The sequence below is a fragment of the Schistocerca americana genome, chromosome 3 (assembly GCF_021461395.2).
Source record: "Schistocerca americana isolate TAMUIC-IGC-003095 chromosome 3, iqSchAmer2.1, whole genome shotgun sequence".
NCBI classification, from domain to species: domain Eukaryota; kingdom Metazoa; phylum Arthropoda; class Insecta; order Orthoptera; family Acrididae; genus Schistocerca; species Schistocerca americana.
Window position 1 is genome coordinate 55065473 of NC_060121.1, and position 72089 is coordinate 55137561.

Sequence of the window (72089 nt, forward strand, 5' to 3'; positions counted from 1 at the left end):
GTCATTGGCAAGATCCGCTGCACTGAGGGTGAGTTTCAGTTTCAAGCCTGTTCAGATGCCAGCAACTGACATACCTCTGTTCTGTGGCATAAGGCAGAATTGTAAAACACCAGCCAGATGCTACTCCACCCACTTCCACCTCATTCCTATTATGTCTCCTAATCCATCCTGTTCCCATACGCATCAGATTTTCTTTCTGTCTCACCTCTACAAAAAATCCACCTGAGAAATAATCTGCCTCACCTGCCACTCATTCTCCTCACTACTTGTACCCATCTGTAAGTAAAGAAAGGAGTGTTACATTGAATGTGTTTGATGTGGCATTATTACTGCACAAACAGCAAAAATGTGGTAAGTGATAAACATTTTTGCTATTACTTTCTGTGGGGTATCTGTGAGAGAAATTCATCATAATTTAAAATTATGGTGAAGTTTTCTGCAAAACACCAAGTGCTCTCATTGCCAAATACTGGATGAATATAATGTCGGTACATGAATGCAATTAGTGAAGGTGCATAAACAAGCTTACACACAGTTCCTAAATGTTAAACGTGACACTGTGTTAACTGTGTAACATAAGATTGTATGTTTTATTAAGCAGATTTTAAAATTTGATCAATAATTATGTGAAATGATGACAATAAACATTTATTTGTCCCTGCCAGTCTTCAGATAGCAAGCGTGCAACCGGAATAAAGTTCTGGCTTTCTGGAACTCGGTAATATTGATGGTTGTTTATAATTGAGTAGATTAGATGCTCAATTATACACTGATCCGTACTTTTTCTAAAAGATAGAAACAATTGATTCTGTTCTTTATCAGGTCATGTTGAAACACACTTAGTTTATCACTAGTTTGTTTTACTTGTGCAGATAAAGTATTTTTTATATTAACACGCAAATTCTTTTTTTATCAATCAGGCCCTGCTGAGGAGGAAGGCACGCGCCCCATCGCTCAGGTGAGTGAAAGTAGTGGATGCACGTATGAGACTGGCAGAGCAAGTGTGATTTTCACCAGTAGCATATAAAGTTTGGTTCTGTAGCATGTAATGAACCCCACACTGCTTCCTGTCCTCCTCCCAGGGTGAGGACATATTTCATCAGCTCAGGGCTTTGAACCGTTAAAATACTTCCTCCTATTCTGAGCTACTCTGCACACTACCAACTTGCTTAATCAAATAAACTCCTTTATTAATATCCTATTCATCTCCATTTCAGTCTCATTGCATCTCCCATGGCAGTCTGTTTCCTGACATCACAAACTTTGCAACTTCTTTAGCACTGTTAACTGAAATGCTATCTCAAGTCTAAATTACTTGCTAAATGAACCAAAAAATATCTCAAAGACCACTCATATACTGGCTCTTAATTTAAAACAAGTAACTCTCTTTAATTATTAATGTCAAGTCATGTGTCATTGGTTAGTGTACAGAATCTTACTGACAGCTCGACTTCATCTTCGTTCTCCTGATGTAATGGCAGTTGTCATGGTGCTGACAGTTCTAGGGGGAAGGCACATTGCTGAACAAGAATGAGACAGCAAGGAATAAACCCATGGACTGGTTGTTTGTGTTGCCATCATCATTTGTGAAAGTGGCATGGCTGGACCATGTAAAATTTGGGGATTCGTGTGGATGCTGATAACCACGCCATTGAGTGCCCCCTAACCAGGTATCATCATCATCATGATAGAATAAAACACTGAAATCATCATGAACTGTGAAGAACGATAAACTAATTATCGTTATCCCACCCTGCAGATATGCTGCATCAATTTCCACTAGATTTTGTGTGTTGTGGTTGGCAGGTGTTACTAGAGGAGGCCAAAATGCATGCGTTTTAACTCACGCAGGCTGGCGTGAGGTCTGGAACAGGACAAGGAAATTAGAATTTAGAAAAACTGACTTAGCTGGTGGAATACTTAACTTTAATCCATTAATGATGAATGTCTGTCTTGATGGTACATGATTCACAATATCAATAGTAACTGATATGGGCCCCTTGCTAGGTTGTAGCAAATGAGGTAGCTGAAGGCTATGCTAAACTATCGTCTCGGCAAATGAGAGCGTATTTTGTCAGTGAACCATCACTACAAAGACGGTTGTACAGCTGGGGTGAGTGCTAGGAAGTCTCTCTAGACCTGCCGTGTGGTGGCGCTCGGTCTGCAATCACTGATAGTGGCGACACGTGGGTCCGACGTATACTACCGGACTGCGGCCGATTTAAAGGCTACCACCTAGCAAGTGTGGTGTCTGGCGGTGACACCACATTATGCACAACAGAGAAGGGTATAAAAGTTTAAAGCCATCATTTGAATTAAAAAAAAATAATCACTTTGTGGTGGTGACCATTGTTCATCGGTACTATAGACATTGTGAGATGTACACCTTTACCAAAGCGATGTGTTACACCATAGTTGATACTCATTAAACATGACAATAAATATTCCTTAAAATTGACACTTATCACTTACTGTTGTCTAAAATGCTTACTGATTGCAGTTGGGAACTGAGATTTCTCCATTTTTGAGCAAATATCACAAACACAAATGACAGGTACTCGCAATTGCAAACACATTTCAAAGTACCTTTCTAGAATGATATCAGACTCATTCTCCTTCATACATTCATGGCCTATCAAACTTCCTAAACTCTTCTGAAAATACTTTCCTGCTTGTGAAATAACTACCAAGTAAACTACTTTGAGAGGTATACTTGTCATAGTGTTTGTTATGTTTGACAGATGTTGATTAGTAATTCAATAAAACTACCTTAGTGTACTTGAGCAAGTGCATCACAAATTGTGCAGTGTGATTTCAAAGTAACTGTTTAGTTACTTTTGTCATTAGGGATTTGCTTTCAGTAACATTAATATAGGTCTCTGGTACATTAAACAGAATTGAATGATCATTCTTGTGATCTTTCAGATCTTGCATTGACTTACTTCCAGCGCCCATTACCATGGCAAACAGTCCTTTATCCAGTAAGTGGTTTCTTTTTCATACATCTTGTTGTTTAGGACCAATCTGTGGCACAAATCTTAAAGGACAGGAATGTGTCAGATAAAATAAAATGTTTAAGAAACCAAAAAAGAGGAGCCATAAGTTTATGTAAATGCAGTCAAGAATGTAACACAGGAATGGCCGCTGAGGTGCCACCTCTCCATTTCTTCCCTCCTCCTCTTTCCTAATCATGACATTATTCCAATGGAATATTGGTGGCCTTTAATCCAAAAAGATGACTTGTGGCTGCTCTTGGAATCGCAGCCTCTGCTAGTTCTGTGCTTGCAGGAAACAAAATTGCATCCTCCTGACTGATTTGAGCTTTTGTATTTCTTCCCAGTCTGCTTTGACTCCCTCTCTCCAAAGATGGCATTCCATATCGTAGGAGGAGAGAGGGGAGTCATGCTGCTCATATGGAAGGACGTTCAAAGTCAACATTTCTCCCTGACTACCCAGCTTGAAGCTATTCCTGTCCGTGTTTTACATTCCTCTCCTGAACTTTTCCATATGTACTGTTTACATCCCTCAGTCATTCCGTGTCATGGACACTCTTCATCCAGCTTACTGGCCAACTCCTTCACCCCTTTCTGCTGCTCGTTGACTGTAATGCACACCATTCTCTTTGGAAATCTCCCAGAACCTGACAGAGGTGCCCTCTAGGCTGAACTTCTGTCACCTTAACCTCATTTGCCTTATCGTGGGAGTACCCATCTTCCTTTTAACTACATGCACTCCTACCCATATCTGGAAATCTCCTGCACTGCCCAATTTGCCCATCATCTCATCACTGTCTCTAGTACGTACTCGAGCAACCATTTACCATTTGCTATCCATTTTCTGACTCCTACCCCACATATATGCACACCCAAATGGCAACTTTCTAGGGATGACTCGAGATTTACTGTTCCCTGGCACCCTTTGAGTAACATAATTTCTCCAGTTGTGATGGCCAGGTAGAGTATCTTACAAATTCCATCATTACCACCACACAATATTCCATTCTCGCCCTTCATCTTTACTGTGCCATGTCGCAGTGCCTTGATTGACTGAGCTGTGTTGTGACTCAACTCACATGCAGAGATGTGTTCTCCATGTTTTTCACCATCATTCTATGATGGCAAACTGCATTCATTATGAACAGTTGCATGCACAGTGTCATTGCACCCTTCAGGATAGCAAAAATCTAGCTAGATTTCCTTAACTAGTTCTTCTAACAGTTCCACTACCTCATCTGTTGTATGGGCCCTGCAGGACCAAGATCCATTGGGCTGCTATTCTGCGGAGATTTCAAGCTCCACCCACTATCATTCTGCCTTCCTCCACCAGAAACAAGTGGAGGAGGCTTGGGTAGTACCCTTATTTTGGCAGATTAGCGAGTGCTACAAGCTGCCTTTAGTATGAGGGGGCGAGAACTTGCTCTCACTTCCTATCGATCCTCCAACACAGTGCTGGACGATGTTTGCATTCAGATGTTCCTAAACCTTCCTTTTGTGGGCAAGCACTTGCTCTTTCTTATGTACAACTGCATCTGGGCAGAGGGCGCCGTTTACCAGATGCCAGCATAAAGACAGTCATTCCCATACCCATACCCAAGCCCAGTACGGAAAAATACCTTCCTTCTAGTTACTGCCCCATTTCTCCCACAAGCTGTGTTTGCAAACTGATGAAACATGTAATTCATGCCTGGCTGGTATAGTGACTAGAGTGTGGCAATTCACTGACCACTGTACTGTGCGGATTTTGATCAGGCCGTCCTGCAGCTGACCATCTCATCACTTTGTCAACGTGTGTCGCGAATGGTTTTCTGTGGATATATCAGACACTGCCAGTGTTTTTAAATTTGCAGAATGCCTGAAACACCTTCTGAAGGATGGGTATTCTTGATCTCTCTACATGTGGCACTTCTGAGGCCACATGCCCCATGTCCTTCAGGTATTTTTAAAGTATTGATTTTTCAAGGAATGTTGGTACTGCCTTGTCAGACACCTTTACCAGGAAGTTGGTGTGCCTCAGGGTACTGTTTTGAGTGTGACCCTCTTTGCTATTGCCTTTAACCTTATTATGTCCTGTCTCCTGCAGGTCATCTCCAGCAATCTACTGTTGCTCACTTCTACCCTGTTACCCTCCCACACCTTGTCCCAGCCTCCTCCTTACCCCCACGTGATTGCCTGTTTAATCATGTGCAACTGCTCGCAGCCTGGCTTCAGCTGCCAGAGTGTGTGATCACGTGTGTGAGAGTTGCATTTGCGTGAGTATGTGAGTGTATGTTATCTATATATAACAGAGGCCTTGTTCACTGAGAGCTCACTTTCTTACAGTTTTTTTCTTTTTTTTTTTTTTTTTTTGTCGTGCCTGTGTGCTTTCCATGGTATTGTTAAATTCATTTCTGAAGAATTGTGATGGCTCGAGGCATTGAGGTGCTGAGGTAGGGGTCAGTGTACACTCATCAGCAAACAAACAATTGTGCCATATTAGACAAAAGCCTGGAAAGATCAGACCATTTGGCAATAGTGCCATAAAAACCAGACCAGGGATTGATCTTGGGGAGATGAGTGTCATTGGTGTGGTAAATGTGAGGTGTCTGATACTAACTCAGTATTCATGCTAGTGATCGCTTACTTAACTGCATAGGTTATGGACCTGACTCTCGGAAGGTTCAAATGACTGACATAAGCACACTCTTAGCCTTAGTATATTTATTGGCATTCAGATTCTAAGTGCTCACTGTCTACCATTCAAGCAACTAAGAATGGAAGACCAGTTTTACCAACAAGTTTTTTGTTTTCCACTGCCACTCATATTCTTCATTTTGCAGCTTGAAAATATATCTCTGCATGATTTAGAATGAAGGTTATGGCCTCAAAATTACCTGCTCTTCCCAAATCCATTCTCCATGGTGAAATGATAGAAGCATTGCACGGTAACTTGAAGGTGCAGAGTTCAAAGCTACACATTTCCATTTTTTAATTGTTTTTGCAAATTCATTAGAAAGAGAGACAGATTTTTTTGACATTTATGCAAATAATGGAATTGTGTGTCTGAGTAATGAAATAGCTGCTCTTGTTGTGTATGGGCTTCACTCTGTTTCAGATACGTTTATTAAACTACCTGTAGCTAAAGTCATGAAAGTTATAATGTTTTATGATAGAGAAAATAACCAACAACAAAAGCAACATTTGAAGAGCTCTTCTTAAAAGACAGAATGAAACATGATACCTTTAACAGTTCATGATAAGAAATATTACACACTACTACAACCACACTTAATACTTACCATCCTTAAATGTTTAAAGCAGTGGTTAAAATTTCCCAGAGTACTTTGACAAAGTGTGAACAAATAATGATGTACTTTTGCACCTACATACAGCCATTAAAGCTCTAATGAATGGGCAGGCAGCATTATCAAATTAGTTATCAACATTACTGGGTCAGCTACTTGTCAGAGAATATGAACTATAATCTATTATGAACTACCAGAAAAAAGAATGCCAACAATTAAGCTTCCAGATGCATTTGAACTTGGATGCTGGCATCTTAAGTACTCACTTATGTGCCTTTACTGATGTAGATGTAGAATGGGTGCCAAGTTTGATAAAATTATTTGAACACAAACCAGACCTCATGGCAAAGAATAGAAACAGTAAAACTAATGATTCACAGTATCATCCAGTTGCAGGCCTAGGTAAGCAAAGTGTTGCAACAAAACATTTGATCATATTCCATCAGATCTCATCTGTCACATGTGCCAAACTATAACTTCACTTTCCATTACAGTGCTTGTGTATAGTCCAGCACAATATCAACATTGTGAAGTGCGCTTCCACAAACATTTCTACAGCATAAGGAGATCAAATTTCTTCACGGGGTTTACAATACTATTCAGGTTTTCATCACACAATGTTATTCTTGTATGGGAGTCCTAGTGTACTGCATATCGTGCTTGAAAACGGGAACAGGGAGAAGGGGAAGATAAGGAAGATGATGGCGAGGTGAGTTGCAGTCTTGTGTTAGACCATCATAGCAACAATAGTTGCGGGCACAGATCAGTGGAAGATGTCATGGAAGGCCTTAGAACATCACTGAGACCCTAATTACAAGTAACAGACATAAGAAATAAATGAATACACCTTTGGTTGTCGTTACTCATGCCCTGGCTCCAACTCAAACCATTAATGTTTGCTTGACTGTGATATTCCTCTGGTGCTGCTTGTGAGTGGATGACTGTAACTGAGGTATTGTCAGAGGTGTTAGTCATCAGAAATGGCATATTAGTCCAATGCTGATTTCTCTCTTGTCATGCTGATAAATGGCAAAAATGTTTAAGGAAATTTTGTTCAAATATGTGGCCTGTCCTCAGTGTAAGCTGTGCAAGGTTAAGCAAACGTCTGCAGTATGCAGATGATTTGGCTTTCCATCCATGCTTGTCACATATCTGGCAGAGTCGTGAATTTCTATGTATCCTGTGTTGACATGACAAATATTAAGGGGTAGTAACGTGCATTTTTAAAGCTATACAAATTCACCCCAAAGGTGACTATGGGAGTGGAAGTTGCCTGAGTATTGGGAACTTTGGATAAAATATCAACCTGTGTGATTGATGAATCTTTGGAATGTCAGAAGTCTACCCCTACTGTAAACAGAATTTTAAAGAATTTTGTTGAAGGAGGCACTATCAGCAGAATGCCTGGCTCAAGATACTGAGCACACAGCAGGATAACACATAGTTTGCCTGTAAGAGCCAACTAATCCCTCCCCTAGATACGAAGCAGTTGTAGTGAGTGACCAACTTCCAAGTTCCAATGATGCAGTTAGTTGAGGGCCAAGGAAAGCTGTACTGCACGCACTATGATCCACTATAAAACAGGAACTCAGTGAGGAAATGTTACAATGGCTGGCAGCCACAGAGCTACATCTGAATGCAATGTGAAAAAATGTATTTTTTCACAGATAAGTTGTCTTACCAAGACCAAACAGTAGTTTAGCAGCCGTGAGGGTCCAGACATAATGGCAAATAAGTGGTGACAACAGGTAGTACTAGCCGATTGTCAGTTTCCCGGGGGCGTCGGTTTCCCCCGCCGGGGGCGTCGGTTTCCCCCGCCGGGGGCGTCGGTTTCCCCCGCCGGGGGCGTCGGTTTCCCCCGCCGGGGGCGTCGGTTTCCCCCGCCGGGGGCGTCGGTTTCCCCCGCCGCGGGGCGTCGGTTTCCCCCGCCTCAGTAGCAGTCCGTATGCCCACATTTTTAAGAAAGTGGTGCTGCATTTAGTGTGAATGCTATATTGTGGAGGGGAATTCATGCTACAGGAGGAATATTCACTTGTGTATAGGTCTGCTCATTCAACTGCAGCTGTCCAAGATAGACATTAATGTAATGGACTGGCTGTGAGAGACTGCTCACTTGAACACAATGGAAATTATGTGTGTGTAAGTAGCACGAACACACAGAGAACTGGCTGTTAAACACACCATTTATAGCTGATGCTCTTTTGGACTGGTTTTTTTGAAGCCTCGGTGGGGTTGTTTCTTCTGACAAATGGGTCCAATGCCTCACAGATTCAGTGCCAGGGTGCATGACTGAAGTCAGAAATAGAGGCATTCTGGATAAAATGTTATGGACTGAGAACATTTTACATTCTTTCCTTGTTCTTCTGTGCAGTGTTCTGCCAGTGAGAGCCAGCACAAAATCTCTTGGTGACGGAAAAATATCAAAGATGAGAGAAGGAAATTTGAGCTAGTTCTAGTTGGCATTATCCTTGTACCTGAAATAAATTTATTTTAATTTAATATTTTGAGTATTACATTCTCTTTACTTGCTCTCTGCCTACATACATGAAATGAATAAACCAAGAGTGCCCCTTTTTAGGGCTATTTTTTGTTATGTCAAATTCATTTCTCTCCCACTCTATTGCCACCCATCAGCCTCGGCCAAAAATGTGCAAAATACATCTCTCTCTCTCTCTCTCTCTCTCTCTCTCTCTCTCTCTCTCTCTCTCTCTCTCTCTCTCTCTCACACACACACACACACACACACACACACACACACACACACACACAGGCAAATTACACATTGGAAAGTCTCTCATGACCAAATAAGAAAACAGGGCAGTAGGATAATTTGTAGTTTCTAAATGGTGTTTGTATGTAGAAATTGGTCTGTATGCTGCATTTATTTGATGGAGTACATGTGTTTCCTCATGCTGTATGTAGAATAAGAAACAATATGACATTTAATTTCTGTTGGACAAAACGTGTTTATTTCTTGTCTGAATCCTGGGCTACAGCAATGAACTTTGTCCGCAGATTGTTCTTCCTTCATGTAATGGAGGAAAAATGCAACTGTGGACACTGCATCATGTAATTTCCCCATGCATCCTCCACAGCCTGACTAAACACAGCTTTGTTAGAGGCCATCTGATCTCGACTGTCGGTCATTTGTCCCAATCAGTGCTACCTAACAATAGCAAGACCGTGCACTCAATTTGCTTACTAAATCACAATCTGTCTTACATCACTGCACCCTTCAGTAAGAGTGATAGATTTGGTGAGTGGGAAGTAACTATACTGCCACTCATCTCAGACATTTCATACTTGCAGAACTGCAGTGCGAAAGGTGGGTGGTAGGGTGGGTGGGAGGGAGGTAGGAGGGAAGTCAGTATGGAACTGATGTAGCAGAAAATCAGTTTGTAAAGTAAACACCACTTGGTGTTAGGCTCATACTCACCCAGTTTATGGACTGCAGTTGTTCTTGTTGTTGTTGTTGTCAGTCCGAATGGGGTTTGATGCAGTTCTCCACTCTGGTCTACCTTGTGCAAGCATCCTTGGCTCTCTGTAACCATTATTAAATTCATTATCATGTGTTTAAATCTGGTAGGAGGCATACAGTAATGATTGTAACACAGTACCACATGGAATGACTTCAGCGCAGTCACCACCAGCAACTTCTGTGCAAATGACTGGTCAGAGAATTCTGTACTGCCTTCACAGAGTGAATAAAAGTACTTGTTTCTCATGAGGTACTGCAGTGCTGGAAGTTAAGCCGCATCCTGTTAGCAACTGACACAAGCTGAGTGGACCAAAATCCATTTAGTTCACTTTCAGAGGACTAATTCCAGACCACTGCTGTAGCCCCTCAATGAGCTATGGACATATGTGGACGTGTTTAGTCAGATGTTTTTACCTATTTTTCCACTTTTTGTTTCCATTTTAATTTCTTGTATTTCCTTTGTTTTGACTGCCATTGGGACCCTAGTTGTTGGGCTGCCCCAGTCCAATTATGCTCTTACTCAAGTCACTACTCGACAAAAAATTCTTATTTGCAGTTTCCTCTTTATTGGATGTGTTCACATTAGTCACATTGTGTTGCTGCTGTCATAATATCAGCTTCCATCCCTGTTAGCCATGACCACAGAGATATGCATGGCCAAAATACAAAGTTGCTTCAAAATTGTCCACAGCAACTGCTCTAACAGCTTCCCAATTAAATGTTCGAGTATACCAAAATGGGATAATGATGCATTGCCTGTAGTTCTGTCAAACTGTGCTCTTACAGATTACTTTAAAGACTTCAGTTTTGAAATTTCCTTTCCCCTCCAAGTGATGTAGGACTTGCCTTATGCATGTCAAGGAATCCAAATTTGCACTGCAGTTGGATTTTGTGTAAATGTTACATTAGTTTCTTGTAAAAGTTGTAACAGCAGTCCCTGACAGGAATGCCTGATGTTAAGTCATCAGTACTGAGTACCACACTTGTTGATGATAGTTTTGTTGGTTAAGCTGTGTATCCAAATTGGCATATAGTTCCTTTAGTTGCTGGATATAAAATTTTCCAATTGTTTAAACTCCCACACCTTTATGCTGGTTCTTCATGCTGTCATTGTTGCTCTCTGCAGTGTTGCTATGAACATGTGCTAGGCTGTTACAGTATTTGTGATTTATGATGCCATATATCATTGCTACCAATGTCACATAGTACACTTCAAGACACCTACACTATCTTCTTTGTAAATTAGATATACTTTTCTGCATATCACCTTAACACTGTCCACAGTATGAAGTGGCTTCCACTAGTCATTCACTATGAAACACACAAGTCTCACTTGTTCTGTGTGTACAGGTACAAATCAGTGAGGCTGATACACTGATGCCAGTTGCCACCGATGCATTTTTACAGGAGAATGCCATCAATAGCGATTTGGATGCCTACAGTGCTATATTTCAATCACATTGCAGTCTGCTGTAGCAGTGTGAACAACAAGAGCTATTCAGTGTAGTTTGGGGGCTAACTGAGCATGTGCTAATAAACACAAAATACATAGAAAATAACTATCCAAACCCTAACCAACAATGTACCTAGAACAAACTGCTTGCATCTGTAAGAAGCTCCCTAACAGGGTAGTGTGACTCAATTGAAATGAAAACTTATGTGCTGGCCACGCATGTTAAGTATCTGTGGGCATACCCTCGACACATTAAACCTCCTTACCACTGGGGCAGCTATTAGCATGTTGGAATCCAAAATATGAACTTTGATGAAGAATTACTCTAACACAACAACACTCTGGAACAGGTTAGTACACCCCTAAATAGAAAAAGCTCATAAAATCATAATGTATTGTTGAGGCCAGTGTCCTCCAGTTTTGTAGGTATGCAGTCATTACAGTACTTGCAGATAGTTTAAAGTGTTTCGATCAGGATTCTCGGTATTCATGTGGCCTTTATGGCTTCCTATCAACATCACACTACTAATACAAAAGAAAGTGAGTCACATAGTTGTAAGCAGCCACAACTCTGCTACACTACATGGCATGTCATTTGCGACGTGTGCTACGTGAACTGCTGTGGCTCATCACTTTGGGATCTGCTGGTTCTCAGTAACTTGAAATCCAATGGAGACACTATCAGAATTGTACATGACATAATTTCTCTATCTCCTAACTGTGACAATCTGTAATTTTATAATGGTCTGTTATTCCTTTCCCCTTTCATGAGGGGTGTTCATTCCAGCAAACTAAGCTGTACCATTATTTCGGTCACTGGCAGTGTCCTTACACCAGCCTCCAAACACCAATGTTGCCTTGCTTTTTGTGGGCACCTTTGTCCTTCTCTGTGACAGTGGCTGTATATGGCAGCTGTAATGAATTCAGACAATTAAAATTAAAATATTTTGTGGTTCTTCACTTGGATCATTATGCAGTTTTCATCAATCTCACTTTTATAAAATTCCACATGTATGTACATGCCACAGCACCTGATTCCTTATCTCCATCACTATTTTAATTTAGCAACTTCTTGACATTAAAATGAGCATGTGCAGTGAGAAGACAACCACTGCCACATATCAAGATGTTTGATTTACACTCAAATTCTGTTGATGTAAAGTTATTCAGCTTCTTAATATTTTTGCAGATGCCGCAGAAGTTGAGGATGGAGGAGCTGTTGGCAGGTGAGATATTTGCTTTCTTCAGTAGCTTAATTACACATTAAAGTTACGACTTTAATATTTTATTATGTGGTACTTTATTTTTCATCTTTTTCTTTGACATTAATATTCCATTGGTGGTGTGCTAAATAATTTTTGTGAAACAGTTTTTAAAAACTCTATACTATAACTTAACACTGGATGTTAATTATGTCATACATAATTCATACTGAAAATTGGCGGTGTTATTGTAACTACGAAAGATTGGTTACAAATGTGCAGTTGCATTGAAAATGTGTACTGTGGTAAATTGTGAGGGAAATGTGGTCAAAGAGAAAAAAGACAAATTTTTAAGTACCAAATTGACATTTAGAAATTTGTCATTGTAATGTTAAGCAAACATTACAAATAGGCACACTACGATAAGTAGTAATGAATTTTGCCACCTGACTGATGTGTGAAATAGCCTGACCCATCTGGGTGCCACAGTTACTCTCAATCCCCCGCCTGCCAAGAGTGTTGTTGACTACCCGGTGACAACATGCTACTGAGTACAAGGTGGCTGACTTGTTGGTGGCTTCACAACTTGTGTACTGCATTCTCGAGACCCATCTCATACTCCTCTCGCCCCCTCTACTCCCATACCAGCTTCCCTAATTTGAAAATTTTGGAGTTCCCCTTAACTTAAGTTTCACAATCCTTCCCTCAGTACTAGCCTGTACCTGTACCTGTACCTGTACCTGTACCTGTACCTGTACCTGTACCTGTACCTGTACCTGTACCTGTACCTGTACCTGTACCTGTACCTGTACCTGTACCTGTACCTGTACCTGTACCTGTACCTGTACCTCCTATGTTACACCCTCTGCCACCCCATCACCTCTATGACATTTGCATTAAATCTGTCCACCACAACTCCTCACGCAGTTGGCCTGCAGGTTTATGACAATTTATCTGGTTGGCAGAGGGACAGAACGCAACAATGTAATTCCTGGCTTAGCCTTTTACTGCTTATTTCCAGATTAACCCTTTCATGGCCAATCGAACGTCTTAGGCTGATGCATAACACTGTAGTGTTTCTTACAAGTTAAGAAAGTCAGACTATACATACTGGAGACTTAAATCATCATAAATAATATAATTTGTTTCGCTGTTCACTTCAGTCTGTTGGGATAACTTTCTGGATCCACAACTGTAGAAATCATGTGGTTTTGTAGCAAAAAGCCATGTTCAAAGTGTATTTTCACTCCAAAGGAAGTATGTCAAGATCATTGAACAGAGAGCAGAGAAGATGAAATCTGAGGGTGCAAGATCAGATGAAAAGGGTGGGTGCAAAATGACTTCTCAACCCAGTTGTTCTATAGTGTTTGTTGCCAGTCTAGCAGAATGCTGGTGACTGTTACTGTGGAATAGCACCACTTCACACAGTCTTCCTGGATGTTTTTCTGGAACTATATCTGCAAGATGTCTGTTGTTGACAATAAATACCAACAGGAAAGTTTCACCTCATGCAAGCAACTCGTAGTACACCACATGGTCACCTACATCTAAATCTACATGATTACTCTGCAATTCACATTTAAGTGCTTGGCAAAGGGTTCATCCAACCACAATCATACTATCTCTCTACCATTCCACTCCTTAACAGCGCATGGCAAAAACGAACACCTAAACCTTTCTATTGGAGCTCTGATTTCTCTTATTTTATTTTGATGATCGTTCCTACCTATGTAGATTGGTCTCAACAAAATATTTTCGCTTTCAGAAGAGAAAGTTGGTGTTTGAAAATTCATAAATAGATCTCGCCGCAATGAAAAACGTCTTTGTTTTAATGACTTCCATCCCAACTCGCATATCATATCTGCTATACTCTCTCCCCTATTACGTGATAATACAAAACGAGCTGCCCTTTTTTGCACCCTTTCGATGTCCTCCATCAATCCCACTTGGTAAGGCTCCCACACCCCGCAGCAATATTCTAACACCGGACCTCTGCACAATATCCATAACATTATCTTGTGTGGATGCTCAAATGTCTATGTGGCACTGCTGCTCTGTTTGGACTAAAGCATTCCTTTCCGTTCTTTCTCTTACATTAGCATAAAAACAAAATTTCTAGTCATCAGTAACAATACAGGTTAGAAATGGTCAGTGGTATTCACCCACTAATCAAGAACAAGCAAGAGGGTAATGTACATACGGCCAACCACTGATTTATATGGTTTGGCATGTGGTACCCGTATGATTTATTGTTGAACCTTCTCCTTTGTATTCAAATGCTGCACAGTGACGGAATGGTCATACTTCATCACATTTTCTGGTTCTTGAGTGCAATGATGTGCATCATCGTGGATTAATGCATCCAGACGATCTTCATCAAATGCTGAAGGTCTTTCTGAAAATGGAGGGTCAATAATGTCAAAACACTCATCCTTTAAATTAGAATATCTTTCCTTGCCATGCTCTGTCCCATGGCATTATCCCCATACATGGTGAAAACGTTACCATTGAAACCACATATTCATAAACTCCACTGTTCTCATTTTGCCGACTTCGCCATTTTAAATTAAAATGTAGCAGTGCTTTGTGTCAACATAATATTCATAGAATGACAATTTACCTAAAAGAATGTGTCCACATTAAGTGAGAACAAGGTAATGTACTTCGTAAAAATGGTGGAAAAGACAACTGTATCCTTTGATCCCTAGGCATATGAACTTGTCTTAGATCACATGTAATGCCCCCAACAACACAAAACACAATGATGGGAAAGGCTGACTTAAAGCATACATTGTGTGCTCACTCTTACATTATTGGTATCGGCTGCATAAGTAACAATAACACAGTGCACAGTGTTCACTTAAGATGTCTCTCTGTTTTTGCTCCCAACATTTAATGTTCTAATGATGTACCAACATCATAATGCATTGATGGTGGGTGGTTTAAATAAAAAATATGTACAAATGAAATGAGCTTCGTGACAAGGCTGAAGATATATCGGTACATAGGACACTGCATAGAACTGTATGGAACATTGTAGATGTAACTGTAGATGTGCTCCAAGGAAGTGTGTGGGGCCCTTGATATTGATGTTTCATATTAATGACATCACAGACATTCTTCTTCTTTTTGTTTTTCTGTTTGGGGTATCTAATGACCACATACTAATTTCAATGCTTCCTCCTTTGTTCTTCTTCCAGGTTTCCTTCGTCTTCACTATCTATCCTTTTTTCTTCCTCAGACCATTCTGACCCTGTCTTCCTCTTATTCTTCCTGCCTTGGAATGCTTCCATTTGCAACACTTTCTTCTTGAAATCCTATCATTCTGCTGGGTCTTTTTCTTGTATTTCTTTCCAAATCTTTCCTAACTACTTGAATCTGTCCTGTTGTTGACATCTTGTCCCAAAGATTCTTAACAATCTGCTCATGGATTTCCTAGCAGCCTGAGTATTTTTCAAATGATTCTTAATTCTAGGACTTGAAGTTTGTGTAACTCATAATTCAACATTAAACATTCACTTGCATAGAGACATTCTGGTTTTACTACTGTGCTGTAGTGCTGTATTTTCAAATTTTTAGACACACACACCTTGTTGTAAATGTTCATGTTTATATCATATGCTTTATCCATTTTACATACTATTTTGTCTACAGCTAATATTTTTGAAGCCATTGCCTTGAATCTTTCCTCCCAAATATTTAAATTTATAAACCCTCTTTATCTGTGCATTATCTGTTACTAGGATTTCTGGGTCATTTTTTTATGTTTGCCCTAAAACATTTTTCCTACAGAAACTTTTAAAGCTGCTTTGTTAGGTATTCCTTCTAAGAGGTTGATTTGTATTTCTGAATTTGTTATATTTTTATAAAGAATGGCGTAATCATTTGCAAATACTAGACACTGAATTTCAGTATCTCTTTTTCCTGAAGTCTCCAGTCTCATTGTGACAGCTTATGTTCTTTGCCTTTTGTTTCAATTATCTTACTATTTCCTCTAAGATGCAGTTGAGGTGGTGTGGAAACATGTTGTCACCCTGCATTTCACCTGTTATTTGGAGTGCCTTAGGTGTTTCACACCAAAACTTTATTTATGCTTCAGTGTGTGGGTGTTTCACGAATAAGGTTTGCTAGTTTAGTGTAATGCCAAGTTCTTGAGTCACTTTACCCACTGTTTACCTGTCAATCAAATGCTTTTCTAAAACCTGTAAATGTTAAAACTATGTCTTAAAATTCGTATGGGCTAAAAGTTGAAATTCTGTTCTGAGCCAGATTCGATCTTTCTAAATCCACTTTGATATTCTCCCAAATGGCTGTCAAGTGTTACTTCTACCTTGTTTAGTAATATTGTTAAAAATATAATACAGCCCACTGGCAACAGAAACATACCTGTGCAATTATTTAGATAATGCCTATGACTTTTTTGTGCACAGGATGGATAGGAGCCACTTTCCAGTCTTCTGGAATATTTTCAGTTTCCCATATTTCTTCAGACATAATCTGAAGGTTAGTTGTCATTTCTGCTTGACACCAGTTATGGTTGAGATGATTTTATTTCTTCTCCACTGGCTTTGTTGTTTTTCAGGGTTTTTGTTTGTTTGGTTATTTGTTTGTTTGCTGTAGGTGGTAGATCTGCTTCCATGTTTTCCTCAAATATCTGGAAATTCTAGGTAACAATTCAGTTATCTACAGTTCAAAAATTGATCAAAGTACTTTCTTAGTAATTTACATGTGCGGTTATTGCTTAGACCTATTTTACCATTTTTGTCTCTGATGTAAATACATTGGAGCATGTTTGCCCTTTTTGAATAAAACCATGGCTGTATGTATGAGAGCATTTTTTCTGCTGTAGTACACAGTGATTCTTTTTTATCACTAATTACGATACTCGTGTCATCTGCAAATAGTAGAATTTTGGCTGGGCTGTCTGGAGCCTGTATGTCATTGATATAAACTAGAAATAACAATGGGCCCAGAATGCTGCCCTGAGAAACAACTATTTAAATTTGTTTTGGTTCAGATATGGGTTTAAAATTGTGAAGATTCTTGGATGACCTCAGCTCAACAACTTGTGACCTGTTTTGCAGATAGGATTCAAACCAATTTTTAACGGTACCCCTGATGCATATTGCTTCAAGTTTCCCTAGTAATATTACATTGTTCACAGTATTGAAGGCTTTGGCTAAATCTAGGTTAATTCCAACAACCTGTTTATTTGACTCAAAATTTCTTACTATTTCTGTGCAATATGGCTGTTTCTATACTGTGCCATGTTGACTGTTATTTATTAGTTTATGTTTTTCTAGATATTTTGTAACCCTGATTTTCATAAATTCCTCAAGTATTTTGGAGAAGTATGGGAGGAGAGATATAGGTTGGTAATTTTCTATTTTATGTCTGTCACCATTTTTGTGTAGAGGTATCACTTTAGAGATTTTATTTTATCCGGAAATATCTCTTCACTAAGGGACAAGTTTGCTATGTGCTCTATAGGTTCGACAACACGTGGAGCAATTTTTTAATTATTGATACAGGTACATCATCCAAACCAGAGGACAATTTGGATTTCAAGCATTTAATGACTTTTAGAACTTAATGCTCGTCTGATGGGATTGCCATCATGCTGGTATTTACCATTGGAGACATCACTGTTAATTGTTGCTTAAAGTAAGGGGAATATTAACAAAATAATTGTTTACATTGTTTGCCATGGCGTTTTTTCTATGGGGATATTTTCATTATTTTTAAGATGGATTTCCTGTTCTTTAGTTTGACCCAAATTTTTTTTTCTTTTTTTTTACCTCATCATTCTGGACTTGTTACTAGCCTGCCTTATTAATCTATCATTACTTAATAATTTTGCTTTTGATATTACTTTGCGGTAAGTCTGTTTGTATGTTCTCACATACTCAACAAACTGCTGATCATGACATGTTTTTAACTTTAAACTTAGTAATATCATGGTTTCACTTGATGTTTTAATTCCGGATGTACTCCAGGTCCCTTTGGATCCAGATGATCTGTAACTCAAAAGCTTTTTTGGGAAGCACATTTCAAAGTATGCCATAAAAGTGGAAGCAAATGTATTGTAAGCATCTTTTGTGTTTGTTTGTGCCAAGACCTCTGGCCAAACTGCATTTTTAACATTATTTTTGAACTGATTACAATTTTCAGTAGAGAAAAATCGTTTGTACTCCTTTTTATTTTCCCCTCCTTGGGAGTTGCAGTGAGATTAAAGGTTAGTGCATTATGATCTGATAATCCTATATTCACATTTGTAACTGCAACTTCATGTGTGACCACATTTGAGAGGATGTTATTTATTAGGCTTTCACTGGAATCTGTTGCTCTAGTGGGAGCTGATACGTGGGGAAACAAGTTGAAGCTTTTAGTATGTCTAAAAACTTGTATTTTACTGAACTCTGGACCAATAGATTAATATTAAAGTCACCACAAAGAATTATGGCAGAGTTCTCATTTGAGAAAAATGTCTAGCATTTCTTCCAAATTCTTAAGAGAGACTTCAGTATCTCCAGATGGTGATCTGCAAATTGCTGCAACAATTACTTTCTTTTCTATGATTAATGGTTTAGCCTCATATCTTAACTTAAATTTAAACTTGGGATTTAGATAAATGCATACACCACCACCTTTGACATTTTGCCTATAGTACTGACTGGCAAGTTTATAATATGTGTGACCAAAAGGACTTAAACTATATCTGTACATTGTATAAGGCTCAGTCACAACTTCTGTGCATGTCTATGACAGGTGGGGTGGGCAGCCTATCAAGTTAGGCTGTGGTCTCCTGATCTCACATTTTGTGCTCGCTTACTCAGTTGTGAAGGACTCTGACACTTGTCTCACTCCTCTGTCAACACAGCTTCCCTTTCATGTCGTTTGTCCCCTAACACTGCAGTCAGGTGTCATGTGGTGTAATTATTTAATACAATGATGTATTATATTCTGTACCTTATCTTCTATACTTCTTCTCAAACTCTGTTATAATTACTTTAAAATTCAAAATTGATGCCTTTGACGCATCACATTTATATAAATAACTTACTATGTCACTTTTGACTTAACAAATTATTTATTCCCTTCATCATCACACTCATGAACTACACTAAAAGATCACCTTCATTCAGTATAAAAGAGACACTCGCAATAATTTTGAAGGTTCCTCTTCTGTGTCTCACAACATACATCAGTTGTTGAAATAACTCCTTCGGCAGCCTATTGCTTTACAGGACAGTGTGGTGACCCCACAGAATACTTATTTTAACACATGTAGTTTGGCACCCAAAGCTGCTGCGATAGCTGTACAGTGCTGAAGGTGCATATTGTCCCCTGATGTAAGTCACCACACACAAAATAGAAATAACACTAATGAACAATATCTGTACGTTTATGTTTGACATGTTGTTTTCTATTGCTCTTTTCATAATGTGTACACAAAACTTCTTTCAAAATGGCATTCATTGATAAGAAGTCATTGATATGTGCATCTCTCCTCTGGAGTGGTACGTACAAGCACAGTCTGTGAACATGGCGCCCAGTGAACACAGTCCAAAGTTTTTTAAAATTTTTTTTTCCTATATGCCATGAATGTGGATTTCTTTTTGTAACTATGGCTTCAGAGATTGGTTATAGCCTCAGTACATCATTGTCCATGATAAAATACGCAAATTTACCCTCAATTGCAGCCATAATTTAAGAGAATGTCCCTAAAGTGAACATAAAGTGCTTGAAAGATGTTTTCCTCTCTGTGTGTACAATAGTATCCAGTGCAGAACCACAGCGGCTGCGGACACCCAAGCCTGGAACCAGTACTGGGGCTGAGGACATACGTGCAGTGAAGTCACCTGGTGAGTAAGAGTAAATTTACACGTAATTGCAGCCTTAACTAAAGCAGTACATAAAGTACTTAAAAGACGTTTTACTCTCTGTGTGTACAATAGTAGGCAGTGCAGAACAGCAGCAGCTACGGTCACCAGAGGCTGGACCCAGTACTGCAGGTGCAGCGAAGTCACCTGGTGAGTAAGAGTAAGAGCCCACTGTGGCAGGCTTACATTCCTGCTCTGTACACTAGAGAATCAAATGTATCTGGACACCTATTAGTGGACATTAAGATTTTGTGTTCTCCTTTATGGGGACTTGAACTCTTCTGGGGACACCTTGACATTTCGAAATCTCTGTGGGTGGATGCCAGCCCATTCTTCCTTAATAGCTGATACCAGACAAGGTAGAAATATTGGACACAGGGTATGGAGTGAAAATGCCATTTATAACTAATCCCTAAGATGATCCATTGCTTTCAGGTTGGAACATCGGCAGGCAAGCCTTCTTCAGGAATGCCACTGGTTATAAGCCTTTGCCTAACAATGCTGATACATGAGAGGTACAAGTGTTGAGCTGATCAAATCGGTCGTTGTCTGTGAACTGTTCCTCTGCTGTGCATAGTACACAATACTGTCAAATATGTACTTACCCTTCTGCATTTATCATATCCTGAAGTACAATAAGGTGGTGGTGGTGGTGGTGGTGGTGGTGGTGGTGGTGGTGGTGGTGGTGGTGGTTAGTGTTTAACGTTCCGTCGACAACGAGGTCATTAGAGACGGAGCGCAAGCTCGGGTTAGGGAAGGATTGGGAAGGAAATTGGACGTGCCCTTTCAAAGGAACCATCCCGGCATTTGCCTGAAACGATTTAGGGAAATCACGGAAAACCCTAAATCAGGATGGCCGGAGACGGGATTGAACCGCCATCCTCCCGAATGCGAGTCCAGTGTGCTAACCACTGCGCCACCTCGCTCGGCACAATAAGGGGAGAACAAGTTAAAGAGGAGAAATTGCATATTGTTACACTACCTGCTCTGCACTGCATTGTTGCCAGTAGAGTTAATGGCGGATAATGTTCACTGAGTAGTCACTCTATTCAAATTCTTCCGTCAGATACCCACGAAGTATAGCACTGTTTGTCACTCCAAATCTCGTTTCCACTCATCCACTCAACAGGAGTCATGGGTTTTTATGCTACAGTCAGTGTGACTTTATGTTAAACAGAAATGTTGTTTCCAGAAGCTGCTCAGCCACTGTAACCAGTTTTTCTAACTCCCTGTACACAGCCATTTCCTTAGTGGGCTCCTAGCTGCACTTCAAAACTGAAGAGTGACTGCAGCAGCTAACTGCAAGCTGGTTTTTACTATTTCCTACCACAATGAGAGAAGCACTTGTCCATCAGCATACTGTGTGTGCCTGGACTTCATGTAGCATTGGTTGTTCCTTCACATTTTCACTTAACTGTCACATCGCTGACAGCTGACTTGGGCAAGTTTGGAAGGGCTGAAATGCATTCCTGTGTTAATTATTCAGGTGTAATGCAAAGAAAAGTCCATGTTCAGTGTACTCAGATCCCTGACTGATAAATTCTGCTTACAAAACAGTATTACCTGCCACTTCCTATAATATATATGACGGCAGTATCTGTTGCCGAAAGAACAATTGCCATGGATAACCATGCAGCTTTGCTAGAAATGAAATGATGATTAAATGGATGGAGCGTCTGCCATGTAAGCAGGAGATCCCGGGTTCGAGTACCGGTTGGGGCACACATTTTCAACATTTCCCCAATGAAGTACATCAACGCCTGTTTGCAGCTAGGGTGTCCATTTAATTATCATTTCACTTCCTATAATAGTAGCTCGGCCTCTCATTGAATTAAAACGCTCAGTTGCCCATTACAAAAGGGTGCGCATGTATTTTGATTGGATAGTGGGTTTATAGTTCTTATCTATGTGATTTCTGCAACCCCTTAGTCAGTCCACCATACACAATTGAATTAGAATCCAGAAATCACAATATATTTTATTATATTTATGTTTTTGAATATTGAGGACTTTGATTTGGGGCGAGTATTTACTGACTTACAGAAATACAAAGTTTACCTATATAGCTGTGGAAATATGTGTGCTGAGAATTACAGGGAGGGAAAAGGAAACGGAAAAATGGACAGGGAACAGGCAGGAGTAGGAGACGTAGTGGGGAGGTAGTGGAGATGAGTGACAAATGTAGTGATGGAGTGAGTGGCAGATAGGATAAGACAATTACATGCTCCTATCCTAGAGAGGTGAGTGGGGGGAACATTGAGGTGACAGTCTGGTGAGAGGCATTGAGTGGATATCAGGCTACATGGACTACAAGCTGCAATGCCTGTAGCTTGAGACCAGAATGCCAGGAGAAGCCAGGGAAGAGGCTTAATCAAACAGTGGGACTCCAATGAATGAATGATGTGAGTAGAAGAAACAGAGGATGATTTGTATTTCAAAACTGAACCTTTTTGTACAACCTATTATGGTAGTAACTTAAATGGAAATATTTGGGTGTGAATCTAGTTTATAAATGGTCATAGCTGATGCGTTCAGTACTACCATAAGTTATTTGATACTAACATTTTCAGGGGCTCCCTTAACCTTTCTGTGGTCAATCAGACATAAAGGTCCTGCCAAAATGTTTGTTTCAGAATCTGCACAACCATAGGAATGTCCCATTTCATTGTGTACTGTAATCTGTTGTTCAGTTTATGTACAATTAAAACCCAGAAGCTGACAGGTGATGCTAGAATGTGTTTTTTTCTTTGTTGGTACAGAAGTGAGTACAGTATGTTTTGTAGAAGGAGCTTCCTATCTTTGGCTTAATTGTGGATGGCAAAGACAGTGTAGATATTATTTATCTTTGTTACATTATTTGCTAGGTATATACTATTTGACATATATTTTCACTGATAACTCATTCTTGAAGAAAACTGATGTCTGTGCCTTGTAACTAAAATTAATGCATGTCTTTATTAATGAAAATCATATCAAAATCGTAACTGTAGTTGGAAATCTACCACCACAAATGTACAGATACTGTTCTTTTGATGTACTGTTTTTCTTCTTTCTCATGAGATAGTGTACTGGAGACATTTGTTTTCTTTTCCTTATTTTGTCTTGAATGTCTCAATAGTTTCTTGGAATTAATTGTTTACAATTATTTATGGAGCTGTCTTTTGAATTACGGGGAGGGTGGCTATGAAGAATACAGTCAGCAGAAATAAGGTTTCTATGATCTACTTTATAACATATGAAAGCTGATCACCTCTGAAATGAAGGTGCTGGGAGTGTATAGTAGAGTGAAAACAACTGAAGCATGTGGGATGAATGTGTCAATGCTTTTGGAGAGAATGGCTGATAATGCAGTATCACTTCCTGTTCACTAGATTTGTCTCTGGTGCCAGTACCTTTGTTCATAAAATATTTCCCATCAAGACTTTCACTACAGTTTGATCCCAGACCAATCTGTTCGTCTTTCTGCCTCACCTCTCTACAGGGAGTCCAGCAGGGAGCTGCCTTGCCCCATCTGCCACCCACACTCGTGGTCATATGTCCCACCTAATGTGGATGATCCATGCACAAGGAGAGAGATGTGCTCAGGTAGCCATGAACATTAGAACTTCATTGGAACACAGAAGGCACATGATAATGTTGGGCAAGTGAAACAGCTTCCTAGTGCAAGCAACATAAAAATACTCCTGATATGCTGTAAGGTTGTCACTAATATGAGCTAAGCTGAGCACTGCAAGCTGCACTGATGATGTCCTAGATTCCAATGTTGCTGTGCTCAGAGGAAAAGTTTTGACTGTAAGAGCAGCCAAAAGTATGAACTGTCATCCCCATGGAGGAGATGGCAGTGTCATCCATGAGGCACACACCTGGAAGAAAAATACAGAAATTGGGCCAAGACATCAGTAAGGAGGGATGATGATGTGGAATGGTGCAGGCAGAAAGATACCAGGATGAAAGAAAGAAGTGCCACAAGGCATTTGAACACGGAGCAAAACCATTCAAACACTATGCAGAAGCACTTGAACACAGAGATGAAGGCTACCTAATGGATCACAAGACACTGGTAAAAATCTTCCAGAGACAAAAAGTTAATTATAAAAGCACAAGAAGAGAGATGTTCCTGAGTGGACAAGAGGAAGAGTGTTTCATTGCGGCACAGATGGTACATGCCAACATGAAGCAAATGAAACAACTTTCTGATGAAGGCAAGGAAGAGAATGCCATGATGCATGAAAAGATTGCCACTAATATGAAAACTATTCTTGAAGCTTCCAGTTGAGCACTCTGTCTGTAACAACTGACAAACACTGCTGTAGGTTGCACTGGCAATGCCAATATTGTGGGCCGCATTCTTATTAATATAGTCATGCATTCCAAAGTAGATAGTTGATGTCGAGTTTGGAACTTGGGTTGGCTGGTCAGCCACTGTACATTCCCCTACAAAGGCTATGTAGTGGAGAAATACTGTTAAGTTGTCCAGTGTCGCATGGCTCCAGGTTGGAAACCGTGCAGTGGCTGTCATTGGCAAGATCCGCTGCACTGAGGGTGAGTTTCAGTTTCAAGCCTGTTAAGATGCCAGCAACTGACATACCTCTGTTGTGTGGCATAAGGCATGATTGTAAAGCACCAGCCAGATGCTACACAACCCACTTCCACCTCATTCCTATTATGTCTCCTAATCCATCCTGTTCCCATACGCATCAGATTTTCTTTCTGTCTCACCTCTACAAAAAATCCACCTGAGAAATAATCTGCCTCACCTGCCACTCATTCTCCTCACTACTTGTACCCATCTGTAAGTAAAGAAAGGAGTGTTACATTGAATGTGTTTGATGTGGCATTATTACTGCACAAACAGCAAAAATGTGGTAAGTGATAAACATTTTTGCTATTACTTTCTGTGGGGTATCTGTGAGAGAAATTCATCATAATTTAAAATTATTGGTGAAGTTTTCTGCAAAACACCAAGTGCTCTCATTGCCAAATACTGGATGAATATAATGTCGGTACATGAATGCAAGTAGTGAAGGTGCATAAACAAGCTTACACACAGTTCCTAAATGTTAATCGTGACACTGTGTTTACTGTGTAACATAAGATTGTATGTTTTATTAAGCAGATTTTAAAATTTGATCAATAATTATGTGAAATGATGACAATAAACATTTATTTGTCCCTACCAGTCTTCAGATAGCAAGTGTGCAACCGGAATAAAGTTCTGGCTTTCTGGAACTCGGTAATATTGATGGTTGTTTATAATTGAGTAGATTAGATGCTCAATTATACACTGATCCGTACTTTTTCTAAAAGATAGAAACAATTGATTCTGTTCTTTATCAGGTCATGTTGAAACACACTTAGTTTATCACTAGTTTGTTTTACTTGTGCAGATAAAGTATTTTTTATATAACACGCAAATTCTTTTTTTGTCAATCAGGCCCTGCTAAGGAGGAAGGCACGCGTCCCATCGCTCAGGTGAGTGAAAGTAGTGGATGCACGTATGAGACTGGCAGAGCAAGTGTGATTTTCACCAGTAGCATATAAAGTTTGGTTCTGTGGCATGTAATGAACCCCACACTGCTTCCTGTCCTCCTCCCAGGGTGAGGACATATTTCATCAGCTCAGGGCTTTGAACCGTTAAAATACTTCCTCCTATTCTGAGCTACTCTGCACACTACCAACTTGCTTAATCAAATAAACTCCTTTATTAATATCCTATTCATCTCCATTTCAGTCTCATTGCATCTCCCATGGCAGTCTGTTTACTGACATCACAAACTTTGCAACTTCTTTAGCACTGTTAACTGAAATGCTATCTCAAGTCTAAATTACTTGCTAAATGAACCAAAAAATATCTCAAAGACCACTCATATACTGGCTCTTAATTTAAAACAAGTAACTCTCTTTAATTATTAATGTCAAGTCATGTGTCATTGGTTAGTGTACAGAATCTTACTGACAGCTCGACTTCATCTTCGTTCTCCTGATGTAATGGCAGTTGTCATGATGCTGACAGTTCTAGGGGGAAGGCACATTGCTGAACAAGAATGAGACAGCAAGGAATAAACCCATGGACTGGTTGTTTGTGTTGCCATCATCATTTGTGAAAGTGGCATGGCTGGACCATGTAAAATTTGGGGATTCGTGTGGATGCTGATAACCACGCCATTGAGTGCCCCCTAACCAGGTATCATCATCATCATGATAGAATAAAACACTGAATTCATCATGAACTGTGAAGAACGATAAACTAATTATCGTTATCCCATCCTGCAGATATGCTGCATCAATCTCCACTAGATTTTGTGTGTTGTGGTTGGCAGGTGTTACTAGAGGAGGCCAAAATGCATGCGTTTTAACTCACGCAGGCTGGCGTGAGGTCTGGAACAGGACAAGGAAATTAGAATTTAGAAAAACTGACTTAGCTGGTGGAATACTTAACTTTAATCCATTAATGATGAACGTCTGTCTTGATGGTACATGATTCACAATATCAATAGTAACTGATATGGGCCCCTTGCTAGGTTGTAGCAAATGAGGTAGCTGAAGGCTATGCTAAACTATCGTCTCGGCAAATGAGAGCGTATTTTGTCAGTGAACCATCACTACAAAGACGGTTGTACAGCTGGGGTGAGTGCTAGGAAGTCTCTCTAGACCTGCCGTGTGGTGGCGCTCGGTCTGCAATCACTGATAGTGGCGACACGTGGGTCCGACGTATACTAGTGGACCGCGGCCGATTTAAAGGCTACCACCTAGCAAGTGTGGTGTCTGGCGGTGACACCACATTATGCACAACAGAGAAGGGTATAAAAGTTTAAAGCCATCATTTGAATTAAAAAAAAAAAAAAAAAATATCTCTTTGTGGTGGTGACCATTGTTCATCGGTACTATAGACATTGTGAAATGTACACCTTTACTAAAGCGATGTGTTACACCATAGTTGATACTCATTAAACATGACAATAAATATTCCTTAAAATCAACGCTTACCACTTACTGTTGTCTAAAATGCTTACTGATTGCAGTTGGGAACTGAGATTTCTCCATTTTTGAGCAAATATCACAAACACAAATGACAGGTACTCGCAATCGCAAACACGTTTCAAAATACCTTTCTAGAATTATATCAGACTCATTCTCCTCCATACATTCATGACCTGTCAAACTTCCTAAACTCTTCTGAAAATACTTTCCTGCTTGTGAAATAACTACCAAGTGAACTACTTTGAGAGGTATACTTGTCATAGTGTTTGTTATGTTTGACAGATGTTGATTAGTAATTCAATAAAACTACCTTAGTGTACTTGAGCAAGTGCATCACAAATTGTGCAGTGTGATTTCAAAGTAACTGTTTAGTTACTTTTGTCATTAGGGATTTGCTTTCAGTAACATTAATATAGGTCTCTGGTACATTAAACAGAATTGAATGATCATTCTTGTGATCTTTCAGATCTTGCATTGACTTACTTCCAGCGCCCATTACCATGGCAAACAGTCCTTTATCCAGTAAGTGGTTTCTTTTTCATACATCTTGTTGTTTAGGACCAATCTGTGGCACAAATCTTAAAGGACAGGAATGTGTCAGATAAAATAAAATGTTTAAGAAACCAAAAAAGAGGAGCCATAAGTTTATGTAAATGCAGTCAAGAATGTAACACAGGAATGGCCGCTGAGGTGCCACCTCTCCATTTCTTCCCTCCTCCTCTTTCCTAATCATGACATTATTCCAATGGAATATTGGTGGCCTTTAATCCAAAAAGATGACTTGTGGCTGCTCTTGGAATCGCAGCCTCTGCTAGTTCTGTGCTTGCAGGAAACAAAATTGCATCCTCCTGACTGATTTGAGCTTTTGTATTTCTTCCCAGTCTGCTTTGACTCCCTCTCTCCAAAGATGGCATTCCATATCGTAGGAGGAGAGAGGGGAGTCATGCTGCTCATATGGAAGGACGTTCAAAGTCAACATTTCTCCCTGACTACCCAGCTTGAAGCTATTCCTGTCCGTGTTTTACATTCCTCTCCTGAACTTTTCCATATGTACTGTTTACATCCCTCAGTCATTCCGTGTCATGGACACTCTTCATCCAGCTTACTGGCCAACTCCCTCACCCCTTTCTGCTGCTCGTTGACTGTAATGCACACCATTCCCTTTGGAAATCTCCCAGAACCTGACAGAGAGGTGCCCTCTAACTACATGCACTCCTACCCATATCTGGAAATCTCCTGCACTGCCCAATTTGCCCATCATCTCATCACTGTCTCTAGTACGTACTCGAGCAACCATTTACCATTTGCTATCCATTTTCTGACTCCTACCCCACATATATGCACACCCAAATGGCAAATTTCTAGGGATGACTCGAGATTTACTGTTCCCTGGCACCCTTTGAGTAACATAATTTCTCCAGTTGTGATGGCCAGGTAGAGTATCTTACAAATGCCATCATTACCACCACACAATATTCCATTCTCACCCTTCATCTTTACTGTGCCATGTCCCAGTGCCTTGATTGACTGAGCTGTGTTGTGACTCAACTCACATGCAGAGATGTGTTCTCCATGTTTTTAACCATCATTCTATGATGGCAAACTGCATTCATTATGAACAGTTGCATGCACAGTGTCATTGCACCCTTCAGGATAGCAAAAATCTAGCTAGATTTCCTTAACTAGTTCTTCTAACAGTTCCACTACCTCATCTGTTGTATGGGCCCTGCAGGACCAAGATCCATTGGGCTGCTATTCTGCGGAGATTTCAAGCTCCACCCACTATCATTCTGCCTTCCTCCACCAGAAACAAGTGGAGGAGGCGTGGGTAGTACCCTTATTTTGGCAGATTAGCGAGTGCTACAAGCTGCCTTTAGTATGACGGGGCGAGAACTTGCTCTCTCTTCCTATCGATCCTCCAACACAGTGCTGGACGATGTTTGCATTCAGATGTTGCTAAACCTTTCTTTTGTGGGCAAGCACTTGCTCTTTCTTATGTACAACTGCATCTGGGCAGAGGGCGCCGTTTGCCAGATGCCAGCATAAAGACACTCATTCCCATACCCATACCCAAGCCCAGTAAGGAAAAATACCTTCCTTCAAGTTACTGCCCCATTTCTCCCACAAGCTGTGTTTGCAAACTGATGAAACATGTAATTCATGCCTGGCTGGTATAGTGACTAGAGTGTGGCAATTCACTGACCACTGTACTGTGCGGATTTTGATCAGGCCGTCCTGCAGCTGACCATCTCATCACTTTGTCAACGCGAATGGTTTTCTGTGGATATATCAGACACTGCCAGTGTTTTTAAATTTGCAGAAAGCCTGAAACACCTTCTGAAGGATGGGTATTCTTGATCTCTCTACATGTGGCACTTCTGAGGCCACATGCCCCATGTCCTTCAGATATTTTTAAAGTATTGATTTTTCAAGGAATGTTGGTACTGCCTTGTCAGACACCTTTACCAGGAAGTTGGTGTGCCTCAGGGTACTGTTTTGAGTGTGACCCTCTTTGCTATTGCCTTTAACCTTATTATGTCCTGTCTCCTGCAGGTCATCTCCAGCAGTCTACTGTTGCCCACCCCTACCCTGTTACCCTCCCACACCATCTGTCCCAGCCTCCTCCTTACCCCCACATGATTGCCTGTCTCATCATGTGCAACTGCTCGCAGCCTGGCTTCAGCTGCCAGAGAGTGTGATCACGTGTGTGAGAGTTGCATTTGCGTGAGTATGTGAGTGTATGTTATCTATATATAACAGAGGCCTTGTTCACTGAGAGCTCACTTTCTTACAGTTTTTTTTTTGTCGTGCCTGTGTGCCTTCCATGGTATTGTTAAATTCATTTCTGAAGAATTGCGATGGCTCGGGGCATTGAGGTGCTGAGGTAGGGGTCAGTGTACACTCATCATCAAACAAACAATTGTGCCTTATTAGACAAAAGCCAGGAAAGATCAGACCATTTGGCAATAGTGCCGTAAAAACCAGACCAGGGATTGATCTTGGGGAGATGAGTGTCATTGGTGTGGTAAATGTGAGGTGTCTGATACTCAGTATTCATGTATGCCCCATATGCTAGTGATCGTTTACTTAACTGCATAGGTTATGGACCTGACTCTCGGAAGGTTCAAATGACTGACATAAGCACACTCTTAGCCTTAGTATATTTATTGGCATTCAGATTCTAAGTGCTCACTGTCTACCATTCAAGCAACTAAGAATGGAAGACCAGTTTTACAAACAAGTTTTTTGTATTCCACTGCCACTCATATTCTTCATTTTGCAGCTTGAAAATATATCTCTGCATGTTTTGGAATGAAGGTTAAGGCCTCAAAATTACCTGCTCTTCCCAAATCCATTCTCCATGGTGAAATGAGAGAAGCATTGCATGGTAACTTGAAGGTGCAGAGTTCAAAGTTACACATTTCCATTTTTTAATTGTTTTTGCAAATTCACTAGAAAGAGAGACAGATTTTTTGGACATTTATGCAAATAATGGAATTGAGTGTCTGAGTAATGAAATAGCTGCTCTTGTTGCGTATGGGCTTCACTCTGTTTCAGATACATTTATTAAACTACCTGTAGCTAAAGTCATGAAAGTTATAATGTTTTATGATAGAGAAAATAACCAACAACAAAAGCAACATTTGAAGAGCTCTTCTTAAAAGACAGAATGAAACATGATACCTTTAACAGTTCATGATAAGAAATATTACACACTACTACAACCACACTTAATACTTACCATCCTTAAATGTTTAAAGCAGTGGTTAAAATTTCCCAGAGTACTTTGACAAAGTGTGAACAAATAATGATGTACTTTTGCACCTACATACAGCCATTAAAGCTCTAATGAATGGGCAGGCAGCATTATCAAATTAGTTATCAACATTACTGGGTCAGCTACTTGTCAGAGAATATTAACTATAATCTATTAGATCTATTATGAACTACCAGAAAGAAGAATGCCAACAATTAAAAGCTTCCAGATGCATTTGAACTTGGATGCTGGCATCTTAAGTACTCACTTATGTGCCTTTACTGATGTAGATGTAGAATGGGTGCCAAGTTTGATATAGCTATTTGAACACAAACCAGACCTCATGGCAAAGAATAGAAACAGTAAAACTAATGATTCACAGTATCATCCAGTTTCAGGCCTAGGTAAGCAAAGTGTTGCAACAAAACATTTGATCATATTCCATCAGATCTCATCTGTCACATGTGCCAAACTATAACTTCACTTTCCATTACAGTGCTTGTATATAGTCCAGCACAATATCAACATTGTGAAGTGCACTTCCACAAACATTTCTACAGCATAAAGAGATCAAATTTCTTCACGGGGTTTACAATACTATTCAGGTTTTCGTCACACAATGTTTGTCTTATATGGGAGTCCTAGTGTACTGCATATCGTGCTCGAAAAAGGGAATGGGGAGAAGGGGAAGATAAGGAAGATGATGGCGAGGTGAGTTGCAGTCTTGTGTTAGACCATCATAGCAGCAATAGTTGCGGGCACAGATCAGCGCAATTTCCCTAAATCGCTCCAGGCAAATTACGAGATGGTTCCTATGAAAGGGCACGGCCGACTTCCTTTCCCATCCTTCCCTAAACTGATGTGACCGATGACCTCGCAGTTTGGTCTCTTCCCTCAAAACAGCCCAGCCAGCACAGATCAGTGGAAGATGTCATGGAAGGTCTTAGAACATCACTGAGGCCCTAATTACAAGTAACAGACATAAGAAATAAATGAATACACCTTTGGTTGTTGTTACCCATGCCCTGGCTCCAACTCAAACCATTAATGTTTGCTTGACTGTGATGTTCCTGTGGTGCTGCTTGTGAGTGGATGACTGTAACTGAGGTATTGTCAGAGGTGTTAGTCATCAGAAATGGCATATTAGTCAAATGCTGATTCCTCTCTTGTCATGGTGATAAATGGCAAAAATGTTTAAGGACATTTTGTTCAAATATGTGGCCTGTCCTCAGTGTAAGCTGTGCAGGGTTCAGCAAACGTCTGCAGTATGCAGATGATTTGGCTTTCCAACCATTCTTGTCACGTATCTGGCAGAGTCGTGAATTTCTATGTATCCTGTGTTGACAGGACAAATGTTAAGGGGTAGTAACGTGCATTTTTAAAGCTATACAAATTCACCCCAAGGGTGACTATGGGAATGGAAGTTGCCTGAGTATTGGGAACTTTGGATAAAATATCAACCTGTGTGATTGATGAATCTTTGGAATGTCAGAAGTCTACCCCTACTGAAAACAGAAGTTTAAAGAATTTTGTTGAAGGAGGCACTATCAGCAGAATGCCTGGCTCAAGATATGAGCACACAGCAGGATAACACATAGCTTGCCTGTAAGAGCCAACTAATCCCTCCCCTAGATACGAAGCAGTTGTAGTGAGTGACCAACTTCCCAGTTCCAATGATGCAGTTAGTTGAGGGCCAAGGAAAGCTGTACTGCACGCACAATGATCCACTATAAAACAGGAACTCAGTGAGGAAATGTGTTACACTGGCTGGCAGCCACAGAGCTCCATCTGAATGCAATGTGTAAAAATGTACTTTTCACAGATAAGTTGTCTTACCAAGACCAAACAGTACTTTAGCAGTCCAGACATAATGGCAAATAAGTGGTGACAACAGGTAGTACTAGCCGATTGTCAGTTTCCTGGGGGCGTTGGTTTCCCCCGTAGGGGGCGTTGGTTTCCCCCGTAGGGGGCGTTGGTTTCCCCCGTAGGGGCGTTGGTTTCCCCCGTAGGGGGCGTTGGTTTCCCCCGTAGGGGATCTCATGCTACAGGAAGAATATTCACTTGTGTATAGGTATGCTCATTCAACTGCAGCTGTCCAAGATAGACATTAATGTAATGGACTTGCTGTGAGACACTGCTCACATGAACACAATGGAAATTATGTGTGTGTAAGTAGCAGGAACACACAGAGAACTGGCTGTGAAACACACCATTTATGGCTGATGCTCTTTTGGACTGCTTTTTTTGAAGCCTCGGTGGGGTTGCCTCTTCTGACAAATGCTTCCAATGCTCACAGATTCATTCCCAGGGTGAATGACTGAAGTCAGAAATAATGGGGCATTCTGGATAAAATGTTATGGACTGAGAACATTTTACTTTCTTTCCTTGTTCTGCTGTGCAGTGTTCTGCCAGTGAGAGCCAGCACAAAATCTCTTGGCGACGGAAAAATATCAAAGATGAGAGAAGGAAATTTGAGCTAGTTCTAGTTGGCATTATCCTTGTACCTGAAATAAATTTATTTTAATTTAATATTTTGAGTATTACATTCTCTATTGCCGCCCATCAGACTCGGCCAAGTATGTGCAAAATACATCATCCCTCTCTCTCACTCTCTCACTCTCTCACTCTCTCACTCTCTCTCACACACACACACACACACACACACACACACACACACACACACACACACACACAGGCAAATTACAAATTGGAAAGTCTCTCATGATCAAATAAGAAAACAGGGCAGTAGGATAATTTGTAGTTTCTAAATGGTGTTTATATATAGAAATTGGTCTGTATGCTGCATTTATTTGATGGAGTACATGTGTTTCCTCATGCTGTATGTAGAATAAGAAACAATATGACATTTAATTTCTGTTGGACAAAACGTGTTTTTTTTTTGTCTGAATCCTGGGCTACAGCAATGAACTTTGTCCACGGATTGTTCTTCCTTCATGTAATGGAGGAAAAATGCAACTGTGGACACTGCATCATGTAATTTCCCCATGCATCCTCCACAGCCTGACTAAACACAGCTTTGTTAGAGGCCATCTGATCTCGACTGTCAGTCATTTGTCCCAATCAGTGCTACCTAACAATAGCAAGACCGTGCACTCAATTTGCTTACTAAATCACAATCTGTCTTACATCACTGCACCCTTCAGTAAGAGTGATAGATTTGGTTAGTGGGAAGTAACTATACTGCCAGTCATCTCAGACATTTCATACTTGCAGAACTGCAGTGCGAAAGGAGGGAGGTAGGGTGGGTGGGAGGGAGGTAGGAGGGAAGTCAGTATGGAACTGATGCAGCAGAAAATCAGTTTGTAAAGTAAACACCACTTGGTGTTAGGCTCATACTCACTCAGTTTATGGACTGCAGTTGTTCTTGTTCTTGTTGTTCTTGTTGTTGTTGTTGTTGTTGTTGTTGTTGTCAGTCCGAATGGGGTTTCATGCAGTTCTCCACTCTGGTCTACCTTGTGCAAGCATCCTTGGTTCTCGGTAACCATTATTAAATTCATTATCATGTGTTTAAATCTGGTAGGAGGCATACAGTAATGATTGTAACACAGTACCACGTGGAATGACTTCAGTGCAGTCACCACCAGCAACTTCTGTGCAAATGACTGGTCAGAGAATTCCTGTGCAAATGACTGGTCAGAGAATTCTGTACTGCCTTCACAGAGTGAATAAAAGTACTTCTTTCTCATGAGGTACTGCAGTGCTGGAAGTTAAGCCACATCCTGTTAGCAACTGACACAAGCTGAGTGGACCAAAATCCATTTAGTTAACTTTCAGAGGACTAATTCCAGACCACTGCTGTAGCCCCTCAATGAGCTATGGACATTTGTGGCCGTGTTTAGTCAGATGTTTTTACCTATTTTTCCACTTTTTGTTTCCATTTTAATTTCTTGTATTTCCTTTGTTTTGACTGCCATTGGGACCCTAGTTGTTGGGCTGCCCCAGTCCAATTATGCTCTTACTCAAGTCACTACTCGACAAAAAATTCTTATTTGCAGTTTCCTCTTTATTGGATGTGTTCACATTAGTCACATTGTGTTGCTGCTGTCATAATATCAGCTTCCATCCCTGTTAGCCATGACCACAGAGATATGCATGGCCAAAATACAAAGTTGCTTCAAAATTGTCCACAGCAACTGCTCTAACAGCTTCCCAATTAAATGTTCGAATATACCAAAATGGGATAATGATGCATTGCCTGTAGTTCTGTCAAACTGTGCTCTTACAGATTACTTTAAAGACTTCAGTTTTGAAATTTCCTTTCCCCTCCAAGTGATGTAGGACTTGCCTTATGCATGTCAAGGAATCCAAATTTACACTGCAGTTGGATTTTGTGTAAATGTTACATTAGTTTCTTGTAAAAGTTGTAACAGCAGTCCCTGACAGGAATGCCTGATGTTAAGTCATCAGTACTGAGTACCACACTTGTTGATGATAGTTTTGTTGGTTAAGCTGTGTATCCAAATTGGCATATAGTTCCTTTAGTTGCTGGATATAAAATTTTCCAATTGTTTAAACTCCCACACCTTTATGCTGGTTCTTCATGCTGTCATTGTTGCTCTCTGCAGTGTTGCTATGAACATGTGCTAGGCTGTTACAGTATTTGTGATTTATGATGCCATATATCATTGCTACCAATGTCACATAGTACACTTCAAGACACCTACACTATCTTCTTTGTAAATTAGATATACTTTTCTGCATATCACCTTAACACTGTCCACAGTATGAAGTGGCTTCCACTAGTCATTCACTATGAAACACACAAGTCTCACTTGTTCTGTGTGTACAGGTACAAATCAGTGAGGCTGATACACTGATGCCAGTTGCCACCGATGCATTTTTACAGGAGAATGCCATCAATAGCGATTTGGATGCCTACAGTGCTATATTTCAATCACATTGCAGTCTGCTGTAGCAGTGTGAACAACAAGAGCTATTCAGTGTAGTTTGGGGGCTAACTGAGCATGTGCTAATAAACACAAAATACATAGAAAATAACTATCCAAACCCTAACCAACAATGTACCTAGAACAAACTGCTTGCATCTGTAAGAAGCTCCCTAACAGGGTAGTGTGACTCAATTGAAATGAAAACTTATGTGCTGGCCACGCATGTTAAGTATCTGTGGGCATACCCTCGACACATTAAACCTCCTTACCACTGGGGCAGCTATTAGCATGTTGGAATCCAAAATATGAACTTTGATGAAGAATTACTCTAACACAACAACACTCTGGAACAGGTTAGTACACCCCTAAATAGACAAAGCTCATAAAATCATAATGTATTGTTGAGGCCAGTGTCCTCCAGTTTTGTAGGTATGCAGTCATTACAGTACTTGCAGATAGTTTAAAGTGTTTCGATCAGGATTCTCGGTGAGTCACATAGTTGTAAGCTGCCACAACTCTGCTACACTACATGGCATGTCATTTGCGACGTGTGCTACGTGAACTGCTGTGGCTCATCACTTTGGGATCTGCTGGTTCTCAGTAACTTGAAAGCCAATGGAGACACTATCAGAATTGTACATGACATAATTTCTCTATCTCCTAACTGTGACAGTCTGTAATTTTATAATGGTCTGTTATTCCTTTCCCCTTTCATGAGGGGTGTTCAATCCAGCAAACTAAGCTGTACCATTATTTCGGTCACTGGCAGTGTCCTTACACCAGCCTCCAAACACCAATGTTGCCTTGCTTTTTGTGGGCACCTTTGTCCTTCTCTGTGACAGTGGCTGTATATGGCAGCTGTAATGAATTCAGACAATTAAAATTAAAATATTTTGTGGTTCTTCACTTGGATCATTATGCAGTTTTCATCAATCTCACTTTTATAAAATTCCACATGTATGTACATGCCACAGCACCTGATTCCTTATCTCCATCACTATTTTAATTTAGCAACTTCTTGACATTAAAATGAGCATGTGCAGTGAGAAGACAACCACTGCCACATATCAAGATGTTTGATTTACACTCAAATTCTGTTGATGTAAAGTTATTCAGCTTCTTAATATTTTTGCAGATGCCGCAGAAGTTGAGGATGGAGGAGCTGTTGGCAGGTGAGATATTTGCTTTCTTCAGTAGCTTAATTACACATTAAAGTTACGACTTTAATATTTTATTATGTGGTACTTTATTTTTCATCTTTTTCTTTGACATTAATATTCCATTGGTGGTGTGCTAAATAATTTTTGTGAAACAGTTTTTAAAAACTCTATACTATAACTTAACACTGGATATTAATTATGTCATACATAATTCATACTGAAAATTGGTGGTGTTATTGTAACTACGAAAGATTGGTTACAAATGTACAGTTGCATTGAAAATGTGTACTGTGGTAGATTGTGAGGGAAATGTGGTCAAAGAGAAAAAAGACAAATTTTTAAGTACCAAATTGACATTTAGAAATTTGTCATTGTAATGTTAAGCAAACATTACAAATAGGCACACTACGATAAGTAGTAATGAATTTTGCCACCTGACTGATGTGTGAAATAGCCTGACCCATCTGGGTGCCACAGTTACTCTCAATCCCCCGCCTGCCAAGAGTGTTGTTGACTACCCGGTGACAACATGCTACTGAGTACAAGGTGGCTGACTTGTTGGTGGCTTCACAACTTGTGTACTGCATTCTCGAGACCCAGCAGATCCCAACAGACATCTTGCAGATATAGTTCCAGAAAAACATCCAGGAAGACTGTGTGAAGTGGTGCTATTCCACAGTAACAGTCACCAGCATTCTGCTAGACTGGCAACAAACACTATAGAACAACTGGGTTGAGAAGTCATTTTGCACCCACCCTTTTCATCTGATCTTGCACCCTCAGATTTCATCTTCTATGCTCTCTGTTCAATGATCTTGACATACTTCTTTTAGGGGCAAAATACACTTTGAACATGGCTCTTTGCTACAAAACCACATGATTTCTACAGTTGTGGATCCAGAAAGTTATCCCAACAGACTGAAGTGAACAGCGAAACAAATTATGTTATTTATGATGATTTAAGTCTCCAGTATGTATAGTCTGAGTTTTTTAACTTGTAGGAAACACTACAGTGTTATGCATCAGCCTAAGACGTTCGATTGGCCATGAAAGGGTTAATCTGGAAATAAGCAGTAAAAGGCTAAGCCTGGAATAACATTGTTGCGTTCTGTCCCTCTGCCAACCAGATAAATTGTCATAAACCTGCAGGCCAACTGCGTGAGGAGTTGTGGTGGACAGATTTAATGCAAATGTCATAGAGGTGATGGGGTGGCAGAGGGTGTAACATAGGAGGTACAGGTACAGGTACAGGTACAGGTACAGGTACAGAGCTAGGCATGGGAAAGGGCAGTGTAGGGGTGGCTAGTACTGAGGGCAGAATTGTGAAACTTAAGTTAAGGGGAACTCCAAAATTGTCAAATTAGTGAAGCTGGTATGGCAGTAGAGGGGGCAAGCAACTCGTAGTACACCACATGGTCACCTACATCTAAATCTACATGATTACTCTGCAATTCACATTTAAGTGCTTGGCAAAGGGTTCATCCAACCACAATCATACTATCTCTCTACCATTCCACTCCTTAACAGCGCATGGCAAAAATGAACACCTAAACCTTTCTATTGGAGCTCTGATTTCTCTTATTTTATTTTGATGATCGTTCCTACCTATGTAGATTGGTCTCAACAAAATATTTTCGCTTTCAGAAGAGAAAGTTGGTGATTGAAAATTCATAAATAGATCTCGCCGCAATGAAAAACGTCTTTGTTTTAATGACTTCCATCCCAACTCGCATATCATATCTGCTATACTCTCTCCCCTATTACGTGATAATACAAAACGAGCTGCCCTTTTTTGCACCCTTTCGATGTCCTCCATCAATCCCACCTGGTAAGGCTCCCACACCCCGCAGCAATATTCTAACACCGGACCTCTGCACAATATCCATAACATTATCTTGTGTGGATGCTCAAATGTCTATGTGGCACTGCTGCTCTGTTTGGACTAAAGCATTCCTTTCCGTTCTTTCTCTTACATTAGCATAAAAACAAAATTTCTAGTCATCAGTAACAATACAGGTTAGAAATGGTCAGTGGTATTCACCCACTAATCAAGAACAAGCAAGAGGGTAATGTACATACGGCCAACCACTGATTTATATGGTTTGGCATGTGGTACCCGTATGATTTATTGTTGAACCTTCTCCTTTGTATTCAAATGCTGCACAGTGACGGAATGGTCATACTTCATCACATTTTCTGGTTCTTGAGTGCAATGATGTGCATCATCGTGGATTAATGCATCCAGACGATCTTCATCAAATGCTGAAGGTCTTTCTGAAAATGGAGGGTCAATAATGTCAAAACACTCATCCTTTAAATTAGAATATCTTTCCTTGCCATGCTCTGTCCCATGGCATTATCCCCATACATGGTGAAAACGTTACCATTGAAACCACATATTCATAAACTCCACTGTTCTCATTTTGCCAACTTAGCCATTTTAAATTAAAATGTAGCAGTGCTTTGTGTCAACATAATATTCATAGAATGACAATGTACCTAAAAGAATGTGTCCACATTAAGTGAGAACAAGGTAATGTACTTCGTAAAAATGGTGGAAAAGACAACTGTATCCTTTGATCCCTAGGCATATGAACTTGTCTTAGATCACATGTAATGCCCCCAACAACACAAAACACAATGATGGGAAAGGCTGACTTAAAGCATACATTGTGTGCTCACTCTTACATTATTGGTATCGGCTGCATAAGTAACAATAACACAGTGCACAGTGTTCACTTAAGATGTCTCTCTGTTTTTGCTCCCAACATTTAATGTTCTAATGATGTACCAACATCATAATGCATTGATGGTGGGTGGTTTAAATAAAAAATATGTACAAATGAAATGAGCTTCGTGACAAGGCTGAAGATATATCGGTACATAGGACACTGCATAGAACTGTATGGAACATTGTAGATGTAACTGTAGATGTGCTTCCAAGGAAGTGTGTGGGGCCCTTGATATTGATGTTTTATATTAAGGACATCACAGACATTCTTCTTCTTTTTGTTTTTCTGTTTGGGGTATCTAATGACCACATACTAATTTCAATGCTTCCTCCTTTGTTCTTCTTCCAGGTTTCCTTCGTCTTCACTATCTATCCTTTTTTCTTCCTCAGACCATTCTGACCCTGTCTTCCTCTTCTTCTTCCTGCCTTGGAATGCTTCCATTTGCAACACTTTCTTCTTGAAATCCTATCATTCTGCTGGGTCTTTTTCTTGTATTTCTTTCCAAATCTTTCCTAACTACTTGAATCTGTCCTGTTGTTGACATCTTGTCCCAAAGATGCTTAACAATCTGTTTGGTTAACCTGTTGCTGTTCACTCTGTATAAATGTCCAAAAAATAATAGTCAGCTCTTCTGCAGCATTTCAATTGTTTTTCCTATGCTGCAATATACTTCATTACTTCTTAATATTCATACTCATGGATTTCCTAGCAGCCTGAGTATTTTTCAAATGATTCTTAATTCTAGGACTTGAAGTTTGTATAACTCATAATTCAACATTAAACATTCACTTGCATAGAGACATTCTGGTTTTACTACTGTGCTGTAGTGCTGTATTTTCAAATTTTTAGACACACACATCTTGTTGTAAATGTTCATGTTTATATCATATGCTTTCTCCATTTTACATTCTATTTTGACTACAGCAAATATTTTTGAAGCCATTGCCTTGAATCTTTCTACCCAAATATTTAAATTTATAAACCCTCTTTATCTGTGCATTATCTGTTACTAGGATTTCTGGGTCATTATTTTAAGTTTGTCCTAAAAAATTTTTCTACAGCAACTTTTAAAGCTGCTTTGTTACGTATTCCATCTAAGAGGTTGATTTGTATTTCTGAATTTGTTATATTTTTATAAAGAATGGCATAATCATTTGCAAATACTAGACACTGAATTTCAGTATCTCTTTTTCCTGAAGTCTCCAGTCTCATTGTGACAGCTTATGTTCTTTGCCTTTTGTTTCAATTATCTTACTATTTCCTCTAAGATGCAGTTGAGGTGGTGTGGAAACATGTTGTCACCCTGCATTTCACCTGTTATTTTGAGTGCCTTAGGTGTTTCACACCAAAACTTTACTTATGCTTCAGTGTGTGGGTGTTTCACGAATAAGGTTTGCTAGTTTAGTGTAATGCCAAGTTCTCGAGTCACTTTACCCACTGTTTACCTGTCAATCAAATGCTTTTCTAAAACCTGTAAATGTTAAAACTATGTCTTAAAATTCGTATGGACTAAAAGTTGAAATTCTGTTCTGCACCAGATTCGATCTTTCTAAATCCACTCTGATATTCTCCCAAATGGCTGTCAAGTGTTACTTCTACCTTGTTTAGTAATATTGTTAAAAATATAATACAGCCCACTGGCAACAGATATATACCTGTGCAATTATTTAGATAATGCCTATGACTTTTTTGTGCACAGGATGGATAGGATCCACTTTCCAGTCTTCTGGAATCTTTTGTTTCCCATATTTCTTCAGACATAATCTGAAGGTTAGTTGTCATTACTGCTTGACACCAGTTATGGTTGAGATGATTTTATTTCTTCTCCACTGGCTTTGTTGTTTTTCAGGGTTTTTGTTTGTTTGGTTATTTGTTTGTTTGCTGTAGGTGGTAGATCTGCTTCCATGTTTTCCTCAAATATCTGGAAATTCTAGCTAACAATTCAGTTATCTACAGTTCAAAAATTGATCAAAGTACTTTCTTAGTAATTTACATGTGTGGTTATTGCTTAGACCTATTTTACCATTTTTGTCTCTGATGTAAATACATTGGAGCATGTTTGCCCTTTTTGAATAAAACCATGGCTGTATGTATGAGAGCATTTTTTCTGCTGTAGTACACAGTGATTCTTTTTTATCACTAATTATGATGCTCGTGTCATCTGCAAATAGTAGAATTTTGGCTGGGCTGTCTGGAGCCTGTATGTCATTGATATAAACTAGAAATAACAATGGGCCCAGAATGCTGCATTGAGAAACAACTATTTAAATTTGTTTTGGTTCAGATATGGGTTTAAAATTGTGAAGATTGTTGGAGGACCTCAGCTCAACAATTCTTCTTGCGATATTTCAGAGAAATGGCTATTCGCAACAGCAGATTAAGAATGCCCTGCAAATAAAAACTGCAGAAAAATCACAGGAAAATAATGAGGAAGTGGAAAGTGAAGTGAAATCTACAGCCTTTCTCCCATACATGGGTGATATTTCTTCTAAAATTGCTAGAATCTTGAAGAAACATAAAGTGGATGTGATATTCCGCCCACCCGCTAAGACTGCCGGCTTGTTGGGATCTGTTATGGATGATCTGCTCTTGCAAAAGGTGGGAGTTTATGAAATCCCTTGTGAGTGTGGAAAATGTTACATAGGGCTACCACATGCACTGTACAGGAACGATGCGTCGAACACTAGCGGTACACACGTGTTCTTCAGTCCAACAAATCAGCAGTTGCTGAACATTGCATTTCTACTGGCCATGCCATGGATTATATAGATGTTAAGATTTTAACTACTGCTTCATCTTTCTGGGACTCAGTTGTTAAGGAAGCTGTAGAAATACAACTAGCCGACAACCTGCTAAACCATGACGAAGGATTTCATCTTGACAATGCTTGGAAACCACTTATTTCACACCTTTGTTCAGAAAGAATTTCTGCATCTTCACTTCTGACAGATGTTACCTCTTTTAAAAACTAATTATTTATTTACAAGCACGGTGGATTCGCAGCAGCACTATTTTGTTTGCACTCTGTGCTTATATGTTTGTCTTTGCTATATAAATCTTAACTATGACTAGTGCAGTAGTGGCGACTTTGATATCTTTGACGCATGCGCTTTTAATCCTCAGCAGCTTTGTATCACCTGACTCTCCATATAAATAGGCATGCGCAAATGCTATGAACTCAGTCTCCGACTCGCCTTGAAGACTGCTGGGAGGTTTCTAGCTTAAATATTACAAGAAGAATTGTCGCTGTCCCAAGTGCACGCCCGAAAGATGATGGAACAATTTAGTTGTTTACAGTTCAAGAGTTGATAAAAGTACTTTATTAGTAATTTACAGGTGTGGTTATTGCTTGGACTTATTTTACCATTTTCATCTGTGATGTAAATACATTGGAGCATGGCAGCCCTTTATAGAATTTTTAAATGTCTGACACAGAGTTTGGAAGGATAACAAAGATTCTCCAACTCATCTTTCCTGCAGACATTATTGGTATTGTAGTAGTAGTAGTAGTAGTAGTAGTAGTAGTAGTTGTTGTTGTTGTTGTTTTTTAACAGTCATAGAACACACACACACACACACACCCTAAAAGACCACTTTCATTCATTCAGTATAAAAGAGAGAATTGTTATAATTCCAACATTCCTCTTCTTTGTCTCACTGCATGTATAATTTATTGAAATAACTGCCCTTTGGAAGCCTATGCATCAGCAGGACAATGTGGTGACCCACGGAGTACCTATTTCCACAGCCAAGCACATAGTTTCTCACTGAAAGCTGCTGTTAAAACTCTCCAGTGCTGAAGGTGCATATTGTTCCATGTCGAAAATTCACCATATAGAAAATGAAAATAAATCTAATGAACAATATGACAGGTTGTTTTATGTTATTATTTTCATACTGTATTAATGACATTTTTTAAAATGTCATTCATTAAGAAGGCATCACTCCTTTGAAGTGGTATGTACAAGCATATTCCATGAAAGTTGTGTGCTAATTGACACTGTCTAAAAGTTTCCTTTTTACACAGACCATGAATGTGGCTTTCTGTTTCTTTGTAATGTCTTCTGAGATTGATTAGAGGCTCAGTATGTCAACAGTGTGTGTTAAAATTAACATATGTTCCAGTCATTGCAGCCATAATGTGGAATTGTAGAAGGAGCACATCACTAAAGCAGTAAATAAAGTTATTAAGAGATGCTTTCCTCTTTGTGTGTACAGTTGCAGCTGCTGGAAGACGGCGGCAACTCGAGGAAGATGCCGTACCCAGTAAAGAAGCGAGAGCTAGAGGTGCCAGGCACTCAGTGGGTGAGTAGTAGTGAAAGCCCACAGTGGGAGGCTTGTGAATCAAATGTATCAGGACAACTATTAGTGGACATTAAGATGGAGTGTGTCCACCCTTCTCCTTTACGGTGGCTTGAACTCTTCTGTTTGTACTTTCATTGAGACGTCTGAACCTCTGTGAAGGAATGGCAGCCCATTCTTCCTCGAGAGCTAAACCCAAAGAAGGTAGAGATGTTGGACATCAGGTTTGGAATGATGTCACCATTATGACTCGTCCCGAAGATGATCCGTTGCTTTCAGGTTGGAACATTGGCACCCAAGTTCACTTCAGGAATGTCATTGTCCATAAACCTTCGCCTCACAATGCTGCTTAGTGACAGGCGGCATTGTTGAGCTGATTGTCAGTCTTTGTGTCTGAACACTTCCTTTGCTGTAGACAGTACACTACCGTCAAATACATAATTGTCCTTCTGAATTTAGCATTTTTTAAAGTGCAATAAGAGGACAAGAAGTTAACAATGAGGAATTGCATACTGTAACACTGCCTCCTCTTCACATGATTGTTGGTACTAAAGATGATGGCAGGTAAAGTTCAGCCAGCATTCAGCTAACCCAAATCCTTCAGTCACATTGCCATGGAATATAGAATGATTTGTCACTTCACTCCTAGTCCCCTGCTTCCAGTTGTCCACTGTCCAGTGGACATTGCTCATTACGTGACCTTCAGTATTGTTTAGTGTTGACAACAGGAGTGTGCGGTTTTGAGAAACTGCTCAGCCATTGCTACCAGGACTGCAGAGAGTGAGGGGTGGCCATGGGGCAAGACACATGAGCCCCACCTAAAAATATAGCAAACCAATTTTATTAGCAATGTAATGTAAGTGGAGTGGCTCCAAATGTTTGTATAAGTTAAACGTGTGTGTGTGTGTGTGTGTGTGTGTGTGTGTGTGTGTGTGTGTGTGTGTGTTTGTTTTTCTCATGCCACCACTTGGTAGCTTGGTAACACTGCCCCCCCACCCCTCCGGGGGCACGCCATTCCTTGGTGGGTTCATTCTTGGCTACCATGGGGCCCCAGGCTTTGCAGTACCTTTTCCTTTTTGTGTTGTATGTCAATCATCTTGCTGTTCTTTTTCCCCTTGGGGAACATGTCTGGGGTATTCTTGGGAATTTCCAGCATTCTATCACTGATGTACAAACATCTCACCTTTGTCTTCCGCTCCATTTTCCTTTCTCTGTTCCCCTTCTCTTGTTCCTCCGCTTCTGCGTTCGAGGGTCCTCTTTTTCTCTTCTTGCTCCCTGTGTGCTCCTAAAGGCTGGCCCATGCATCTGTGCATAACAGGTAACTGGGTGACTCATAATTCCCAGCCCCGTGTTGACAGGTCGGATTCTCTCGTTCCTCCTGCTGTAGGCCAGTCTCGGGGTGGGGTGTGTGCTTGAGCAGTAAACTTTCCAAATTGCCATACATTCCAAACCCAATGTGCTGCTACCAATGTCATCATTTTAACCACTCTATAACATCTTGTCAACACCAGCCACATGTCACCTGTGGTAGGGATGCGCACGAGGGCGATCGTCCACCTCTATCTTCCTGCTGTATCAACTGCAAATGCGGCCATGCGAATTCATCTTAGGAGTGACCAGTGTATCTTGGTGTGCACGTTGTTCAAGAGATCCAGTTGAAGGAAAAGGTGCCTTATCCAGTTACTGGGTAGTCACAAACCGTGTGTTCTCTGTCTGGCATCTATTTCTGCTTTTGTTACCCCTTACTCCATGAAAGACGTGGCCAGGCTGACATACAACCTCCAATTCAACTCTGAGGACATGAAATTGCCCAGTGTCAAGGTAGCATCGCCACCCCTCCGTCCTGCTTTGCAAGAAACCGTCGAACTCTTGCCTCAAGGGTCCAAGCAACCAGCTACACAACCTGTAGGCCGGAAAGGCCAGAAGGAGTACTCCCATGAAGACTTACTCTGTCCCTCCAGCCAAACAACACTGGAGTCATCAACTGGGAGGGCTCAAAGAAGTCCTCCAAAGGCAAACAGTCCTCCTTTTGCCACCCTGAAGATCCTCTTTGATGGTGTCGGCACGTAATACCTTAGCCCGGCCAGCCACCATGATGCCGATGTTAACTAAAAACTGTTTTTTGGCACTGGACTCCACAGACAGCCCACACAAGCGATCTGATGTTTCTGTCTGACTCCATGGAGCAGGATCCTCCTGTGTCTGCACTCTGTAGTAGCACCTCTTCCTAGGCTGTCACTCAGCATCTGCCAAGGTGACACCCCAACGTCTGTTCATCATGACTGTTCTCCAATGAAACATTCACCACCTTCAGTCCCACAATGAGGATTTGCGACTGCTTTTAGTGTTGAAGCACCCCCTTGTACTCTGCATTCAGGAAACGAAATTGTGCCCTCATGACCGCTTTGAGCTTTCAAATTTCTTACTGATTTGCTTTGATCTTCCCTGTTGTAACCATGACTGGAATGGCTGCAGGTATGCTGTCAATGAAAGTGCAGTGGTACCGAATGGGAGCAGTCTGCAAACAAACAAGACAGATGAACAGGAAAGGAAAAACAGACGCAACGACAGATGACTGAGCAAGATACTGAGACACAAAGACCAACAACAAGCAATAAGCAACGGTGTCACAAGTGAAAACCTCATAAATCGACAAAGGCCACTCGTACATGGAAAGGACAACTGAGGTGTTCATGATGGCCAACCCAGAGGCCATGGCAGCTGAGGGAGATGCCGATCCACCTGGGGGCGGGGAGGGCTGGTGTCAGGCTGGCAGGGAGGCAAGAATTGGGGCAGTGGTGGTGACTCAAGGACCACATGTGTACCTGAAGGAGGTAGTGGTTGAGGAGTTGGTGCGGGAGTCCCGCAGGGGAACGTGGGCGGAGCTGGTTATGATGGCGGCACTACAACCCTTTCAGCGTGTGCACTGATGTCACATACCACCCATGGGTTGCGATGACTGGCAGGTGTCCAACCCGCCTTGCTCCTGTAAACGCAGGCCCACACTACTGTGCTGGAGCCGTAATGCTGAGAGGGCCAAGAGCGGGGGCAGGAAGAGGATGGCATCAGCAAATGCAGCAGGGTCTGTGGCTGTCACCCATGGAGGATTTCCTCTGAACTACGTCCGTCAATTGGCATGGTGTGATAGGTGCTCAAGAACAGGGTGAGGGCCGATGTGGTTGGAGATGTTCAGACTGCCTTTGTCAGCTGTATAAACGTGTGGCCAAGCCTCTCTGCTGCACCATTGGAGGATGTGTTTGATACCATTGGCCCTCAGTGGTGAGAACCTGGGCCAGGGCCACGAGTGTGGCCTCCTTGGTGGTGGCCGCCACACGGTCAACATATGGGTATTTGGAGTAGGTGTCAATGATAAGTAACCACACAGACCCCAAAAACGGGCACTCAGAATCAAGATGGGTGCGATGCCATGGCTGGTAAGGTACAAGCCAGGGTGCAAATGACTGAGGAGGGGCTTGCCTGGTGACGCGCACGCAAAGTGCACCCACGGATGAGCCGGTCAACATCATCATTGATGTCTGGCCAATGCATGTGCGAATGAGCCAAAAATTTCATGTGGGACATACCCCAGTGCCCGCAGTGTAACAAACTGAGCACTTGATGCCACAAATCTGGAGGGATGTCCACCTGATGGGATCAGACTCCATGGCTAACAGGAGGACATCATCGACCGTGGAGAGACTGTGGTACAGTGGGTGCCAGGGGCTGAAGTTGGTCCACATCCAATGAGTAATATAGATGGGCTACCAGTGGACCACATAGCGGAGGACCTGCCACAAGACAGGGTCTCGGCATGTAGCTGTGGCAATGTGAGCAGCCATAAGAAGCAGAGCATTCAGCATGTCCTGGTGGGTGGAATCAATGTGGAAACAGAGGACCATCTGTTCGTCAAACACAATTTCAGGACCTGCTGGGAGATGTGACAAAGCGTCTGCATTAGCATCATAGGCGGTTGGCTTATACTGGATGGTGTAAGTGTAATTCCATAAAAATAATGCCCAGTGCTGGATACGATGAGCCGTCCACTCTGGAATGTGGGAGTGGAGCCCAAAAAGCATAACTAAGGGTTTATGGTCTGTTAGGAAAGTTAACTTTGCTCCAAAGAGATAGTTGTGAAACTTTTGGACGCCGAACACTATTGCCAGGGCCTCCTTCCAATCTGGGAGTAGTTGTGTTGTGCTGGGGTAAACATCTTAGGATCATAAGTGATGGGCTGTTCAGAGCCATTGACATTCTGATGCATGAGGGGGGGGGGGGGGTCCCAATGCTGTATACTGATGCATCAGCTGCCACAACCAAGGGGTGGTCCGTAAAGAAAGAAGGAAGTAAGGCAAGGGGCAGAGTTAAGCATCACCTTTAAACAGAGAAAAGCCTGGTCACAATCAAAATGTACCCCTTTGTGACACAAGTGAATTAGGGGTTGAGCTACAGAGGCAGTCTGGGGTAAGAGCTTCAAGTGACAAGTAACCTTGCCCAAGAACACCTGGAGTTCAGATAAGTCCTTGGGATGAGGGGGGGCCTTCAATGGCCACAACATTATGACCTGAAGGGCAAATGCCATCTTTGCTAAGCCAGTGGCCTAAGTATTCCACTTCTGGTTGAAAGAAAAACATCACATGTCTAGCTGACAGCGTAAACCTGCAGACTGCTGAGTGTGAAGTAAGGCACTGATGTTTTGCAAGTGTTCCTGGCGGGAATGACCTGTACCCAAGACGTCATTCAGACAATTCCTGCAGGGCTGCCTAAGCTGCTCCAGGAACTGCTGGAAAATGGCTGGCACCAAATAGTCAACAAATGGCAGGTGCTTGTACTTGTACAATCAGAAAGGCATGTTGATAATCATGATGTTCCAGGAATTGGCATCTGAGGGTAACTGGTGGTATGCCTCAGCCAGGTCGATCTTTGAAAAGTTCTCTCCCTCGGCAAACTTGGTGAGAAGGTCTTCCTGTCAGGGAATGGGGTAAGTGTCTATGAGGGACTGAGCATTGACAGTAGCGCAATGTCCCCACTCAGCTGAAGGGACCCATTGGGTTTCTGTATGACCACCAAAGGTTTCGCCCAGGCACTACAAGTCACAGGCTCCAGAATGCCAGTAACCTGGAGCCGATACAGTTCCTACTTGACCGGAAGGGGTGGGGCCCAGAAAAAGTGAGGCTGCACTTCCAGCCGAAGTGTGATGTGTGCCTGAAAATCTGAATCACATCAGAGATCAGTGACAAACAATGGCACAGAAGCTGAGCACAGATTGCCCAGGTCCTGAAAAAGAACAGCTGTGGAAACGACCTCAACTTCATCAGAAATTGAGAAGTTAAACAGTTGAAATGCATCCAGGTCAACAATATTCGAAGCCAATGGATAGTAGACGACAAATAGGGTAAGGAGCTGGGGAACGTGTTTGTAAATTGCCTGGACAATGAACTGCCCATGAAGGGGAATTGAACCATCTCTGGAGGTGACCAACTGCCGAGAGGTAGGTGACAACTCAAGAGAACCCAGTCGCATGTATGTTGCCATATTAATCATGGAGACAGTGGCCACAGTGTTGACCTGAAAATGTCATCCTCCGTGAAAAGGCTGAATGTGAGGAAAAGCTAAAAGCTACCGCACCTATGGGTCATCCAGTGGGACAATCGATTGCAGAGCATGTATGGTATCTTGAAGCCCAGGAGGGGCAGGACTGAAGCGGGTCGAGCAACTGCGACAAGCCGATTGGATGTGGCCCTTGTTGTCACACAGCATACACGTTTTTGAGTGGTGGGAACATTCAGCTCGAGAATGTGTGGTAAAGGACTGTGGGCAAGATGGAAGTGGACCGCCCGACCGGCGACTGGAGACACAGATGCCATAGACACATCAGGCAAAGAGGCGTCCCAACATAACTGGCCTCTGTTGGCTGGGTCACAACAACTCACGAGGGTGGTTGTGGCATTGGCCGTGAAGGAAAGTGCGGTGGAACTGAAAGGGAGCAGCCCGTGAACAAACAAAATGGGGGAATGGGACAGGAAGGACAAGCATGACGACAGATGACAGAGAAAGACACCAAGAACAACAAGCAATAAGCAACGGGGTCACAAGTGAAAACCTCACAAAATCAACAATGTTCACTGGTACATGGAAGTAAGCCAAGTAAATGTGATGTCTGTAAGCCAGATATCGAGAGACTTAGGCGAATATCGGACTGCTTCATTGAGTGAGAGGCAGGCACTTAAATACATGATAGGGTATGTCACTATTGGCCGCTACCTTCCCCACTTTTGCTGCTTGGTGACTTTAATGCAAATCATCCCTTTTGGGGTTCCCCAGGACCTGTCAGAGAGGTGCCATCTTGGCTGACCTGCTTAACGAACTTAACCTCTCCTGTGCCTTAATACTGGAGCACCCACTTCCCTGTCCAACTCCTCGCACACCTATTCCCATTTGGACCTATCCTTCTACACTGCCCAGCTTCCCCATCACAGCTTTCTAGGGCTAACTGCCAGCTTTACTCCTCCCTTCCTCCCTGGCAACCTTCAAGGAATGAGATTTCCCAGTTTTGATGACTGGGTCGAATATCCCACATTTGTGGGATATGTTATCCTTACTGGGATATGTTATCCTTACTGCTGAAGAACGTTCCATCCCCCACACTTCCTCTCTACCATGTCGTGTCCCAGTCCCTTAATGGACTGAGGCATGCTGCGATGCAGTTTGCACATGTAGATGTGCTCTCCACATTTTTAACCCCCACCCTAGTCTGGAAAACTTCATTCATTATAAACACATGCGTGCAAAGAGTCATCTTGTTCTTCAGGATAGCAAAAGAGCTAGCTGGATTTCATTCACTAGTTCTTTTATCAGTACCACACATTGCTGTGTCATGTGGGCCAACATCAGACGGCTCTCTGGAACAAAGATCCATTCCCAGTTTTCTGGTTTAACAGTAGCTGATGATCTCATTGTGGACGCTATTGCTATCTTCAACACCTTGGGATGCCATTTTGCAGAAGTTTCCAGCTCTTCCTACCACCACCCTACCTTCCTCCATCAGAAACAATTGGAGGGGGCTCAGGTGAGACACTTCCCTTCTCGGAATCATGAGTGAGTGCTACAAACCTGTCTTCACTATGACAGAGCTAGATCATACTCTCAGCTCATCCTGATCCTCCACCTCAGGGCCAGACACCATCCACATTCAGATGTTGCAGCACCTTTCTCTTGTGGGCAAGTGCTTTCCACTAAAAACCTCCCTTCTGGCTACCCCCCCCCCCCCCCCACCCCACCCCCATATATCGTACCAGATGCATTTTCAAGGTGATGGAATTTGGATGATTCATGACTGGCTCGTGTGGTGGCTTGAATCTCACAATTTACTGATGGATGCTCAGTGTGGATTTAGAGTGTGGCGTTCTGCAGTTGACCATCTCATTACGTTGTCCACCCATTTTATGAATGGTTTTCTGTGAAAATCCTAGACTGGGCTGTGTTTTTTGATTTGGAGAAGGCCTAAAACACCTGCTAGAGAACTGGTATCCTCTGTACTCATAAAATGTTGGGCTTCCGTAGGCACCAACCCTGATTTCTTCAGGTATTTTTACAAGACTGAGTTTTCAAGTTGCATGTGGGTTCTGCCTTGTTGGACATCTTTATCCAGGAAAATGGTGTGCCTCAGTATTCCACCCTGAGTGTCATCCTCTTTCTTATCACCATTAACTCTGCAATGGCCCGTATCCCGCCAGGCATCTCCAGTTCTCTTTTTGTAGACGACTTTGCCATCTATTGCAGTTCTCCATAGACCTGTTTCACTGAGCAGTGTCTTCAGCACTGTCTTGATAGTCTTTACTACTGGAGCATTGACAATGGCTTACGCTTTTCCCCTGATAAAACCATCTGTATGAATTTCTGGCAGCAAAAATGATTTCTCCCACCATCTCTACACCTTCGTCCTGTTGCTCTTCCATTCATTGAAACTACAAAATTTTTGGGGCTCATGATCAATAGGAAACACTATTGATCCTCCCATGTGTCTTACCTGGCAGCCCGCAGCTGTACGAGGTTCCCCAGTCTCCTACATGTCCTCAATGATACTTCATGGGGTGCCGATCAAACCACTCTCCTCAGTTTGTTGCGGACCCTTGTCCATTCGAAACGCGACTATGGGTGCTTTTTTTAGGAGTTTGCACACCCATCCTTCTTATGCTGTCTCAACACTATCCACCATCATGGCGTCTGTTTGGCCAAGGACACCTTTTACACCAGCCCAGTTTAGGGTCTGTATGCTGACAATGTTGAACTACAACTGTCCTACTGTCATTACTTTCTCCTCAGCAATTATGCATGCCATTTGTCTGCCAAGCATGGCCACTCTGCCTATGCATCCTTCTTCAATGATACCTTTGATCATCAGTACGGGACTCGTCCCTCTTCTGTTACCTCCTGGAGTCCACTTTCGCCACATGCTATGGCGATTTAACTTCACACTACCGGCAACTTTCCTAGTGGGTATGAACTGTTCATCACCTTTCCTTTGCAAAGTGGCCCATGTTAATCTCGGCCTTCCTTCATTTCCAAAGAACACTACTCCAGCCTTGATCTGTTGCCTTCAGTTTCATGACCTTTGAATGGAATGTCGCTATAGTACTTTTGTATACACTGATGGGTCTCAGACTAATCATGGGGTCAGGTATGCCTTCGTCATTGGCACCCGTGTCTTTTGATATCGGTTGCCGGCACACTCCTCAGTATTTACAGCCAAACTTTTCGCCTTGTATCAGGCCACGGATTACATAGGGGACACAGCCTTCACAATTGTGTCCTTCGCTCAGACTCACTCACTGCCTTCCAAAGTCTATGTGCACTGTACACTGCTCATCTCTTAGTGCAGCAGTTCCAGGTAAACTGTCACTTGCTCACTATTGGTGGAACCAGTGTCATGTTCCTGTGGGTCCCTGGTCATGTCAGTCTGCCAGGAAACAAGGCTGCTGATGCTGCTGCCAAGGTTGCAGTCCTTGTACCTCAGCCTGCGATTACCTATATTCTTTCCAATGATCTCTGTATTGCCACCTGTCAGGAGGTGCTGTCCCTTTGGCATTGTCAGTGTTCATCCCTTCACAAGAATAAGCTTTGGCTTATTAAGCCTCTGCCAGTGCCTTGAATGACTGCCGTGGAGATTATTTTAATTGGGCTGCATATTGGGCACAGCCTTTTTAGCCATTGTCATTTGCTAAGTGGAGCTACCCCACCACTTTGTTCTCATCACCCCCAAATTTTAACTGTCCACCACTTCCTGCTGGAATGCCCTTTTTAACAATTTACATTCCAGCCTGGGTTTGCCATCTGATTTATCAGCCATTTTAGAGAATGATGCGAGAGCTGTCAACTGCGTTTTACTTTTCATCCGCCGAAGCACTATGACGAAGGCCAATTAATTTTTAGTTTCGGACCTCCATTTCTGTATGTTTTTTTTTTTTTGCCTTGTTTCCATGTGCCTGGTTTTAGCTGTCTCCTGTTCTGTCAATTGGGACAGATGTGAAGTTGTTTAACTCCTCTCTGTGTTCGTGGTCTATAGTCTTGACTTGGGTGCGTATGACCCCAGTTGTTTTTTGTGTCCTAAAGCCAAATGAAACAAACAAAACAAAACTGCTTGGTGAGTAGATTTTTTCCTATCCAATTACATTATGTTGTAAAAATGGATTATTTTTTGTTGTTATACTAATTCAATTTAATTTTTATCTTACAGAAAGTTTGACATGAAACATAGCATAGTCAGGAATTATTGGTGATACAGAAAAAATACTCATTGAGATAGAATGTAGAGTAAATGTAATTTCTTACTAAACACTAAACTTATCTTAACATCTTGTTCTCTTGATTTATCTCTGGTGCCAGTGCCTTGCTCATAAAATATTTCCCATCAGTACTTTCACTACAGTCTGTTCCCAGACCAATCTGTTTGTGTTCCTGCCTCACCTCTTTACAGGGAGTCCAGCAGGGAACTCTCTTGCCCCATCTACCACCCACACTCGTGGTCATACATTTCACCTATTGTGGATGATCTATGCACAAGGAGAGAAATGTGCTGAGTTTGTCACAAACATAAGAACCTCATTGCTACAAAGAAGACGCATGATGATGTTGGGCAAGTGCAACAGATTTCCAGTGAAAGCCACCTAAAAACAGTGCTGATACACTTTCAGGTTCTCACTAATATGAGACCAACTCTGTAAGGTGTAAGTTGAGCACTGCAAGCTACGCTGGTGATGTCCTAGATTCCAATGATGTTGCACTCAGAGGAAAAATTGATACTGTAACAACAGCAAAAATATGACAACTCTCATCCCCATGGAGGAGATAACAATGCCATCCAGGAGGCACACCTGGAAGAAAAATACAGGAAATGGCTAGGACATCATTAGGGAGGAACGGTGTGGTGGAACGGTGCAGGCAGAAAAACATGAGAATGAAGGAATGAAGTGACACAAGACAGAGACAAGTTAGAACAAGTAATTATAAGGCAAATAATCACAGAACATGGGAGAACAATTGTGCAGAGTCATCTGCAACCCAAAGGAAATGTGAAGAATGTTTTTTGAACATAGAGCAAAACCATTCAACCACTGTCAAGAAGCACTTGAACACAGAGATGAACTCTACCTAATGAAACACAAGACACTGGTAAGAAGTTTCCAGAGACAAAAAAGTAATAAAAAAAGCCAAAAAGAGAGATGTTCCTGAATAGCCAAAATGAATAGTTTTTCATTGCGACACAGATTGCACATGCCAACATGCAGCAAATGAAACAGCTCTCTGGTGAAGGCAAGGTAGAGAATGCCCTGATCCACTAAAAGATGTCGCTAATATGAAAACTATTCTTTAAGCTTTCACTTGAGCCCTCTGTCTGTAATAAGTCAGAAACACTCCTGTAGGCACCTACAGTGTAGGTTGGACTGGCAATGCCAATATTGTGGGCTGCATTCTTGTTAATATAGTCATGGCACTCAGAAGCAGATACTTGATATCGAGTCTGGAACTTTGAATGGCAAGTGAGCCACTGTGAATTGACCTACAAAGTCTGTGCAATGGAGAAATGCTGTAAAGCCCAGTGTCACATGGCTCAAATGTGGAAACTATGCAGTGGCTGTCATGGGAAAGATGAGCTGCACTGAGTGTGAGTTTCAGTTTCAGCCCTGTTAGCATGCCAGCAACTGAACACCAGCCAGATGCTACACCACACATTTCAACCTCATTCCTGTTATGTCTCCTCCTCCATTCTGTTGCCATACTCATCATCTTTCCTTTCTGACTCACTTCTACAAAGAATCCTCCTGAGAAGTACCCCACCTCATCTGCCACTCATTCTCCTGGCTACTTGTACCCATCTGTAAGTAAAGAAAGGCGTGTTACATTGTATGCATTTGATGTGGCAATTTTAAAGTAGAACAATGAAAATATAGTAATTGGTAAGCATTTTTGCTATTGCTTTCTGTGGGATCTCTCTGAGAAAGATTCATGATAATTTGAAATTATGGGTGAAGTTTTTTGGAAGTCACTAAGTGCTCTCATTGTCAAATACCAGATGAATATAATGTCGGTATATGCCTGCAATGAGTGAAGCTGCATATACAGGCATAGACACAGTTCCTAACTGTTAAACTTGCCACAGTGTGTTAACCATGTAACATAAGATTATATGTTTTAAGTAACAGATTATTACAGCATTTTAAATTTTGATCAGCAATTATGTGAAGTGTTGACAATGAAAGTTTATTTTCCCCTGATTGTCTTCAGATAGCAGCCTGCAACTTCACTGAGTTCCAGAAAGACAGGGTTTTTTAATGTTCACTGTTGTACATAATTGAGTAGATTAGATGCTCAGTTATTCACTGATTAGTAGGCACTCTACAAGACTGAAATAATTGATTCTGTTCATCATCATTCCATGTTGAAACACTATTAGTTAATCAATTATTTGTTTTACTTTTGCAGATAGAGTTTTTTTATATTAACTCAAAATGTTTTCTGTCAATCAGGTACAATTCAAAGCGTTCTATCTCCTATTGCTGAGGAGAGTGAAAGTGGAAAGAGCACCGGTACAACTGATGGAGCCATGGTATGTTTCACCAGTAGCAGAAAGTTCGATTTTGTGGCCTGTAATTAACACCACACTACTTCCTGGCCTCCTTTCAGGTGCTCACAAAGTTCATTACATTTGGCCTTTTAGCCATTACAATACTTCCTCCTCTTCTGTACTGCCACGCACTCTACACACTTACTTAAATAAAAAAAAAACTACTTCCTTCATATCCTATTCATTTCCATTTCATTCTCATTACATCTCCCATGCCAGTTTGTTTCCTGACACCACAAACATCACAACTTCTTTTCCAATGGAAACTGAAATGCTATCTCAAGTCTAAATTATCTGCTGAATGATCCAAAACATTTCTCAAAGACCAATCATATACTGGCTCTTAATTTAAAACAAGTAACTCTCTTTAATAATTAATGTCAAGTCGTGTGTCATTGGTTAGTATGCAGAATCTTAATGACAGCTCAACTTCATCTTTGTTCTCCTGTGTAATGGTAGTTGTCACAGTGCTCACAGATTTAGGGGGAATCCACAATGCTGAACCAGAATGAAACAGCAAGGAATTAACCCAAGGAGAGATATCATCAGTAGGGAGTAAACCACTCAAATCATCATGTACTGTGAAGAACGACAAAGCAACTATTGTCATCTCACCCTGCAGAAATCCTACATCAATCTGCACCAGTTCTCATGTGCAGCACAGAAAGCTCCTAAAGTGTGTAAAAGTTTAAAGCCGCCATTTGAACTAAAAAAGACTTTATGGTGGTGACCACTATTCATCAGTACTATAGACATGGTGAGGTAAACAATTTACCAAATCAATAGGTCATATCATAGTTGTTACTCATTAAATATGACAATTAACATTCTTTCAGAATGACAACTACCACTTACTGTTGTCTAAAATACTTACTTATTGCTGTTTGGAAGTGAGTTTTTCTCATTTTTGAGCAAATATCATAAACACAAATGATAAGTGACTCATTCTCCTCCATATAATCATGGCATGACAAACTTCCTGAAGTCTTCTGATAATACTTTCCTGGTTGCTAAATAAGTACCAAGAGACTACTTCGAGAGATCTACTTGTCTTAGTGGTTGTTGTGTTTGACACGTGTTGGTTAGTAATTCAATGGAACTACCTTAATGTACTTAAACACATGTGTCACAAATTGTGCAGTGTGATGTAAAAGTAACTGTTTAGCTACTTTTGTCCTTTGGGATTTGCTGTCAGTGATATTAAGATAGGTCTTGGTACCTGAAACAAAATCAAATGATAACTCTTGTGATGGTGTTTCAGATCTTGCATTGACCGTGGCAAACAGTCTTTCGTCCAGTAAGTGCTTTAATTTTCATACACCTTGTTTTCTAGGACCAATATTTGGTACAAATCTTAAAGGTCATGGAATATGCCAGATAAAATAAAATGTTTAAGAAACCAAAAAAGAGGAGCTATAAGTTTATGTAAATGCAATCAAGAATGTAACACAGGAATCAGCTTAATTTTTCAAGGAAATCCTCAACACGATAGGAAACTCTTCAATTTTGATTTGAAACTACATGGATTACTGCTAAGAGGTTTGAATTCCTGTGGTAACTTACTGCAAATGGATGCCGCAGTGTACTGCACGCCTTTCTGCTCAAGAGTCAAGAAAGTGTGCCCCATAGGCAGATTGGATTTCTTCCTAGTGTTAACTGAGTGAAAGCTGCTATTTCTTGGGAATAAGCTGACACTGTTAACAAGAAATGACAGCAAAGAATGTGTGTTTATTGAGAGGCCTATGTCAGATTACCCAGACTAATTAACATGGGTCAGCAGGAGTAACATGAGCTTATACAACTTAATGCCTGAACCACCCATTTCTGAGCCGAAACATCCTTTGGGAAATGGAAGAATTACCCCAAAATATACCACCATACCTCATAAGTGAATGATAATAAACAAAGTATACTAATTTTTGTGTCACACTGTCATTTACTTCACATACCATTCAAATAGTAAAAATGCCAGCATTAAGTCTTTGAACAAGATCCTGAACACGAGTTTTCCACAACAGTTCACTATCCATCTGAACATATAGAAATCTGAACTGTTAAGTTTCACTAATCATACAGCCATTCTGTGAAATTAAAATGGCTGGTTTTGTTGAATTTTTTGTTAGAAATTGTAAAAACTTATTTTTGCTGTGATTTAGCATTCGTTTATTTTCTACAAGCCATGAACCTATATCTCAAACTGCACTACTTGAAACAATACCAACATTCCACAAAACATTCTTTACTACCAAGCTAGTGTCATCAGCAAACAGAGGGCATACCATTTATATAAATTAGGAACAATAGATATATTACAGAAAACGCACACCACTCTTACGAGGTATGTTGGCCTCAATGAATGTGTTTTGTGACAGCTGAATTCGCTCCCAAAGATAACATGTAAATATATAAACACGGAGCCATAAACTTTGTTCATTAAACATTATACTAGTACAGACGACAGTTTTGCATTGGTGATTGAACAGCAGGTGGATGATCCGTGAAAATTCGAGAAGCGCTTTGAGTCTCATGATGTTACATATTCCCTCCAGTGAGTGGATGCCCAATGGTGCACTAAATTTTCTCACAATACATTGAGAACATCCGAAATATCCTAGCAATTACAGTAAAATATGCATTTTTAAAGTTTTTAATGATGTATGTTGAGAAGATGTTCTCTCCCAGGAGTTGAATAAGGTTAGGCTTGAAACCTATTCAGTACCCTCATCCTCAGGACATTGGAATGTGCAAACTATACAAAGGAAAAGGGAGGGTGAACTGATACTTCTTAAATTCTATGGATATTTATACCAGTATCAGTGTGACTTTAGGCTGTACATGGATACAGGCAAAGCAAGCTCCTGGGAACTATTGAAATCCCTCAAGGTTGGCAGCAGAAAAAGCATCATTACTCATTTAAGAGACAGTTTTTCCAAGTTCCTATTTTTATTGCAGGTGAAAGTTAGGTAAATTCTAAGAACATTGAAAAAGTATCATCCCTTTGTTCCACTAGATGATGATAGAGAGAGCTGTGTAGGTCAAACAGAGGTAAGGCCAAAAATGTCTTAAATTCTGTAGTCATTGTGATGTGTTAAATAACTTCATCAAATCAGCAGTTTCCCTGGACATTTTATCTGATGAGCCTAAATATAAAGTCCCTCCAGCACATAGACATAAACTTCACAGAGCCCTATTAAGTATGGTGTAGCCATTTGTTCCCTTCTTGTGCTAAGTTCATCCTTGCTACTTTTCACATATGCTGCAGATGCTCTCCTATTATGGTGCCCAGAATGATACTTCTGCTTAATTCCAAAATTGCACCTCCCCTGGCTTAAAGAATGTTTCTTCCTACTTGGTGTGCAGATTTTGACTGAATATGCATGCTGTTTCATTCCAGTTTGGCACAGAACTTTTCTTGAACAAATTTGGCACAGTGCAAATTTCTTATCGCCTATAATCTTCTTACTTTTATAACTTTTTGGCTTTCTGGAATACACACAGGACATCTTGTGACTGAAATATGTTATTTGAAATGAAAAGAAAACAGTGACTGACAAACAGAAAAAGCCTGTTTGTAGAAAGTTCATGGATAAACTTTTTATTTATTTATTTTTTCTCCTGTGAATAGTTCATCTGAGGAACACATTCCAATTTTAGATCCTCACGGTTTGTTGTTTCCTTTTCTTCCATTATGATTTCATTTGTTCACTATATTCTGTCTCTTTGCAGACCATTTTGAACCAGTCTTTTTAGCTACCCTGCCTCGGAATAATTTTATTTTCAATACTTCTTCCTGAAAGATTTCTCTGTTAGCATCTTCTGTCCTTATATAGTTTTTTCTAATTTTTTTTTTTTTTACTTCACTGACCCAGCTATTTCTGTACTGCTTATCCCACAGCTATTTAAAAATCTTATTTGTAAATCTACTGTCTTGTGTTTGTGATGAAGCAAGCTGGGATAGTTTTACTCCCATTGTTGTTTTGCCATCTGCCTCCTTAAAATTCATTTTGTCACTTTTGAATTAAGTACTATTAACATATGTCAATATAATCTGCATTTTCATAAGAGAGAAACATTGGCCCTCAGTTTTAAAGAACTTAACATCAGATCAAATTTTGTGCTTAATTTTATGTATGTAATTGAATTCCCAGTTTATTTTGACTATTCCTTGTCGGTATCTTCAATTATTAGGTGAAATCAGTAATTGTTTCATAACTTAAATTCTATTGTTGATGTATAAACAAATCTAAATTCTGTACTAATTATAAACATTTGGGAGACAAAATACTAGTAATCTTAAAGTATCTATTTGGCTCTATTCAGAAACATGTTAGCAAAATTATCTGTTATTTAATCCCAAAGTAATTAATAGCTTTGTCCAAAGTATTGTTTGCATACATTAATTTGTCAATTTGATTATTTAAACAAATAATTCTGTCTAACTCTTGTAGTAGAAGAAACTGTTAAAAAGACGGAATTTTTCGATGTAATCAGTCAATTTAACGAGTTAAGATTTAATTGTAATCTCTGTAAATTAAACTTCAAACAATGTGTAGTTTCAGTACCTATCATTGTGGTAATGTATAAGGGCCTGATTTCTGGTCCTGAGACAGTCAGTCCAGGGCCAAGTTTGAGACGTGGAACCTGTGTTGGTTAGAGCGACAATAATGTATCAACTTAACAGTGAACCTATCTATTTGGACCACATCGGTTTTAAAGGATTTTCTAGCATTCTTAACATCTCCCCCTCCTCCCCCCTCATGCTGTAGAAATCCTTAAGCCACTTCTACTGGCTATTTCCTCAAGGAAATTCGTTTGTGTTACAGCAGATGCCACATTTTCGGCAGGTATAACAAAATCACCTCCAAATTGATTTCGACCTTTTTTCTTCCTCCTCCTAATCTTATTGGAAAAATGCTGAGTTCAATACATTCTTTGTAAGAAATTCTTACAATTTTCCCTAATACAGTATTAAAATGATGGATACAGGCCGTCACCTTGTGGTACATGTGTTTTTATTTTGAAGGCTGTGAAATTTCTCCCATAAGATTTACTTTACAGAGTGGTATCTGTAAGTGTTTCATGGATTAGGTTTGTCAGTTTAGACCTTACACCAAATCCTCAAATTATTTTATCTGTAGTTTTTCTGTCAACATAATCAAAAACCTTCTTGTTATCCACAAACATAATACAATATCTTTTGAATTTAGTAATTGGTGATGAATTAGTGACTTGAGATTAAATATTTGATCTGATCATGACCTTCCCTTCATCTAAAGCAAGCTTGATATTCACATTAATGGCTGTCTAGTGTTGTTTTTTATTCTGCTTGATAAAATTTTGGAAAATACTTAGCTGCTACTGACAGTAGAGAGGTTACTATGTAGTTGTTTCCATCCTGTTTATTATCTTTCTTATGCAGTGGATGTATCAAGGTAACTTTCCACTCCTCTGGGATATTTTTTTTCTGTTTTTCAGATTTCATCAAAGAGTAAATTTAGCTAATTTGCCTTATTTGGCAAGGACCACATCAAAAGTTCAGCTAAAATACAATCTTCTCCACAATCTTTCTTATTTCTGAGGGTGTTAATTCCTTCTTCAGTTTGTTGTATAGCTTGTGGTAAATCTTCTTCACAATTTTCATTACTAACTGAGATTTGAAAGTCATGAAAGATCTTGAAAGCATTATTTAACCCAATTTGGCCGTTTTTAGTTTAGAAACATATTTGCGGTTTGAAACCTCTTCAATTTGTTCTTCACAGTTTGATATAAAAAACAGGGGATTTATTCCTGTCTATTTGCAAAAGTTTCTCTTTCTCAAGCTTTATTTGGTATTTCTGATTAATCTGGTAGTTTTCTTTCTTTGTTGTTTAGATTGATCATGATCTAGAATTTTCTTTCAGCATTTTTGCCTTATTCATCTTTTATCCATCTCTGGTATGGTTTCTTTGCATATTTCATTCCACCACATTTTACCTTTATTTTTTATTATTGAATTATTTTTGGTGCTGTGAATATCTTTTTGCAAGCTGCCATGCTTAGTCACTTTAATTTCATGTTGATAGCCTTTAACTGATTCCTTAGTTAGTGAGTCTATCTGCATTATGTTTTAGTAACCTTTGTGAGTTTCTTTGTTCTTTGTTAGACAGAAGTTTTACTTCAAAGTCACCTTTCCTTACTACTTTCAAATTCATAACTTCCATTGTACTTCTTTGTGAAATAGGTACATGACCTAACTGATTTTTTTTCTGACATTTTGTTGTGAGATATCCATGTTTTAGCTTCCCTTGGGAGCTTCCTAAGGTGGGTTGACATCAATTTCAAGAGACAGCTTTGACACAAAATGATTGACCTCAAATGTGTTGGTTCTTCTGTGAGGTGGGTGATATACTACTTGATTTATGAATTTCTTTACTTTCTGTTCATTTCATTGCTATCATGATTTTGGCTTCAAGCCCTTAATGAGCACAGAAAAATATGTGGCAGACAGGTGAAAAACATATTCTTTGAGCCACAGAATTGACAAAACATTCGTTACATGTGCTGTTTCTCTGAATATGTTAAGAAATCACTGGGCAGTTTGAGGCCAGTTTGGTTTCAACATTGTAGTAGTTACAATAAAAATATCTCCCTCCATCATTTGGAAAATTGTCATTTGTCTGAGGAGGTCCATTAGCAGTTCGTCTCCTTCTTAAATTACGTTCAGTTACATTTGTGGAAATTCTAAAAGGCCTTGAGTTTCTGTGGTGGTTCTTCATTTACAGACCTGCATATCAATGTAGTCTGGCAGCCTTGGCAGAATTGCCAAAGCCTGACCCCTCCTCTTGTCCAGGCCAAGTAGGAGTGTCGTAAATATTGCATGAAAATTTTGATATTTAGATAAACATCTCTGAGCCCGTACTTCAAAATGTCTAATGGAGAAGCCTTGTCAGTGTTTAGTTCTGTGATTCCAGGAGTCCTGCTGAGTTTTCAACATTTTATGCACAATATTTCGATGACATATTGTGCAGGCTCTTTCAGGTACTGCAAGTCTGGAGTTATACGAAATTCGTGCTAGGTATTCAATCTCTCAAGGAACAATTTATTGTATGTCATGCACCAGTGTATATAACAGAGTTTGATTTCTGGTACCCACTGTGCAATTTCATGCTTTTTGTTGGTCGGGGCACTCACTGATATTCTGTAACACACAAATACTGTGTGTTTTTCAGCAGCTCCTATCTCATACCCTTCTAATAGATCTAGATGCAGACACATCCCACACGTCCTCCCCCCACCAACTCCACCTACTGAAGTCCAGCTAGAAACATTACGTATCCCTTCAGTGGTGGGCAACCTGTGAAACACGTCATGTGATCTAAATGCTAGGCCGCAGCCAACCACTGTACTGCATTCTAGGAGGGCAGGAAAAACAAGCAGTAACTGTCTGCATAAATGGCACACCACCAAACCCAATGCACTGCTACCAGTGTCATCATTATGACCACAGTCAAATGTCATGGCGACGCCTAGCCAACTGTGTCACCTGGCTACCTTGGCCTCTCTGCTGCACAAGTTGCAATGGTGATCATGCCACCTCCTTCCAGGATTGTCTCGTGTATCTCAATGACTGGGTGTCCAGGAGATCTGGGTCAAGGAAAAAGATGCCTTACCAGGTCACTCGCAAATTGTTGGCTAGTCAGTGACCCTGTGTTCTACCATCAGGCAGTTACAGTACCATTGGTGCTACATCTCACTCCATGAAGGATGTGGACACCCAGATGTGTGATGTGAAATACAGCACTGTGGTTGTTAAATCACCCAGTGTCATAGCAGCTGTGTCATCGTCGTCATCCTCCTCCTCCTCCTACTCCTCCTCCTCTCCAGCTGTGCAAGAAGCCTCAAACTTTTGTCTCATGGGACAAAGTCACCTGCTACACAACTGAAAGCTCAGGAGGGATGGAATGAATACTCCCACAAAGACTTTCTATGTCCCTTCAGCCAACAAACATTTCAGTCTTCCTATGCCAACCAGAAAGGATCCAAGAAATCAAACAAAGGCAAACAATGTGCTTCTGTATTGGCTCACAGTTCCTCCTTGATGGTGTGGCCACATGATACCCTTTGCTGACTGAACACCTTGTAGCTGGTATGCATCTCCGGGCATCTTTCTGCTCTGGACCTCAAGGACAGACAGAATGAGAATGCCAACACCTCTGTAGATCTTACAGAGGCTGATTCTCCAGCCCTTCTGCCCTGTAGCAGTGAGCCTTCAAAAGCTGCCACTCAATAGTCATTGAGGTGACACCCCTGCATTTTTCCCTTCTCGCCTCTCCTAATCATGACAATCCACCAATGGAATGTTTGCTGCCTTTGATCCAATAAAGAGGATTTATGGCTGCTCTTGTAATCACAGCCTCTGCTTGTTCTCTGCCTCCAGGAAACAAAATTGAATCCTCATGACCTGCTTTGAGCTCTCGCGTGTATTTCCAGTCTACTGTGACATCCCCCCAACCTCACAGCATCATCCAAGGACCGATTCAATGTAATTGGGTGGAGTGATGCTGCTCATCAAGGATGATGTTCATAGTCTTCTTGGAAACCCAGATTCAAGCTATTCCAGTCTGCATTTTACTTCCTATCGTAAACTTTTCCATATGTACTGATTGCGTACCTCAGTCATTCTGTGTCACTGAACAGTCTTCTTCATGCTTACTGGCCAACTCCCTCACCCCTTTTGGCTGCTCGTTGACTGTAATGCACACCATTCCCTTTGGGACTCTCCCAGAACCTGTTGGAGAGGTGCCTCTTGGCTGACTTTCTCAGTCACCATAACCTCATTTGCTTTATTGTTGGAGTACCCACCTGCCTTTCACACTCCATGCACTCCTACCCCCATCTGGACCTCTCGTGCACTGCCCAATTTACCCATCATCTCATCATTGTCTTTGTTATGCACTCAAGCGACCATTTCCCATTAGCTATCCATTTTCTGACTCCTACCCCACCTACGTGCCCACCCAAATGGCAGCTTTCTAAGGATTTCTAGAGATTTGCTGTTCCCTGGCACCCTTCAGGAAACATTGTTTCCCCAGTTCTGATGCCCAAGTAGAAAATCTTAAAAATTCTATCATTACCACCACACAATGTTCCATTCTTGCACTTCATCTTTACCGTGCTGTGTCCCAGACCCTTGTTTGACTGAGCCATGTTGTGACTCAACTCATATGCAGAGATGTGCTCTACATGTTTTTAACATTCTATGAAAGAAAACTGCAGACATTGCAAACTGTTGCTTGAACAGTGTCGTCACACCCTTCAGGATAGCAAGAAATTGGTTGGATTAAATTAACTAGTTCTTTTAACTGTTCCACTCCCTCTTCTGTTGTGTGGGCCAACCTCAGTTGGCTCTTTGGGACCAAGAATCATTTTCAAATTTCTGCCCTGGTAGCAGCAGATACAATCATAATGGACCCTATCACTATCTCTATAATCTGTAATTTTATAATGGTCTGTTATTCATTTCCCCTTCCATGATGGGATGGTTCCTCTCAAAGGGCACGGCCGACTTACTTCCCCATCCTTCCCTAATCCGATGAGACTGATGAGCTTGCTGTCTGGTCTCCTTCCCCAAACAACCCAACCCTTCCATGCTGCTTTACACTACTCCACCAGGTCATAGTTGAGGGGTGTTCATTCCAGCAAACCATGCTGTGCTTCTATTTCAGTCACTGGCATTATCCTTACACCAGCCTTCATGAATCTAGCAACTGTAGTCTACATTCCCACCATGTTGACTTGTGGTTTGTGGGCACCTTCTTTGTCCTGCACTGTGACAGTTGCTGTAAGTGGCAGCTGGCAGCTCTAGTGAATTCAGACAGTTATGCTCAATTGAAATAGAAATATTTTGTGATTCTTCATTTGTATTATTATGCAGTTTTCGTCAATTGCACTTTAATAAAATTTCACATGTATCTACTTGTCACTGCACCTGATTCATAATCTGTCATTATATAATTTACCAACTTACTAACACTGAGATGAGCATGTGCAGTGAGATAACATACCACTGACACATTTGAAGGTGTTTCATTTATGCTTAAATTCAGTTCATGTAAAGTTATTCAGCTTTTTAATTTTTTTTTTGCAGGAACAGGAAGAGGTACACCCAGAGGAGGTACTGGCAGGTGAGATTTTTGCTTTATTCAGTAGCTTAATTACATGCTAAAGTTATTGCTTTAATATTTTCTTATGTGGTATTTTTTCCATATTTTTCTTGCTAAACTATTTTAGTGAAACAGTTGTTCAAAAGTTTATACTTGAACTTGACACTGGATGTTAATTACATGGTACATAATTCATACTGAAAATTGGCAGTGCCTTTGTAACTACAAAAGATTGGTCACAAATATGCAGTTGTGTTTAACATGTATGCGGTGGTAGATTGTGAGGGAAATGTGATGAAAGAGAAAGGAGACAAATTTCTAAGTACCAAATTGACATTTTAAAATAAGTCGTTGTAAAGGTGAGCTAACATTACAAATTGGCACACTACAATAATTAGCAATGTTAAGATCACAGTCCCCTTATTCCGTAGTCGTGGCTCATATTAAAATTGTCACCTTGAGATAAATATATTTATGTATAAAACAATCACTCAGCATAGTTGAGCTTCTTAAAGAGAAAAATTGCCAATCTTATTGGGGACTGGATCAAGTTAACCACATTCATGTCCAGTGATTTGAAACCTCATCATCATGTCTCGAAATGAAGAATATTGTCCCTGTAATCCTCCTTCTCTCCTGAATCAGTATTTTGCAACCTCACTGACGTGACGTGTGAAATAGCCTGGGTGCCCCAGTTATCCCTCACCTGCCAAGAGGGTTATTGACTACGCATTGACAATATGCTACTGAGTACAAAATGCCTGACTTGGTTGTAGCTTCACAAACTGTGTACTGCATACTCGATACCCATCTCCAATTCTGTCACCCCGTCCACTCCCATATCAACTTCCCTAATTTAAACGTATGGGAGTTCCCCTTAACTCATCCTTAAGTTCCACAATCCTCCCTCCCTCATTACTCATTACCCGTGTGCTGCCTTCCTCAAGCATAGCTCCGTCCATATCCCCGTATCTGTCCCTGTGCCTTCTATATTACATCCCGTGCCACCCCACCCCATCCCCTCACTGACATTCTCACTCAATGTGTCCACCACAACTCCGCACAGAGTTGTCCTGCAGGTTTAAGAAAATCTATCTGATTGAGAAAGGGACGGAGTGTGGCAAATGTTATTCAAGGCTTAGCCTTTCACTGCTTATTTCCATAGTAACTCTTTCATGACAAACAGAACATCTTAGGCTGGTGCATAAGACTGTAATGTTTTCTGCAAGTTCAAAAAACACACACTATACATAATGGAGACTTAAGTCATCATAAATAATATAATCTGCTCCACTAATCACTGCAGTCTGCCAATGTTGGGGTAACTTTCTGAATCCACAACAGTAGAAATCACGTGGTTTTGTAGCATTGCTGCCTTGTTTAGACAAAAGCATTCCATTCTATTCCTTCCCTTAAATTAGCACAAAGACACATTTTCTAGTCATCAGTAATGGTGCTGGATAGGAATGATCAGTGGTGTTCACACACTAATCGATGACAAGCAAGTGGATGATGCACATAAGGCCAACCAGTAATTTTTCTGATTTGGCTTGTGGTTCTCATATTCTTCATTGTTGAACCTTCTCCATTGCATTCAAATGCTCCACAATGAGGGAATGAGCATGAGGGACACAATTGTGGGGGTGGGGGATGTTTTAAAACCAATTTCCATCAATTGACTTAAGAGTGTGCTTTTATTTTGCACAATAATGCCATTGGCTTCATAGCCATTCTTGAATGCCTGTTGAAATGTTAATATGTATGTCATGCTGTGTTGTTCTGTTATTGAAAAAAAAAACATGTTTCTAACTTTATAGACCCATTTATAGTTTTCAACTGTGCACAATATCAGCCACATCACATATCTTTCACACATACTCATATCCTGCAATAGAACACACCTTACAAGACCAAAAGTATATTTTTTCAGTAACTCACAGACTGGTCAAACAATCTTAACTTTTCAACATGATCTTCAGAATGGGTATAAAGTTGAAATCATGACTGTGTAAACAAATGAACAAGTAATATTCAAATCATGGAAATTTCTTTAAAAAGAAAGGTAAATGAGATACTGGTAGTGAGTGAGACAGTGTCAGTAAAAGAGGAGGAGAGATTTGTGAAGATAGAATCAGTGGGAGGAAAAGAGATAGGAGCCTGTGTAGACAAATAGGAAGACTTAGGGACACCATAAATCAGCTTCTTGGTATACATGAACACACAAGTGTGGGAGAGAGAAAATTTTGGTCTGAGGTCTTACACTCTAGTGTATAAGGAAAAACAACTAACTTGGATGCCCCAGAATTATTTTTGATCTGTTAAGGAGTTGTGAAGTCAGTGAACTTATCAAAGAAAGACAAAAACAGACAGTGTAATTGAGAGAGGTGACATTGTCAGTGGGATATACTGTAAATCAGTGGGAGAAAAATGAGACAGTGGGGGAGAGCCATATACATAGACAGTGACAGTGACAGTGAGGGGGAGGTGGTGAGCATGAAGGCTTCACTAGAGGGAGAGACCGGATGAATGAATTTAGGTAATTGCGTGTTAAAACAGTGGGAATATGTTCACATTGCAAAAACGTTTGGTGAGGAAGGCAAAATGTAGACTGGGGCAGCTGGTTCCTCACTCTACTGTCAGTATTTTAAAGAGGAAAATATTCATCTTTCATGTGCTCCAATAGGGGCATTTTACCAGTTGTTTGCCCTATGGTACTATGTGTTGCATGAGATACTGCTGGTGGAACTAGAGTTTGTTTTTTTGTTGTTGGTGATGTAGTAGGTTGAATCAGAGAATGTGGTAGTTTAAAAAAGCGTATTGTTGAGACACTATTGAGTGCACTACCTTCGGTTGCATGTTGCATGGAAAGTTAACCTGTATTGTGGAACATGTGGACACTGAAGTGCATAATCTTCTCATTGAGTAGAGGACAGGGATGTAATAAACATTACTTATCAATAATACAGTGTCTGCTAATGCTTCATTTTCTGTACAAAAGGTAATGTTCATCACTCTGATTTTAGATGCTTTTGCTTCATCTGTATTTCTTCCCACAGGAACAAAGCATCAGGTAAATTAGTATCTTGTGTAAAATTTTCTTATTTCATTTCAGGCATAAAAATACATAAGTGTTTTTCTATGAGAGTGTGGAAAGAGAAAAATTCAGGATGGAATGTAACAGTATTATGGGAAGGGAGGTTGCTACTCACCATATAGCAGAGATGCTGAGTTGCAGATAGGCACAACAAAAAGACTGCCATTAAGACCTTCATCAACAATAGTCTCTCTGTTGCGTCTATCTGCGACTCAGCATCTCCGCTACATGGTGAGTAGCAACATTCCTTTTCATAGTATGGAAAGACAGGCTTCCTAATAACAGAACTGACACTGAAAACTAAATTTGCTACCTCCAATAGGTATTTTTTCTTTTTTTCAAAGCACATTTTCTGAATCCATGCTACTGGTACCAACACACATTTTCAGTCAGAATTAGATTTTGCTATTATCTACAGATTTGAATAACATTTAAAAATGTATTTGCAATTTCCACTGTAATTAATTATGATAATTTCACAGAAAGAAAACAGTAGCATGCCCATGTGATGAGCCCTTGCTAAGTTCACACTCTTGTCAAACAGTGTAAGTTAATTGGATAGATAAAAACATCTAATCACCCATCACATTCTTTCGTGTGTGTGTCTGTGTGTGTGTCTGTGTGTGTGTCTGTGTGTGTGTCTGTGTGTGTGTGTGTCTGTGTGTGTGTGTGTCTGTGTGTGTGTGTCTGTGTGTGTGTGTCTGTGTGTGTGTGTCTGTGTGTGTGTGTCTGTGTGTGTGTGTCTGTGTGTGTGTGTCTGTGTGTGTGTGTCTGTGTGTGTGTGTGTGTTTTCTGCTGCTGCTTGGCAAGTAGATTTTTTAATCTATCAAATAATTAAATTGTAAAGAAGAAATAGCTCATTTAAAATTAAACACGAAATAGAATTAGACGCAACTGAGGTGAATGACTCATAAAACTGAAAAAGTGAATTGAAACAAAGAATATTATGAAAAAGAGTCGCTACTCACTATATAGTAGAGTTGAAATGAAGGATGTCAAGTTGGGCAGCATGCTTAGCAGCAGGGTATCAACTTGTTTCTTGCCACAGTTTGTATGTGGCCATTTATGTGGACAGACAGTTTGTTTGTTGTCATGCCCACATATAATGCAGCACAATGGCTGCATCTTAGCTTATATAGCACATGACTGGTTTCACAGGTAGCGCTGCCTTCAATGGGGTAAGTGACCTTTGTGACCAGGCTGGCGTAGGTGGTGGTGGTGGTGGTGGTGGTGGTGGTGGTGGTGGTGGGATGTATGGGACAGGTCTTGCATCTAGGTCTATTACAGGGATATGAGTGATTAAGTATGGGTTAAAAGTTCTTCCTAAACACCCAGAATCCTAAAACCCCTCCCCTCATTCAGATTCATTGAAGACATCTTTGTGATCTGGAGCGAGAGTGAGGACACCCTATACGCATTCCTCCAGAACCTCAACAGCTTCTCCTCCTTTGCTTCACCAGGACCTTCTCAAGCCAACAAGCCACGTTCGTAGGTGTTGATGTACACTTCAAAAGACGGCTACATCACTGTTTGTGCCTATATCAAACTAACTAACTGCAAGTAATACCTTCATTTTGACAACTACCACCCAGTCCATACCAAGAAGTCCCTCCCATACAGCCTATCCACCCATGGTTGCCACATCTGCAGTGATGAGGGGCCCCCCTCGAAATATACCGGGGGTCTCAATGAAGTGTTCAGACAATAATTATCCTCCAAACCTTGTACAAAAACAAATCTTCTGTGTCTTATCTTTGCAGTTTCCCATGACCCCCAAAGTCACACAATCTGGCCACAGAGGATTATTCCCCTCGTAATTCAGTACCACCCAGGACTGGAACAACTGAATTACATCCTCTGCCAGGGTTCCTACAAACTGTCACTGTGCTCTGAAATCAGAAATGTCCTGCCTACTATCCTTCACACCCGTCCCACAGTGGTATTCCTCTGTCCACCAAACCTACACAATATACTCGTCCATCCCAGCACAATCCCTGCTCACAAACCCTTACTTCACGGCTCATATCACTGTAATAGAAGTAAATGCAAGACCTGTCCCATACATCTTTCCACCACCACCACCACTCCAGTCTGGTCACAAACATCTTATATCCCACCAAAGGCAGGGATATGTGGGAAACCAGTCATGTGATATACAAGCTGAGCTGCAACCAATTTGCTGATTTCAGCATGGGAATGACAAGAAACAAGCTGTTTTTCTGCAAGAATGACCAGTGATAAACTGTGGCCAGGAACTCTCCCTGCAGTATATCCAACGTTCCTGTAACCCTCCTTGCTTTAACCTTCATTAGTCAAATTTCTCACCCATTCAGACCCTTCCTTGTCTCCATTCCAGTGCTACATAGCCCTCATATCACCAACACAAGAAGTCTTCTGAACTCCTTTTGTAGAAATAACTTCCAGGATTTTGCTTTTTTGTGGGTGGCAAAGTCAGTGAAGATATTACTTATCTTTATGACATTATTTGCTAGGTATATACTATTAGACATATATTTTCACTGATAACTTATTCTTGAAGAGAAGTGATGTCTGTGTCTTGTAACTAGTGTGTTCAGAAAAATTAGTGTTTTGAT